This window comes from Papaver somniferum, chromosome 7, assembly GCF_003573695.1.
Source record: "Papaver somniferum cultivar HN1 chromosome 7, ASM357369v1, whole genome shotgun sequence".
In the NCBI taxonomy this organism is placed as follows: domain Eukaryota; kingdom Viridiplantae; phylum Streptophyta; class Magnoliopsida; order Ranunculales; family Papaveraceae; genus Papaver; species Papaver somniferum.
In genome coordinates, this window is record NC_039364.1 from 72,570,882 (window position 1) to 72,642,970 (window position 72,089).

Below are 72,089 nucleotides of genomic sequence, written 5' to 3' on the forward strand. Positions count from 1 at the left end.
AACTATAATCGGTTTATCTTTGTGATAGATTGGATTGATTAGTTAAGTAGATCGGCATCAATACACTTCTTTGTGATTAATAGTATTGATTGCATAATCTAACAATTACCTCGGTAGTTTTTGAGAGATTGATCTAAGGACCCGACAAAGGAGTTTATTGGTTAAACGGAAGAGCCTTTGTCAAACTCATATCACGTTATTTGAAAAGAGTTGTTACCGAACAGATTTGTTGTTCCTTTACTGTTTGGAATACGAACCAAAGGAATTGTTCCAAGTTTGTGACTTATTAACAAGTTGGAGGCGCATGGATACTGAGGAAACTAGGTGAACTATAGGTTTAGTTGCTTGGTCTCAACTATACGAAGTTGGTTTGATTTTGTATAGCTGGATTACTTCCGAGAGTATTCAATTATGGACTAGGTCCCGGGGTTTTTCTGCATTTGCGGTTTCCTCGTTAACAAAATCTTGCCGTGTCTTTTATTTTCTGTTTCCGTATTTATAATTATTTTATTATAATTAGAAGTAAAATACACAAACGTTAATTCATGTTTTACTTGATAGACAATCCCTACAGTTTGGTTAAGTCTGAACCTATTATCAAGTAAACATACTTCGTTGTTGTATTGTCTCGATCTTGCATCCATAGTCAATTACACAAGTTATCTTGTTGTCGTATTGTCTCGATCTCGTATCCATAGACGATCACACGGTCTGAACTGATTAGTTGTCTTGTCTCGACTCAGTCTATAGATAATCACTTTCGTAGGAAGGACTTATATGAGGAAAAGTTTTAGATTGAGGTATATTTGGGTACCCTCGTCTTTTCACTCTGTCAAACTAATATGATTCGATCAGTCATCATTATTGTGTAAGCGAACTTCGTGAAATGATGCTTAATTAATATGATTGGCTTTTTAAATACAGATTCAGTTCGAAATATATATATCATTTGTACTCCGAACTAGTATATTTCGACCATTAATGATTATTTTAAAAGAGAACTAGAAGATATATGTATATATAGGTCTTTGAAATATATATGTAGTTCGGAAGATATTTGTAATATGCCTTCTGAACTATGGTTATTCTACCGCTAATTAGTATTTTAAAGGGAACACCGTTAAATAACATTAATTTAATTGAATTTAGGTAATTTGAATTAGGTTAGGGATGATTTTATTAATCTCTTTCAAATCTTTCCAATTCGAGCTTTATTGGTTCATTTAGAAAACGATTCCAAGTTTATGGTCACTTACGTACAATATAATGTAAAATCATATATATTAGTGTAACGTAGCGGAAGCGTATAACTTGGATCAAAGATCCAAAAGATAATGAAAACTAGCGTGAGATCAATATATTCACAAAAGCAATAGCAAAACTAGATAAAAATAATAACTAAATAAAATATCTTTGATAACTCAAATAAGATAATAATGTTGGATCTGTAGAATTTTACAATATCATGCCTTGTTATGTAGGCTTCATTATTTCCTAAAAGAATTAAACAGAAAAAGGAAATAACTAGAAAAGGGAAATCAAACTAAACTAGGAAACTAATAAGAACTAGAATATCCTAATTTAAGAAACAAACTAGAAAAGGGAAAGAGGTTTGAATCATGTCAAACATGGGAGACTTGTGTAGCTAGATGTCTTACATCCCCTTTTTGAAGAGAACTTGACCTCGAGTTTGGTGTTGGAAGAGAAACGTCATCGCCGAGGAAATAAGGAAAGATATCCTTAACGTTGAATGTGGACGAGATGTTCATATTAGTTGGGAGTTCGACAACATATGCATTATCGCTGATCTTCTTGAGAACGCGTATATGGCCAGTCTTCTTGTATTTTGTCTTGTTGTAGGTACCAGTAGGAAACCGTTCCTAGCTTAAAATACACCATAACTAGATCACCTACTTCATAAGACCTAAAACGATGTTAACGATCAACATGTATCTTATAGTTGGCATTAGCATCTTTCAAGTTTTTATTTACTCTATCATGTAGCAGTTGTAGGGACTCGATCATGTGATCAGATGCAACATTGGAACTAGGAATGCATGGTAAAGAGACGACACCCAATGTGTGGTTAGGAACCTTGGATAATTTTTTTGAAAAGGTGCATAACCAACATATCGATTAGGAACTGAATTGTAGAAAAAATTTAGCTTGAACGAGGGATTAATCTCATTGTCATGGCTTGTCTCCGGATATACAACGAATAAGATTCGCTAATGGTCGGTTTACTACTTCAGTTTTTTCATCAGTTTGAGGATGAGTTGTTCTATTAAACTGCAGTTTGGTCCGGAGACGAGTCCATAAAGTATTTTAAAACAAACTTGAGAACTTAATGTCTTTATCAGAAGTAATGGTCTTAGAAATTCCATGTAAACTGACTACCTCACGGAAGAAAAGATTTGTTGTAGTTAGGAAATCCATAGTCTTCTAGAAAGGAATAAAGTGTGCCATCTTTGAAAAGCGATCGACAGCCACAAAAACGAAATCATGAGCTCTTTGAGTTCTTGGTAAACTTAGTAAAAATTCCAATGATATATCTTCCCAAGGAGCATCCGGAACTGGAAGAGGAATGTATAACCCTGTATTTTGTGCATGGACCTTACTTCGTTGACAAACCAACAACGTCGCACAAAATCATGAGAATCCTTTTTGAGAGAATTCCAAAAGTAACGAGCTTCCACAAGAGAAATAGTGTTATCTCTCCCGAAATGGCCAGTGTGTAACTCCTTAATAAGTTTTTCACGAATGAAACCATCAATAATGCATAAACGACTATTTATAAAACGAAATCCATTATGTAAAGTGAAAAGACAGGGGTATAACAACCACACCCAATATTTCGTTTGGCAATCTGTATGGACTAACTCCAATATAATTCAGAGAGAATCAACTAGACAGTCAGACTCAATCAAGGAAAGATATCCAAGAGTTATATCTCTTTCTCAAATCAATCAGCAAATCAACCGAATGGAATCTGTGAACTGATTGGTATGAGAATAACTTGGACGGTATCAAAAACCAATATCCAAGCCTCAACCAATTTCTATCCAACAAACAAGGTTGGATCTAACAATTGATTGAACTACGTACAACCTGTGATAATTCAATTATATAGAAAATATAATGCGGAAAAGAAATAAAACAAACACCGGAAGTTTTGCTAACGAGGAAACCGTAAATGCAGAAAAACCCCTTGACCTAGTCCAGTTTTGAACACCACACTGTATTAAGCCGCTACAGACCCTAGCCTAATACAAGTTATCTTCGGACTGGAATGTAGTTGAGCCCTAGCCAAGTCTCACACCGATTAAGGTACAGTCACGTTTCTTACGCCTCTGAATCCTAGTAGGACTCTACGCACTTGATTACCTTATACGATCTCACCCACAACTAAGAGTTGCTACGACCCAAAGTCGAAGACTTATAAACAAATCTGTCTCCCACATAAAAGTCTATTTTGATAGATAAATCTGTCTCCCATAGAGATACCTACGAAGTTTTTGTTCCGTCTTTCGATAAATCAAGGTGAACATGAACCAATTAATAATCTGGTCTTATATTCCCGAAGAACAACCTAGAAATATCAATCACCTCACAATAACTTAACTATATGGTAGTAAAATAAGTTATTATGGAATCACAAAGAATGAGACGAAGAGCTTTGTGATTACTTTTTATATCTTACCTATCGGAGATAAATCCCGAGAAAATATTAGAGAAGATAGTACTCAATACGATAGAAAAAGTAAGATCAGAACACACAACTACATAGAAAATAGTTGGGTTTGGCTTCACGAATCCCAAATGAAGTCTTCAAGTCATTAACCTATAATGGTTTTGGGAAAACCTAGGTTAAAGGAGAACTGACTCTAGTCGCAACTAGGACATAGGAAAGTGCCGGGATTAGGTTTTCCAGTTGCTAGAGTTCTCCCTTACATAGTCTTTCAAATCGGGGTTTGCTTTCAATCAAAGCTAAGATAGCTTAGTAATAAAGCATTCAATATTCACCGTTAGATGAAAACCTGATTTAAGATTCAAGCTAAGTTTGCTTAAAATCAAAGAAATATCTCCCCACTGTTTGATGGTCTTAGCTTGTTACACACAAATGAAATATACCTTCATTTAGATGTGGGTAACCGTACCTAAACGTGTATATTGAGTTGGCTCAATAACATTTAACCGAAGTTAGCCATATGAACACTTTTGTCTTAACCACATTCATCTAACACTTCTAGATCAAATATGATGACCAATCAATCATGAAAGATAATCAAATGAATCTAATTGTGTTACTCATAGAGTTGTTCAATTTTTCATATATCATAGAAGTATATAAGAACCAATTGAAACGATATCAGATTGATTTCTAATCTAAATCAATTCATGAACATTAAACCACAGTTTGCAAAGATTGCATTCCTTAATTTATTAATGTATTTGTTCTTGAGTATGAAAACATACTTAACCGATTTTTGAACTTAAACCACTAAGTTTGCAAACTGGTACGTAAACTATAGTTCCGGACTTTGGTCTTGTCCAACCGTTTGCAAACGGGTACGCAAACGACCGTCTCAGACCTAACTCAGGTAGAACCGTTCGCATATTGGTATGCAAACTTGGTTCCCAGACTTTTCAGTTAAAACCTTCCGCATACTGGTATGCAGACAAGGTTTCCGGACCTGAATCATATCACAACAGTTTGCATATTGGTATGCATACTGTGTTGTATCCGGACAAAGGTTAATTGTTCTACACTCTCATTTCAATCATTAAAATATCCTTAGAAGACAACAATGGTTGTCTCACACATACCATTATCTTATAAGTAATTTTCAAGTGATCGAGTTATCAATACGAAACTTTCCGAGTCGACATCAAATTATTGTCTCACACAAATCATGTAAGATGTTTCAAGGCAATTTTCACATGATCATCTTTTGACTTATTATTTTGTTTCCAACAAATAAATTGTTTCCAACTAAACTCGTCAAGAATAATGATGAATGTAGCTAAAGCAAAAAGCTTCCAACTCATATTTTGAGAAATAGATAAGCGAGATAAACTCGGCTCGAAATATCAAATGCGTATAATATAAAAGTCTGTATAGCTATACGACTTAGTCTCATTAGGAGATGGAATGGAATATACTTCTGAGTGATATATAAGTTTTAGTATCCACATACCTTTTGTTTATGAAGTTCCTCCAAGCTCTCCTCAGTAGATCTTCATCTTCAATCGATGAACGCCATGAAGTCTAAAGCTCAACTACACATTCTATCCTAATACGAGACATATCTATAAGTAGACTAGAAATCAAGACTTATAGTTTTGATCACCTAAACTTTACAAACAATCTTGAGATAACAACGCTTGCGAGTTGGAATGAGCAGTGCTCTAACATAAAGCAAAATTTTCCATACCTTGTTGTGCGGAGGAACATTTCTGCTATTGTAAGGAAAAGTCGGGATCGGTAGCATACAAATCCTTAAGGGAGTCAAAATCAATCACTTCAGCACGGATAGTAACAAGGTGTGACTCACGAGCACTATGATTAGTAAAACGGCTTAGTGCATCCGCAACCTTGTTATTCAAACCAGACTTGTGCTGATTACATAATGGATATTCCTGCAAGGTAGAAATCCAACTTGCATGCATTCGATTGGATGGTGATTGATTCTGAATGTACTTGAGGGCTTGGTGATCAGTATACAAGAAAAAAAATACTTATGTATTAATTAATGTCTCCATTTCTGTAGTGCACGAATCACGACACAGATTCCAACTCATAGGTAGACCACTTTTGACGAGCTTCGGTGATTTTTTCACTAAGAAATTCGACGGGTTTACCTTCTTGATACAAAACATAACCAACTTCTAGTACGGAAGCATCAAAATGTACCTCAAAAATCTTGTCAAAATCAGGTAGTGCAAGGACGAGAGCAGAAGTAAGCCTTTTTTATAATAATTGAAAGCTTGATTCAACTTCAACAATCAGTAAGAACCGTTTATCCTTCCAATTGTAAGTAATAGGGGCTACGATAGAGCCGTAATCCCTTATAAATCGACTTGTAAAGGGTGAAAAGGAGAGGGTACCCAAATATACCTCAAGCTAAAAAATTTCCTACCTATAAATCCTTTCTCCGAAAGTGATTGTTTATGGACTGAGTCGAGATAATGCAACTAATCGGTTCACACTTCGTGTGATCGTCTATGGATACGAGATCGAGACAATACAATAACGAAGTATGTTTACTTGATAAAAAGGTTCGGACTCAACCAAACACAATAGGATTGCTTATCAAGTAAATATGAATTAACGTTTGTGTAATTTAATTTAATTTAATTATAATAAAACAATTATAATGCGGAAATATAAAGTAAATGACGCAGCAAGATTTTGTTAACGAGGAAACCACAAATACAGGAAAACCCCGGGACCTTGTCCAGAATTGAATACTCTCAGGATTAAGCCGCTACACAAAATTAAACCTAACTTCGTATAGTTGAGACCAAGTAACTAAACCTATAGTTCACCTAGTTCTGTCTGTATTCCCACGCCTCCAACTTATGAATAAGTCACGTACTTGGACCAATTCCTTTGGTTTGTATTCCAAATAGTAAAGGAACAAAAAATCTGTTTGGTATCAACTCTATTCAACCAAGTGATGTGAGTCGGACAAAGGCTCTTCTGTTTATCTTAACATAAACTCCTTCGTCAGGTTCTTAGATCTATCTTATGTTCAATCACCAAAGGTAATTGTTAAGATTTTGCAATCAATACTTTTAATCACAAAGAATTGTATTGATGCCCTCTAAACAACTAATCAATCCAATCTACCACAAGGATAAACCGATTATAGTTGGATCCTCTTATACCGAAACAAGTATTGTGCACACCAAATATTATGAACCCCAAATCAGAAATCTTCAATATCTTCTTTGTTTTCAAATCATCTTAGATCTTCAATACAGCTGCACACAACAACTTGAATCTCTTGTGATCAATCACGTACAGAACGGAGTCTGTTAACAATGGATTATCACAAGATCGTCTTTAGCACTAACAACAGTCTAAAGATCTCTGTCGAAACTTCGATCTAGTTTGAGTGAATCTTATATCAGAAGAGAAGATTCTCAAGCATAAATAAACTAGGTGCAATAAAAGTTCAACCAACGTTAGTCAATCAAATTAATTGAAAACACAAGATAAACCGCAATTATCTAGTTTCCACCAACGGTACTCGTAGAGCTTCTCAATCCCAAAGAAGACTTTAAACTGAGCGGTTGTAAGAGATTTCGCCTAATTAGGTTACTCTCCTCTCCGAATAGGCGGCTACACCAGTAACAACACAACCGAGGAAGTTTCCTGTCACGAAGGATTAGTTTGCTAGAAATGCAAACTTCAATTATTTATAGACAAGGAAGTTTGGACACCAAGGAATTTCCAAAACCGAAAATATTCTCAAGATATTCATTAAAGCATGAATTCGGTTTCCATAATTCCTGGAAATGCTCTGTCCAAAATATTGACCGAAAATATCTTTGGAAAATCTCAACTAGTAAATGCACATTACTAATTCTCATTTTCCCAAAATAAAATTAACAACCTTGATTAAAAGATTCTTAACTTATTTATATTTCGATCCTGGGATTTTCTTCCTGTAGCTATTAAGGAATAACTTTGAACAATAAAAGATAAAAATTATTGTACGTGTTCAAAGTATGCCGACATCCTTACTTTGTAAGTCCTCTTTCATACTTACAACCTTGAAACCGATTTGCCACACTTCCAAACAAGTTTGGAATTGGTTCATCTGACTTTCAAGAACTGTGTGATTGATCAAGAACACTCAATCACAAATCATGGGTTTAACGGTTCTACCAAAACAAGTTTCGGTTCTACCTCCAAGTGAGTATTGTGCATAGTCACACTAGATTTCCAAAATTCAGTTGACTATGTACTAGGATCGGTTCCCCACATATATATGGTACCTAACTTATATGTGCTGCACATGTCCATAGGATCGGTTCCCCTTTGCTTAAAAACGTGTTGATGTCCATAGGATCGGTTCCCCTTTCTGCTACAAACTTGGTGCACCTCATAAAAGGATCGATTCCCCTTTGTGATGTGTTGCACCTCTTTATAGGATCAGTTCCCCTTTACCCAGATTTGGTTCAACAAAACACAAACTCGATCATACCATCTCAGGTGATTACTTAAGATCGGTTTCACTAATAAAAGTCATACCAATACATAAGTCAGGCCTTTGTGAATAGTTTTACCAAGAACACAAACAAGTCGTGAGCGGTTATACTAAATCACACATATTGTATGTTCACAAGATATGCAATGAATAACAATCCCAATAACGCCTGGCGATTTCCTTTTCAATTCATAAACAAGTTTATAAACTTACTTCCTTAAAACACATGTAAAACATTGTTTCCTAGGATGAAATCCTCACCTCATACCCATACATAATCACAATAGCATTTAAACGATTATGTCGATGTCTTATCTACAAAGTTTAATGGTTAAGCAATAAACTTCATATTGTATTCTTTAATACTATGTCTATCTAGAGTGTTCATGCTTCGCAGTTTCGTTTTCAATATGCACGACTTGAAAGATACGTTAGGGAATGAAATAGTTCAAGTCAAATATCACTAACCTCAAGTGGAAGGATGATGTTGTCGTTGTAGCTTGTTACTTCTTCACTTCTTCAAGTCTTCACAATACTTGTAATGTCTCATATCCTAATACTCTCAAGCTAACCTATACGAAGTTGACTCTAGTACATAATCAAGCGACTCTTAAAATGAGTTTTGATTCACTAAAATATGACAACCGAACTTAACATACCAACGCTTGGTGGGTTCAACCGAGCTATGCTCTAACAATCTCCGCCTTTGTCAATTTTAGTGAAAAAACTCTTACAATCATATGGATAAACAAATTACAAGAATTCATTACACATACACTTGATTCCCGAATTCAACAACACAATAACCTGCATTCATTCAATCCTTTAAATGTCGTTGTTGACATTATAATAACAAATCTAATACTCCCCCTAAAGGCGAGATAGGTAGATTTCATCAATCCGCACGTCTTTGTTATACCAATTAATATGATATGCTACTCCCCCTTAGTCTATGCTTTCACTCTTTCGTTAGATAAACGTTTAAGCACAAATGTTCTTTTCCTTAGTGATACCAATCAATATAAAATCAATACTAGTATCACTTGTTTACTCCATATATTTCTCTCCCTTTTTGTCACAAAATGACAAAGAAAAGAAAAAATAAAGGACAACACGAAAAGAATCTTACAAATATCAAAATAGACCTGCAAACCTATAGAGTTAAGCACGAGGGTTCCACACACCATTTTTTATAACCAATATCAAAACCGAAACTACAAAGTAATTTGTTTTGATATGTTATCAAGGAAACAATTGCCCGAAGCAATTTTGCCAATTTAGTTTTGCAAACCAAAAATCAACTAAGCAACTTAGTTGCTTTGCTAAACCGATTGTACAAATACAACCGCTTCATTTGATAATACCAAAATAAAGATAACTCTATTTTTCTCATCAGGTTCTAATTATCCATATAACTGAGACCTTTAAATTTTAAACAAGACAAGTACTAGGTTAGTTAACTAGCATTTCTTGTTAAGGCATTTGATTAGACTTGAATAACCGAAACCTCCACTTGATAAGTTTAACTAAGATAAACTTAGCTTCTCTTATCCGGAATCGAATTGGACTAAACAATCCATCTCATAAACCTTTTCTTTCGTTAAGCCATAAATAATTCATACAAACCAAATAAATCAACTTGCAAAATTATTCACCTCAACCGGAAGTAATTGAATCAACATAAGCATTAAAACACCGCAATTGCACCGAAATTTTGTAAGCCTAAACAATTGATACCATACAATAAAGCAAGATAACAATAGTTTTTCTTAATCGGAACCAATTGAATCACACACACATCCATACACACATAATGGAATAAAACATATCAATTGTACCGAAATTTTGTTAAGCAAAAGCAAAATGTATATGAAATAAATTCAGGCTTTTTTTAAACAGGAAAACAATTAACTAACAAGATTGTTACCTCAAATTTCGCATCCACTTATCCAATATGTTTGCATCTTCTTCCAGGGAGAATTAATATCGAAATATCATTATGTTGTCATCCTTATGCAAAACAAAAGAATAACAACAACCAACCTTTACCAAAGAAATATTGAAAATCGGTTTTAACAATTTCAAGCAAAAGTTGAAAACCATCGAACACATATGCTTTTATGCTAAACCAAAACCGATTCAACATATTGTGACTTTTTCACATATTGTTTCTACCAGAACCCCTCATGATTCCTTGATAAATCCTACCAACATGGGCTAGCACTTAATCCTGCTAAATCAAAAAGTCACCCAAACCATAAGGGTTCATAACATATGATATCGAATATCAAGGTTATGAAAACCGAAAACATACATCTCATAAATCAATTTGCAGTACACCATAAATATTCAATATGAAATCAAGTATTGCAATTACTTCTATCTTGTAGGGAATTGAATTGCGAAAACAACGCAAAAAGAATGAGGTCATTCCGAGTTCGGACGAAGAAGTTATGGGCAAAACAATTTTACACTTCTTCGTATAGGGACCTCTCACTAGGATCGGTTCCCCATATTGCACCTATCACTAGGATCGGTACCCCAAGTCTTACTTGTGACGGATAACAACACTAAACCTTTTTTGAAATAACTTTTGCATACGTTGTCCGAATTCAGTGATTTTTGGCTCGTTTTAACCGTAAAACAAGAGATACGCATATATGGTCAGTAGATATCAACATCATAAACTCACAATTACCGTTTCTATCAAGACCTCAAATATAGATAGAGAAAGTATGGGTATATAAGAAAAGAAATCTCCTAAATATGTTAATTAGTCATATAATAACCGAGAGATCATGTGCTAAGTTTTTGATGTGCTTTCTCACCTTTCAAAAGATTGAGCACTAAGGTGAGCATGCACATTCTAACACAACTAGGTTGTGCTGAGTTGAGCCTTGTCTTGATCATCACGAGTGAATAAGACAGAATCATCATTTTTTACCCTTTTCTTGGTTTATTTTCTCTTGTTCCATCTCTTTTTTTTCTTATTTGACTTGTGATGAAGAGTGTCCTTATCACAACGTCCACTAGTACAAGAGAATTCAGACATGATGTCTTTCTTTAGTCTTTCAAGAAAACTCTTGTAATTATTGTCACCAACAATTAACAACTGAGAGTCATTCTTGTGACTAACTTTTGGTCCCTTCTTGGTTATGGAGGACTTCGGGACCCATTTAGAGTTGGGTTTCGCAGGAGCAGCTTTCTCCTTCATACCATTAGGATCATTGTCCTTTTGAATAATTTGCGAAACACCTTTTCTCCAATTTGGAACATCAGATCTTGTCTTTGCATTTACAAAGTTATCTCTCTTTCTATATTCGGGTCTTTTATGAGATGACCTTGTCGAGCGATATGCAAAATTTGAACTATCATTATAATAATTCTTTTGCCTAAACTTAGGACAATAACGATCTGAGTTATTATGAGGAGAAAACTTAGCCAATTCGTTTGATACAAAAGAAAGTTCATCTTGCATCTTACGAACTTTGCATCCCCATTGCAAGTGTCCTTTATTACCACAATAATAACAATGCTTAGTATAAATATACGAAGTATGAGTTTTGATGTTACCTTTTTGTGGATCCTTTTGCATTGGAGCTCGACGAGTTTTCTTTTTCTTTTTCTTCTTCTTCTTCTTTTTTTCTTCTTCTTCTTCTTCTTCTTCTTCTTCTTGTCTTAGTTCAACTTTGTTGCTTTCTTGACATTAGCAGAAATGCCTTCTTTGATTACTGTTGGTTGAACACTATTCTTAGGCTTGACAAAATTTTCTTCTTTACAAGAAATATGAGCATGTTTTTCATCAGTGGAAACCTCTGGTTTAGAAGAATTTTTAGCTTTAACAAATTTTACCTCTTTGCTAATATTTGAAGCATCTATTCCCTTATAGCCCAATCCTCGTGTATCACGATGATTTTTACTTGCTTCTAACATTTTTAAATTGTTTGAGCTAACATTGAACTTTTTAAGGTCCAAAATTTCTTCTTCCAATGTCTTGATTTTATCAAGAGCACCAGCTAGATCATCCTTAAAGTGTTTTTCTCGTGAGAGATATACACCTTCTTTCTCTTCAAAACTCTCTAGTTGAGAATTAACCCTTGCTTCAGATTCAACAAGTTTCTTTTTCGACGAGATCTCTTCGAAGAATTTCACATTCTAATTTCATAGAATTTAGCTCGTCTGTACGATCTTTAAGAAGATAATCACCGGTGCGGTAACCAATATGATATCCTTGAAAAACCTTCCTCAGTTTCTTGTTCTCACGACAAAGAGGAGTCATAAAACCAAGAAAATCCGACGTTCTCAGCTTTTCATTTTTCAAAGGTTCCAGCAGTTTAGAGTATTCTGAGATATGCTCTTCTACTTGTTGTTCAAAATCTGAGTCATCATCATCGGAAATTTCATCTAACCTTTCTTGTAGACGTATTTTCCATCCGTCATCGGTTTCTACATTATTAACAAGATTAACTTGTCTCCTAGAATCTCTAGAGATGATTTTTTTAGATATTGAATCATAGATGCCATCATCAAGTGTTAATTCAAAACTCTTGATGTCTTGCTTTACGTTAATTGAATCATTCATTAGATTCAATTCTTATAGGTTGGATCGCACCAAACACAGATTGTTAGATCTTTTCGTGTTTTCCTGCTCTGATACCAATTGAAAAGACGAGGGTACCCAAATATACCTCAAGTTAAAACTTTTCCTACCTATAAGTCCTTTCTCCGGAAGTGATTGTCTATGGACTGAGACGAGACAATGTAACTAATCGGTTCACACTTCGTGTGATCGTCTATGGATACGAGATCGAGACAATACAACAACGAAGTATGTTTACTTGATAAAAAGGTTCGGACTCAACCAAACACAATAGGATTGCTTATCAAGTAAATATGAACTAACGTTTGTGTAATTTACTTTAATTATAATAAAACAATTATAATGCGGAAATATAAAGTATATGACACAGCAAGATTTTGTTAACGAGGAAACCGCAAATACAAAAAAACCCCGGGACCTTGTCCAGAATAGAAGACTCTCAGGATTAAGCCGCAACGCAAAATTAAACCTAACTTCGTATAGTTGAGACCAAGTAACTAAACCTATAGTTCACCTAGTTCCGTTTGTATTTCCACGCCTCCAACTTATGAATAAGTCACGTACTTGGACCAATTCCTTTGGTTCGTATTCCAAACAGTAAAGGAACAACAAATCTGTTTGGTATCAACTATATTCAACCAAGTGATGTGAGTCGGACAAAGACTCTTTTTTTTATCTTAACATAAACTCCTTCGTTAGGTTCTTAGATCTATCTTATGTTCAATCACCAAAGGTAATTGTTAAGATTTTGCAATCAATACTTTTAATCACAAAGAATTGTATTGATGCCGATCTACACAACTAATCAATCCAATCTACCACAAGGATAAACCGATTATAGTTGGATCCTCTTATACCGAAACAAGTATTGTGCACACCAAAGATTATGAACCCCAAATCAGAAATCTTCAATATCTTCTTTGTCTTCAAATCTTCTTAGATCTTCAATAAGCACCTGCACACAACAACTTGAATCTCTTGTGATCAATCACGCACAGAACAGAGTCTGTTAACAATGGATTATCTCAAGATCGTCTTTAGCGCTAACAACAATCTAAAGATCCCTGTCGAATCTTCGATCTAGTTTGAGTGAATCTTATATCAGAAGAGAAGATTCTCAAGCATAAACAAACTAGGTGCAATCAAAGTTCAACCACCATTAGTCAATCAAATCAATCGAAAACACAAGATAAACCATAATTATCTAGTTTCCCACCAACGGTACTCGTAGATCTTATCAATCCCAAAGAAGATTTTAAACTGAGCGGTTGTAAGAGATTTCGCCTAATTAGGTTACTCTCCTCTCCGAATAGGCGGCTACACCAGTAACAACACAACCGAGGAAGTTTGCTGTCACGAAGGATTAGTTTGCTAGAAATGCAAACTTCAATTATTTATAGACAAGGAAGTTTGGACACCAAGGAATTTCCAAAACCGAAAATATTCTCAAGATATTCATTAAAGCATAATTCCTGGAAATGCTCTGTCCAAAATATTGACCGAAAGTCTCTTTGGAAAATCTCAACTAGTAAATGCACATTACTAATTCTCATTTTCCTAAAATAAAATTAACAATCTTAATTAAGAGATTCTTAACTTATTTATATTTCGATCATGGGATTTTCTTCCTGTAGCTATTAAAGAATAACTTTGAACAATAAAAGATAAACATTACTGTACGTGTTCAAAGTATGGCGACATCCTTACTTTGTAAGTCCTCTTTCATACTTACAACCTTGAAACCGATTTGCCACACTTCCAAACAAGTTTAGAATTGGTTCATCCGACTTTCAAGAACTATGTGATTGATCAAGAACACTCAATCACAAATCATGGGTTTAACGGTTCTACCAAAACAAGTTTCGGTTCTACCTCCAAATGAGTACTGTGCATAGTCACGTTGGCTTTCTAAAATTCGGTTGACTAGGTACTAGGATCGGTTCCCAACATATATATGGTATCTAACTTATATGTGTTGCACATGTCCATAGGATCGGTTCCCCTTTGCCTAAACACGTGTTGCACATGTCCATAGGATCGGTTCCCCTTTCTGCTACAAACTTGATGCACCTCATACAAGGATCGGTTCCCCTTTGTGATGTGTTGCACCTCTTCATAGGATCGGTTTCCTTTACCCAGATTCGGTTCAACAAAACACAAACTCGATCATACCATCTTAGGTGATTACTTAAGATCGGTTTCACTAATAAAAGTCATACCAATACATAAGTTAGGCCTTTGTGAATAGTTTTACCAAGAACACAAACAAGTCGTGAGCGGTTATACTAAATCACACATATTGGATGTTCACAAGATATGCAATGAATAACAATCCCAATAACGCCTGGCGATTTCCTTTTCGATTCATAAACAAGTTTATGAACTTACTTCCTTAAAACACATGTAAAACATTGTTTCCTAGGATGAAATCCTCACCTCATACCCATACATAATCGCAATAGCATTTAAACGATTATGTCGATGTCTTATCTATAAAGTTTAATGGTTAATCAATAAACTTCAATTGTATTCCTTAATACTATGTCTATCTAGAGTTCATGCTTCGCAGTTTCATTTTCAATATGCACGACTTGAAAGATACGTTAGGGAATGAAACATTTCAGGTCAAATATCACTAACCTCAAGCGGAAGGATGATGTTTTCTTTGTAGCTTCTTACTTCTTCAAGTCTTCGCAATACTTGTAATGTCTCATATCCTAATACTTTCAAGCTAACCTATACGAAGTTGACTCTAGTACATAATCAAGCGACTCTTAAAATGCGTTTTGAATCACTAAAATATGACAATCAAACTTGACATACCAACGCTTGGCGGGTTCAACCGATCTATGCTCTAACAAAGGGAAACTAAACCATGAAAGCTACGAGCTTCATATGTTGTCTTCGAAGTAAGCCAATCCCGAATAACTGTAATTTTTGAATCATCTACTTGAATACCACGACAGAAATAATTTAGCCCAAAAACAGAATTTTAAAAGTGAAAAAGTGACACTTCTTGAGATTGATAAATAATTCATTCTCCTTGAGAGCATTGAAAACAACCCACAATTGAGAGCGATGTTTATCTTTATATTTCGAATAGATAAGGATATCATTGATATAAACCACAACAAACTTACCAATGAAAGGTTGTAGGACTTTATACATAAGCCTCGCAAACGTACTTGGAGCATTAGACAAACCAAATGGCATAACAAGCCACTCAAATAGACCATCCTTTGTCTTAAACGCATTCTTCCATTTATTTCCAGACCGACTTATGATTTGATGATACCAAATTTTAAGATCAATCTTAGAAAATATCTTGGAACTGGAGAGCATGTCAAGCATATCATCATTGGGAAATGATAACGGATCGTGATCTTATTAACAACTATACTATCAATACATATACGCCAAGTTCCATCTTTTTTAGGTACAAGAAGAGGGGGAACAACACACGGGCTCAAGCTAGGTTGTATGAAACCTTTAGACAATAATTCATCCACTTGACCTCGAAGTATATCATGTTCCTTAGGCTCATGTGGTATTGGGGAATATTATGCAAACTTAAAACGCATGGGATACCAAATACACCCAACTTTTTCATTTGGCAACCTGTATAGACAAAACTTAATACAATAGCAAGTAAACCAACTGAATGATCCTTGACAATATGTATATAGAGTTTATATCTCAACCTCTACTCAATAAGTATGTGTATAGACACATGATCCGTGAACCTGATTGTTAAGCAAAGTACTTGGACGATCTCAAAAATCAATATCCAAGATCAATCTAGTCGTATCCAAATAATCCAATCGGAATTCTGCCAAGTGATTAAACTTGTTATATATCTTTCAAGATACAAATTCTCTAAGAACAAGTCTCGTAATTGATTACAATTAAGCGGACGTATCTACTTAGAGTGAATACGTACAAACCCGTGTAAATCCAATAAACAGTATAACGCGGAAGAGGAAAAACACAAGACACTAGAAATTTTGTTAACAAGGAAACCGCAATAACAGAAAAACCCCGGGACCTCTCCAAATTTGAACACCACACTGTATTAATCCGCTACAGACACTAGCCTACTATTATACTTCGGACTGGAATGTAGTTGAGACCTAACCCACCCTCCAAGCGATTCAGTTTTCATATCTATCTTGAGGAATCACGAATTCTGAGACGAATAGAACTTTGTGATTACTATTTATCTTGCTCGAAAGAGATTACGAGAACCTCGATAACAGAAAAGCAACATCAGGATTCACGAACTATCAAGTTAAAGATAGTCGCACATGGATTCATGAATCTCCAAAAGTGAAGTCTATTAGTCATAGACCTAATTATGTTTCTCATAGGAAATCTAGGTCAATAGAGGACGACTCTAGAATCGACTAGGACGCAAAGTGACAAGGATTTTTTTTTCCCAGTTGAAAGAGCATCTTTATTTATAGTTTTTCCAAGACCAAGGGCTACTTAGAATTTAAGATACAATAACTTGAGAATCAAGCAAACTCTACTCTTGAAAAATACAATAGAAGAATATGCGTGTATAATGAATGTTCGGTTTGGAAACTTAGCTAAAGAACTAAAAACAATTTGATGTTCATTAAACTCCTAAGAATTTAATCATGATGCACACACATAAGTGTTTAAGTGATCAATGAAGTCTTAGAAGTACTTAAGAGAGTTTTAGCAATGCTAAATATATTAAAAATAAGTTTTTGAGCATTTGCTAAAATATAAACCAGAACAGTTTATAGGACTGTCCGTGAACCGCATGGCTTGTTCCGAGTCAGGGAACAACGGTTCGTCAACCGGTTTTGCCAACCCTACTAGACTACTGAACTCAATTGACAACCATGAACCAGATTCACCAACTGCTAGCCTATTATACCAAATTTGAAAATTTAGTTCCCCACGGTTCGTAAACTTTTCCCAACTGAACTTGCGGTTTGCGAACTGGTTCGCCAACCTTCCTTTATTTCTGAAACTCAAATATCTATGGTTTGCGAACTGGTTCGCCAACCTACCCTGAGTAGAAATATCTGAAAACGCAGGGTACCAAAATACACCACCAACTTTTTCTTAAGCAATCTTTATGGACAAACTTAAACACAATTCCGAGAGTTCAACTTAATAAATCTCAATCAATGAACAATATCTATCGTTATATGTCTTTCTCCCATAATCAGAAATTTTACAAAGACTAGTCCGTGAACCTGATTTACGTGTGAGAGTACTTGAGTGATTCCAAAGATCAATTTCCCAAGTAATCAATCAAGTCGTATCCAACAAACAAGGATGGACGTATCTACTTTAATTGATTAATGCATAACCTATGATATTTCAATTATAAAGATAAACAATATAATGCGGAAAAGAAATAACACATACACCAGAATTTGTTAATGAGGAAACCGCAAATGCAGAAAAACCCCGGGACCTAATCCAGATTGAACACCAAACTGTATTAAGCCGCTACAGACACTATCATACTACCAATTAACTTCAGACTGAAATCTAGTTGAGACCGAATTAACCCTCACAGCAATTCAGTTACAATCTCGTTCCTCACGCCTCTTGAATCCTAGCAGGACTCAGCGCAAATATTTTCCTTAGCTGACGTCACACCAACTAAGAGTTGCTTTACCTCAATTGAAGACTTTAAAACATCTGTCTCCCATAGATAAGCCTATATGTGTGATTTCCTTTTCGATCGTAGATAAAGGTGATTGGAAGTCGATAGCAATAGACAAAGTCTATCTAACCTCAAAATCCAGACTTATGCAATCCGAAGTGTAGTCTAGATTATTATTCACCTCACAAGTACTAAACTTTTGGAATCAACAAAGTCTGAGACGAAGAGAACTTTGATGATTTCTATCTATCTTGTTCAAGTGAGCAGCTCAACAATCGAACAAGATCAGGATACTTGAGCTATCAGATAAACAATAGCTGGACCTGGATTCATGAAACCTATGTAGTCACTAAACCCTAAAAGGGTTTTAGGAAGAGGACGACTCTAGTTTTTCAAATAGGACACACCAAGAAAAGTAGTGTCGGGATTCAAATATCCCAGTTGCTTGAGGTTCCCCTTTTATAGACATTCAAAGCATATGTTGCATTAGGTTTAAGCTAAGATATTTTTGGAACCAAGAAAACTCGTTAGATGAATCTTTGAGTCTGAATTACATAACAAGATATACACTCTGGTTAGGACGAATCTTTCAATTTACGTAGAATATTGAAAGCTCAACTGAGAGACTCTAATATTACTATTACATATTTATGCTCTGAAGCTTCATAACCAATCAGATATCATTATAACAAGAGCTTTCATGTCTAAATTATAAAATATGAATTTCATATATTCGTCTGAAGCCGGATTAGATACATATAGAACTATGATTTTACGATGTTGTCCCTCGTCAAAAATTCACCATCAACACCAAGAACCGTGCCAACTTTAGGAAAAAATAACTCAAAATTTTTGTCCCAAAAATTGTTACGGCAAGCATGCTCGACTTTCCTATGAACCTTGATAATGTTAAGGGATTTCATACCCAATTTCTCTTTCCAAAAACGTGTTACAGTTAGCGTGGTCGCAATGGGGTTGACTTAAAGGTTGTAAATGTATATTTCTGCCTTTTTGTTGTCTTGTCCATAACTTCTTAATTCAACCTCGGAATGACCTTATTCTTTTTGCATTTGCTTCGTCTTTTCATAGAGGTAAGTACTTTTGGATTTGAAGGTTTATATCATTAGTTTTTGGTCATTATTGGGTTTTCGATGTTCTTTGTTCCTTTTCGTCATATTTCTTATACTCCTCTTGGCTCTAGGCACTTGGATACTTGGAATACTTCACTTCTGGGTTCACTTTTATCAATTTTCATTTTTCTTGGGATGATTCATCTTATATGAGTTACAAAATATAAAAAAAAAACGTAATACAATGCATTTTATAAGAAAAACTGTCGAATTAACGTATTAATTCGATGCCAAAGTAATGTGGATTATGCGCTTATCATATAACTTATTAAGTTTTCCTTGAATTTGATATCATTTTTATAGGAGATTTTTTGAAAAAAAATCCGTTAAGAATCGACGACTCAGAAAATAAAGTCGTTAATAACAAATCAAAAGATAAGATCGAGTGCGAGAAAATATGGCAAAATTATATCATTTATGAAGAAGAGTGTAAAAAACAGGGTAAGCAAATATCTATAAGGATAAGGAACGCATAGTCATTGTATGTTTAGCTTCGGAAACGCATAACCTTTATGTGTTTCCTCATAACGTAAAAACGTTTAATAATTATGTGTCTGCAATTCATTCACAACTTAATTCAAGCATATTAGACTTGTTATCCGTACAAGTATGTTACTTTTCTGCAACGTCATTCATTGCATCATCCTTTGTATCAGATATTACAGCTGTATAACAACATAATTTTTCTGTTACAGTCGACTCATTCACCTTCTGCAATTTTCTTTACTGTTTTGTTATTTTCTTTCTTTTGATTGTAGTGTCATTGTCTACAAAAGGACATGTCTTGTATCAGTTGTAGTTGAACTTTACCAATAATACAATTTCATTTCTTGGTGTTGGTAATTGTAGTGAGCTTATTGCTTATTGTGATATTGATTGGGCTGGTTGTCATGATACTTGCAAATCAACCTCTGGTTATTGTGTTTTTATTGGTGGATATTTAGTTTCTTGGTCATCCAAGAAACAAAAAACTGTTTCTCGTTCCTCTGCTGAAGCAGAGTATCGGGGTCTTGCCAATGCTGATGCAGAAATTTTATTGTTCTCTAATGGCTCTCTTTGATGAGTTATCTGTTCAGTTATCTCTCATGCGTACTTTATATTGTGACAACATGGGACAACATGGGTGCCGGAAATCTTACAACATATCCAATCTTCATGCTCGCACCAAACATATTAAGGTAGACTATCATATGATTCGTGACTTGGTCAAGTTTGGTTTTGTGAAGGTCTCTATATTCACACCTTGAGTCAGATAGCTGATTTATTCATTGTCCAAGGTTCAGTTCGATACTCTTAAAACCAAACTAATGCTTTATGTGAAAGCTTAGCTTGAGGGGGATGCTAGACTTATTATCCGTACAAGCATGTTACTTGTCTGCAACATCATTCATTGCGTCAGATATTACAACCGTATAACAAAACAATTTTTTTGTTACAGTCGGCTCATTCACCTCCTGTAATTTCCTTTACTCTTTTGTTATTTTCATTTTTTTTGATTGTAATGTCATTGTCTATAAAAGGACATGTAAGGTATCAGTTATAGTTGAATTTTACCAGTAATACAAATCCATTTCTTATATAGCAAAGGGTGGAATTATACGTTGAATTGAAGGGCGGACGTCCAGTGCCTTGAACTTAGGATATCAAATAACAACAGTGAGGCTGTTATTTAACATTTAACAATACGGTTAAAACTTGTGTTCGCTGTAATTTCGATAATTACCATCTAAAGAACGGTAGGTTTCTCATTTAGTTTCAATTTTCTAGGGTTTCTGATTATGTTCTTCTTCTTCGGCGTAGAGTTTATCTATCCACTTGTTGAGTTCCGAAAATTATCATCATTGTCATTCCATGAATTCTGTAGTGCAAAATTAATTAACTCCCCAGGCGCCTAATACGCTTGAGAGAACTTGTGTAAGTGAGTTCAGTGGAGTTTGAGGAGTTGTTGGTGCAGTGAGTATTTGATGCCAAAGACTGCAGCTAGGTTAATTTAGGTTGGAGCTTGGTAAATCTTTAACATTGAAAAAAGCAAGGTTTTTGATTAATAATATGTATCTTTGATGTTAGTCACCTGAAAACAGAGCCAAAAGAGGGTTTGTTTCTGCAGATCAGGGTGAGGAGGTGACTGGGAGTGGTTTATGGTGGCAGAGAGGAAACTGAAGAAAAACATGAAGTTTTTCCAGGGGAAAACGAAGGAAGGCACAGAAATGATAGAGGAGTCAAATGGTTTGGGTTCCAATTATACTTGTGATTCTGAAATAATGACGGACGCGTTTGGATTAGAAGCAGAAATTGCGATTAGTTACGGATTTGAACCAGGATCTTTGGTTTGGGCGAAAGTAAAATCTCACCCATGGTGGCCAGGCTACATTTTAAGTGAAGCTTTTGCTTCACCATCTGTACGAAAAACCAAAAGAAAAGGTCACATATTAGTTGTTTTTTTCGGTGATGCTAGTTATGGATGGTTTGATCCAGCTAAACTTATTCCATTTGAGCCTTATTATTCTGATAAATCACAACAAATGCAAATGAAGGCTTTCACTAAAGCTGTTGAAGAAGCAGTTGACGAGATTCGCCGAAGAGCCGCTCTTGGGTTGGCTTGCTGCTGTAGATTCCCTCATAATTTTGAACCAACGAAAAATCAAGGGTATTACAATGTTGAGCTGCATGATTATGAGGAGGAGATATATTCTCTTAGTGATATTAAGAAGGCAAGAGATGATTTTCAGCCTGGTGAAGTACTTTCTTTTATCCAACATGTGGCTGTGAATCCTCAGGGTAACGAAGAAAAGAGTATTGATTGGATTAAGAATATTACTACAGCCCTTGCCTTACGGAGTTCAACTTATTTGGAAGTTGATGAGACATATGTTCAGGCACTTAAACAATTCAAGGCATCCCCTGAGAGTGATGCAGATCGAGAGTTGGATCAGGAAGCTGCACTGCCTTCTCAAGGTATATATTGTGTATCTATTTTCTTTTCTGTTCATGACTGTTTATATATAGCTGTTACTTTAGTTTGCGGGTTGCAGTCGCATATACTGCTGTTTTTTAATCTTTGCATATACAGTCTTATTCTAACGAGTGGCCTTTAGCTCCTGAATATTGCATGAAGCTTCTCGTTGTGTGTTGTGATAGTCTAATTGGATATGCATTTTAGTTAAAGCAACTATAAGTACCTGCAGAGAATAATCTCCCGGAAATTTGTTCACTCGCATCACTGCATTATTTGTCTAGTACTTACAGTAGTTCAGGTTGTTAAATTATGTATTCAATTCAATTATTTTTAGAAAGTCTGAAAGTGCAAGCAGACCAACCACGAAACTACTTCGATTGCTTAAAAAATATATATACCGTATATCTACCAAAACTGTTCAATGTTCAGTTTCCGTTTTTTCCTAATTTTCGTGGTGGGTTGCTATTTGTCGTTGTTCTTAAAAAAAATTGTAGTTCGATTGGTGCCTTTTCCTAAAGGACTCAGCTTTGGTATAGTACTGCTACATGATAACAAATAATCAAAAATAAAATGAATTCTACCCAAAAGTTCAAACAGTGTCGCTCGTTATCTGTGGCAATCACTGATTGTCTGATTCACTAGCAGATTATCAAATGTTATTGACATGCTTGTCTATAGCACATTTTTATGTTACTCTTGCTGTGGTAACGCGCATCTATTTACCCCTCTTTTGGTCCGTCTCTTTACATATCTTGTAATGTTGTCTTCAGCTCCTTTAAGTGGTCCTTTCGGGGTTGATGGGGAATTGAAGGAAAAGAATGCTTTAGGAAGACGAAGTTCAAGGACCAAGCGAAGAAGAATAACTACCGACTCAAATAGTCAGTAAAGCTGACTGAACCTAAAGCTCAACCCTGCAGTGAAGGTTATGCAGATTCCGTGGTCTCATCAGATTACACCGAAAGAGAAGTAGCAGTATAATTTGTTTTCCAGAAGAATTTACAGTCTATCTCAATGAAGACCTCACTATCAAAGTTCTGAACAGAGTTCGAACAACTAACTTAAGTTAAAAAAAGAAAGAAGAAAAAGTAGTAACGTATTTTGCTATAAGTCTCTGTGAAGCCCTCACAGAAGCTTCTGAAATCAGATATATATATAGACTCGTCGAGAAGCTGCTGGAATATCTATTGGATTAGGTTTGATTTAGTTTACTTCAGCAAAACTTCACTCCTAGATCCACTGAAACATGGATGGTGGCCGAAGTAAGTTCCCCTCTAGGTACATGGAGCTGCTGGCGAAATCTGACTTGGCCAGCATCCATAGTGCATGATTTTTTTTTTTTTTTTTGAAGCATACATGATTAGTTGATGATCTGCGGGTCTGTGGAGTTACCCATTCCTTGTATAGATTTGTGGAGAAGAGAGAGAGGGAGGGAAAGCATCTGATGAACCATATATCTCCCCTCAAAAGTTCCAGGGACTGAGCAGGGAAAATAGAAATGGTGCCGGTGGCAGAGAGTTAAAAAGGTGTTTTTAGGTTGTTTTGTGTACAATTAAACTAATTAAAGTAATGCTTAGTTATTGGGAGACATTTCAGGGAAGGCTGTTCAGTGTTCACAGTTGAGTTGAATTTATTTTTTTGAAAGGCTAGTTGAGTTGAAATTAGTTAGTACAACTACTTAACTAGTCTTGGACCTACAAGTTCGATTCTGTCCTGAGCCATACTTGTTTCGATTCTCTCCGATTCTGTCCTGGACCATGCTATACTTGTTTCACTGATAGCCTGTTTCTCTTCACTTTACTAAATATGTTTCCAAGTAGTGTGCTGTTTACGGCTGCCTGCTGAGTTATTCCTGCAACAGTGGAAAACCACATTGAGAAGGAACGAGCTGCTGGTATGTCTGAGGAAAGTTTTAGTTTTACAATTAGTGCATCGAGCAGGAAATCAAGCTGCAGTGCTATCTCTGCCTTGAGTTAAGATAAGTCAATTCTCTTTTTATAAGCCATGGGATCATCTTTATGGAACGCCGCACAAACTCCCTACCTCCCAAAAGCTGTCAACAATCAATCTTTTTTTTTTTTTTTTTGCAAAGTGCGGAAGTCTTAATCTTTGTTCTTTATTTAAATTGTAGCAATTACCGCTTACAAGTTACAGGTAAGTTCAGAAAAGCCACATTCCAAGTGTCGAAGAATAATACCCCAACAAGTACTGATACATACCACGAACCCCCCAAGTTCTACTGAAGACATAAGATCCACAACTGCGCTAGGCTAAAGTTGAAACGGAAAGCAAAGATCTACCATCAAAACGAATCAGGCACTTAATGCTTCTTTCGGCGGAGCAGTGTTTTGAACCAATAAGCTGACATTTTTGGGTACCTTTTCAAGTTGTTGTAGTCGACATACACAATACCGAACCTTGACGTGTAACCTATTTTCCATTCGAAGTTGTCAAGCAGAGACCAGGCAAAGTATCCAGTGACGTTGGCTCCATGGTCGATTGCTTTCTTGAGTTGAATCAAATAAGTCTTGTAAAAATTCATTCTTCTAGTGTCATGCAATGCCTTGGGAAGTGTAACATTACCGGGATCGTCCATGCCATTCTCCGAAAGAATTACGTTAGGATTTCCATAGTGCTCCTTAACATAGGTCAGAGCTTTGTACATACCCCAGGGTACTTCGTAAAGCCAATTGGAATGTGCACGTGGTCCGATTGGTACTCCGTTACGTTCATAAGCAAATCCAGTATGCCATTCCAACTGATAGCCTCTGACCTGGTTCTTGTTTACGTGTTGATCATACATGTAGTAAGTAGTGTATTGATTAACTCCTAAGAAATCCATCGAGCCTTTCACCATTTTAACTTCCGACTTGGTGAACTTGGGGAGTCTCTCTCCCACAATCCTTTGCATTGACTTTGGATACTCTCCGTATACGATTGGGTGAAGAAACCACCCAAGATGAAAGTCTCTTGCTCTATGAGCAGCTCGGTGATCGGCTTTTGAATCTGTAAGAGGTTCGTACCACACAAAATCCAACAGAATCCCTATCCTTCCTTTTTGTTTTGCCTGATACTTTTGACGGTACCTCTGAACTGCAGCCGCATGAGACAATATGAGATGATGGGCGACAATGTACGGTTCAGTCGAGGAATCCCCTTCTGCGCAGTTTCCGAACGGTTTAGAACACCTCCCAGGAGCAAAGAATCCATTATCGTACCCCAAGGCAGCAACTACTCTAGGTTCATTGAATGTGATCCAGTTTTTGACTCTATCACCGAACGTCTTGAAACAAAAATCAGCAAAATCTGCATAATCTTTCACAACATCATGGTTTAGTAACCCTTTGTACTTCTTTTCAAGTGCATAAGGAAGATCGTAGTGATAGAGATTTGCGTATGGAGTAATGCCTTGCTTGAGCATGTAGTCGATCAACCTGTTGTAATAAGCAACACCCCTCCAATTCACCTTCCCAGTTCCATATGGAAAGATCCTAGACCATGAGATAGAGAAACGGTAAGCGTCGAAGTTGAGATTTTTCATGACATCTACATCTTCTTTGTAGCGATGGTACTGATCCACAGTGACATCTGCTGTAGCATTGTTTGCAATGTTACCAGGAATTCTAACATAGACATCCCAGATACTGGGTCCTCTACCATCTTTCTTTGCCATTCCTTCAACTTGATAAGCTGATGTTGCAGTTCCAAATACAAAATCCTTTGGAAAACTTTCCCTGCTTAACCCTCCTGTGTCGAATCGGATGTTCTCCGGAAACACAGTGGATTCTTCTGATGATACATGGGTGACAATCAACAGAATCAGTAAGAGAAATGTATGTAGTACCCAGCATGGAGATGATAAACTCCTCCTCCTCCTCACCATCATTAATTGTATTCGCTGCAATACCAAGTAGAATTGAATTTACAAAGAAGAAGAAGAAGAAGAAGAAGAAGAAGAAGAGAATTCTGGTTTACCGTGCGAGTGAGGATATGAGATATGTGGTGGAAAGCTCAGTACTGTAAAGATTTTTAAATACATAGGTTGTTCTAGAATTTATGTTTTGGAGTTAAATGTAAAAGTGTCCTTGCGACTGATAAATGAGACGCCTGTTTTCCACTCTTTCCCGTTTGTTCAAACAAGACTGTCCTTATTCTTGACGATGAGAGATTATCCTTGGAATGGTCCATGATGACAAAGATTCCAGTCATTTTCTGTTTTCGGTCCAATACATTTTTCGTCGGTGTAACAGTATTCAGTGAATCAGTATGCAATCCATAATTCTTCTCTCTGGCTTACGTTTTTGATGGAAGAGTCTACCCATTGATTTATTTTGATCGTTGAACTTGCAAGTTTCAGTCTATCTTTTAGCACTACCAGTCTACCACCACAACGTAGTGTCTGGTCCACAGAAAAGAACGGTTGTTTTATTTACCTTTTTTTAGCCTGGGGTATATATTTGGAATCTATCAAATTCCACTCTCATCTTTCACAAATGATTATCGGTGTCAAAAAGATTAATTTAGTCCCAAAAATAACCCTTCGACTAACCCATATAAAAACAAAAAAAAAATTATATTCTCATCTAATCCTTCCAAATTTCATAAACCTTTATCAATTTTTTTTTAATTTTCTGTTCCAACGGTCTTCGATCCAACCAAGTAAAGCTAAATTTCCATCGACCCGTTCTATTATTCGTATTTGGAGTTGTGCTGTGATGGGATAGCTTCCGTAAGGGTGCACTCCTGAACAATATTTTATGCACAATCTCTAATCGAAGATTAGCTAGTTAAGTTAGTTTTATTATTTTCTTTTGATCTTTTAAAGTTCTTATATACTTATATTTAAATTTAATTATTACTTAGTCCCTCTGAATGACAAAACTAGTTTTTTTAGAAGTGGGGAAATCGATCATATGATGCTGACCTCAAGTTTCTCAATAAGTTTTACCGATTTTTCTCGGTAAGAAGAACTGATTGTACGTATAAATCTATTATATCTTTTTTTTCTTCTGAATCATATATATTATTGATAAAGGAAAAGCCCAAAAAATTGGAGGTTACAAAACAAGAAGAGAAAATAAAGAAAGCCTACTTAACAGGCCCAAAATAAAAGAAACCAGAAAGAGCCAACTGTATAGGCCCAGAAATCAACAATCCAGAACAAGAGCTAACTTAACAGAATCTGAAATACTCAGTTTCTGGCATCTCAACCCTGACAAGAAAGTTTGGTTTTCCAATAAAAACTTGCCTCTCACCTGCATTTTAGCCTAGCAGCTCTTTTGCTACTGTGTCAGCTGAGAAATTTACCTCTCTGTAACAATGATGAAATTGAATTGAGGAGATTTTCTTGGCTGCTCTTAACCATCTCATTCTGATGAACCAAGGAATCTGATTTCTGGTAAAATCTTATATCACAGTTTTAGAATCTGAGCTAATAATGATATTCTGTTCTCCCCATTCAACAGCCAGCTCAGCTGCACTAACTACTGCATAAGTTTCTGCAATGTAATTGGTTGCAATACCAATTCCTCCAGCCATAGCTCCCACCACTTGACATAAGTGATTTCTTACAACTATGCCTAAGCCTGCAACTCCTGGGTTACCAACTGATGCCCCATCACAACAAAATAGAGTAAAACCAATTTGAGGTGGAATCCAATAGCATCTTTTAACACACTAGAACTTGCTCTGCTTGCATCCCAATTTGAAGAATTCAATTATATGTAGATCATAATTCTGATTCCATTTGGTACCCTTCATTCTCAAATCTCCTTCTGAAACCATTTGAATTATTCTCTTCTTAAACTAATGAATATTTGGTTTGATTTCCTCCAACAACTTTTTATTTTTTTGAAACCAAAGTTCTTTGATAACAGAGCAGGAAGCTGTAATCCAAGCTTCTTTTATAATAAGACTTTTATTTTTTGAGATTTCCCAAATATTGTCAAAAGATTGAGGTATACTGACTTCAAACATATTACTGAGCCAACTCCATATTTCAACACTAAAAGAGCAATGCCATAATAAGTGATCCATGTTGTTCTGATCTTCTTCACAAACACAACACCTTGAAGCTAATTCATATCCCCTGTCTACCATGACAATATCATCCACATACACACCCCTAATGATTTTCCACATGTTACTTGCTATGCTGGGGTGTAAAAATGAATTCCATATGTATTTGTAGAAATGCATTACTGGTTCTTTATGTCTTAAAATAGATACAACAGAAGATGTTGTGAAGTTACCTTGCAGAGTACCAGTCCAGATCAGCAAATCTTGCTCCTCTCCCATTTTTGGCAAATTTTGTGCATTTAAAAGATGCTGCAATTCATTTGGTACATTCCATCTGTTTTTTTGTATAAGATCTTCCACCTTCATATGTAGATTTTCCTTAACATAAGAGTTAAAGTCAGTTTTGAGAATAAGTGGAGAATCTCCAGTCCAGTTGTCATTCCAAACTGAGATCCTTTGACCATTACCAACACACCATTTAATACCATCTTTTAGAACTTCCCAAGCCCATTTCAATCGTGGCCAAATAAAAGACTGCTTCCAATCCTTACTCAATTGTTTTTTTTTTGTTTATATATTTAGCTTTAATGAACATAGCCCAATCTTCTTCTGAATTTATGATTCTCCACATCAATTTCATGAGAAGAGCCCTGTTAATAATCCCCAGTCTTCGTATACCCAGTCCTCCTTCACAGTATGTTGTACAAACTTTCTTCCAAGACAGAATAATATATTTTCTAGTTTCTCCATCACCTGACCAGAGAAAATTTCTTATAATTTTCTCACAAATCTTGATTATTGAACTAGGCCATTTATATATTGCCATGTTGTAAATTGGTATGCTGTTTAGAACTGACTTGATTAATACCAATCTGTCTTGAAATGATAAAAGTCTTCCTTTCTATGTTGCTAGCTTTTTTTGCATTAGTTCCACCATTGTCCACACTGAACTGACTTTCACTTTTCCAGCAGCAAGGATTACACCTAAGTATTTATCAGGAAAAGAACTCAGTTCCGTGTGCAGAATTTCCTTTATTTGATTCTTCTTTGATAGAGTAGTTCCATCAACAAAAAGTTTACTCTTAGCTTTGTTTATTATCTGACCTGAGCCTCTTCGATAATCCTCTAACAACTTAGCAAGATTTTCAACACTTCTTTTTTCTCCATTACAAAATAGAAAGACATCATCAGCAAAGAACAAGTGAGTTGGATGAACCCCCTTTCTTATTACCATTGGACTGATTAACTTTTCTTGAACCATTTTCAGAATACACTACTCAATACATCCTCCATAAGCACAAAGAGAGTAGGAGACAATGGATCTCCTTGTCTCAGGCCCCTCCCCACAGAGAAAAAACCATGTGGACCACCATTTATTGATACAGATATTCTTGCAGATTCAAACAGTATCTTTAACAATTGACACCAAGAGCTGGAGAAGCCATACCTGCTAAGTACTTGAAATAAAAACTCCCAACTTACTGAGTCATATGCCTGAGATATGTCAAGCTTCACTCCTACATTTCCACCTCTTCTTGTCTTTTTCATTTCGTTAATCATCTCTGATACCAACAAAATTTGATCTTGAATGCTCCTACCCTTAATATAAGCTGACTGCCGTGGAGTTATTAATTTTGTCATAATAGAACTCATTCTTGTATTGATGATTTTCGTAAAAATCTTAAAACTGACATTGTTGTGACCTATTGGCCTAAACTGATTTGGATTTTTAGCTCCTTCAACCTTAGGAATGAGAACTAGAAAATTTGAATTAAGACCTTTGGGAATGAATTTTTTAGACCAGCAGTACTGAATAGTTTGAATGAGATCCCGATGTATAATCTCCTAACAAGCTTTATAAAATGCTCCTGAAAAACCATCTGGACCTGGAGAACTATCAGAGTCCATGTTAAATACTATTTCTTTGATTTCCTCTGCACCAGGAACTACATCTAGCATTTGTTGATCTTCTTCATCTATTATTGTTGGGATGACATCTAGTAAATAATCCACCTTCTCTACTTCCTTGTATTGGAATTTCTGCTCATAATGATGAACTAAAATCTCTGTAATCTTTTCCTGATTAGAAGTAATGTCACCATTAACATCTTGAATTTCACTTATGAAGTTTTTTGCTTGTCTCATCTTCAGATTAGCATGGAAAAAACCAGTATTAGAAGAGCCTTCTTTAATCCATATCATTCTTGTTTTCTCCTTCAACATAGTATTTAAATGGACCTCTTTGGAATTATAGTTATCTTGAGCTTTAACTAAATTATTCAGGGCCTCAATATCAGATGGATCACTATCAGAAATGAGCATAGCAACTTTCACTTGTTCTTCAGCTTCTTTGATTTGTACATTGACATTTCCAAATATTCTCCAGTTCCAATCCTTTAAAATAGCTTTTAATCTTTTCAACTTATATTGAAATATGTAAGTTGGAACTCCAATCACTTCTTCATACCAACTTTGCAAGACAACTTCCATGAAATTTGGATGATCCAACCACATCTTCTTGAATTTGAAAGGAATGTTTGTTGGCTTAGGGATATTAGCATTACCTCCCAACAAAGGAGCATGATCAGATGATATCCTAAGACCCACTTTATACCCCCAGTCTGTAAATTTTCGAAACCATAAATGATTGAACACTGTTATATCTAAGTGACAAAGAATTCTGTTATTTCCTTGCTGACAATTAGACCAAGAATGAGTGATTCCAGATTTTGGAGCTTGCATAAGTTCACAATTATTAAGACAAGTATTAAATTCCTGCATTGATCTTCTATTAGGACTTCTACCCCCAACCTTTTCATCTGAAGAAGAAATGGAGTTGAAATCACCAATTGCTAACCAAGGTTTCTTGAGTTCACTAATTGCTTCCATTTCAGCCCATAAGAATCTTCTTTGAGTGATTCCTACATGTGCATGAATACCTGAGATAAGAACTTCTCCAATACTTATTGTAATCATCTGGCTGGACATTGATACCACTGAAGGAGTTGGAAGAACTGAATTCCAGAAAATCCAAATGTTCCTCTTTTTGTTATTAACTGAATTATGAATTGGCGTCTTCTGCATTCCTGGCAGATTTAATTTATTGCAAAAAAAAAGAACACACAACTTTTGGTTCTGCTATAAAAACAACTGAGGGTTGAAATTGATTTATTAGTGACCACAATTTATTCTGGGCCCTAGCTCTTCTAAGGCCCCTTAAATTCTAGAATAGAACTTTCATTGTTGAGATTGGAGATTATTAGTACCTCTTTTCCCTTGATTTTTCCTAAAATTGTATTTACTTGGAGGCTGTTGAGTATTTACCTTAGAAGCTCCAGGATCTTGTTGAGTTGAACTTGCTTTAGATGTTGTTGGTTTTTGTATAACTTTAGACCATGATATTCTTCTGATATCGAGCCATCTTTGCCATTAATATACTTGATCTTTTCCACTGTGTTGTCTTCTATTATTTGTAAAACTTTTGCAGGATCCAAATCTTGCTTTTCATTCATCTCAATAATATTTTCTTCATTAGTTAGAGAGACAAACCTCCCTGAAGTTATTTTAATTGAATCATTAGTCTTCTGAAGTATTTTAACTTGTTGGATTTGAGTCTCAGAAGTATCACAGATATCAAACTTCTCCAATGCTGAGGTAGTACTAGTAACTGGTGAAGCACTTGTTTCTTTATGTTTATCTGTATTCTTATCAGAAGAATTCATACTGATTTTTACAAATAAATCTATTGTATCGAGAAGTAATTAGATCAAAAAAGTGTGATCCATTATCCCGCTACCCAGATTGATTAATCAGAGTTAGTGGTTTCGATCGAACTACTTAAATAGCTTCCGTAAGGGTGCACCAATCAATCAACTAAACAAACAACTAAAACTATTAGCAATGGATTACCATGAAGAATTCGTTGATTCTCTATCAAAATTCTCAATTTTACAATGAGGAAATATAGATTAAAAAGCATCGTGCCCATGAGGTACTATCAAAATTCTCAATTTTACGGGTTAGTAGGTTCCTCCTCTTTTGCTCGGTATGACAACAAGCTAGGTATCTAAATGTGCGTCCATGATCTGAAGATCAAAAATTAAAAATGAATTGAAGTTAATATATGATGCCCAAAACTTGCACCTCTAACTAGACTTTGTAATAATCAGTGGATTATATGTTTACTTCTACTTACTTTAACCAAAAGAGAAAAAGGACGTACCTTTATATGTTTCTTGAGCGTGATTAGTTCTTACAGTGTTGCTGCAATCTAACATAATCAGTTCTTCTTCTTTGTCCAAAAAAAAAAACCTTATGAGTTTTAGGGATTCTTTTTTTTTATCTGATGATTTTTAGGTTTGGGAAACTACAATAGCGATAATGATCTGTGACCGTGAGAATGTTAGGGGGACTGATGAGGAAATTAAATTAAATTAAGGGATGTGAAAGAATGGAAAATAATAATTAAAAAATAATTTCGAAAATAATATCTCGAGATCCAAATACATCTAAGATGAAATATCCAAGGGTTAAGAAGTGCACCCTTACTAAAGCTGTCAAAATATTGTATCTGGATTATGAGTTCTACCTAGATTTTTTATGTGGTTTCTAGTCTTTGTATCATAGAAGCCCCGACAATTCGTGTATTAATTTTTACAATAAAAAAATCTATAGTGAATAAAAAACAAATTAATAGAATTTTAATGACAAAAGAAGTAGAAAAACTTAGAAAGATGAGTGGTTCCAGTGTACACTTGAGTATGGTCACCCTGACAATCTTTCATGGGTTCAAAGGTATTTGCCTCTGAAATTTTCGAATCCATCTGCATGTTGACATGAGTATCCATACTAACAGTTTCAATAGAATGTGGGGTATTAGGTTGATTGATAACGGATCTATGTGTCTTCTCCAGAGATAGGTTTCCACCGGCCACCACAATGTAGTGGCTTCTTGAGTTCGATTACTATTTAAACCTTCACAGTGTTACCATATCTTAGCCTCCAGTTCTTCGAGTGTGTAGATATTTTCTTTCCCATAAATCCAATAGATTCACTATCAACAACAACATTCATATGCTCAAGTTTCAAGTATTTAAACTGAATTGTAAACTTTCGATGTATAAACATATAGTCTTTTAAAGGGACGTTGGAACAATATTTTTGAACAACAAACATAGCCCCTCCAATCAGCCATGGACCATTTTGAATCACTTTGTTTTGTTCGTCTTCACTGTTAAGCCATATAAGCATAAGTTTATGCCCCATGATACAAATTTCTTTGTTTCGATAACTAGTTTATAGAGAACTAATGCCTTCTCTAATAATCTTCATTTTTATTTTGTCTTCTGACATTAGTTTTCCAAAATTGCATAAGACCATTCTTATGCAGTTTCATTAATGGTTTGAGACGAGCCAACAGTTCTCCTGCGGTTTAGTGGTATTGTTATGGCTGCATTTCTTAGTTGTCTTGAAAGTTGATTAATACGGTTTGGGAGTTTGAAGACATTTTATGGTTTCTTTGAAAGTAAAACTGAGAGCGTTTGGATTTCCGAACAATATGACTTAAGGTGAAAAACTTATCTTGAAAACCATCTGTATATAGCCACAAACCACTTTTCTTTTATCTAGAGTTGAAATCACGTATGTCCAATATATTATTCTTGATAACTTATTGAAAAGCAATAAGATGATTTTTGGAATATATGGTCAAAACGAAAAGTTGCATGTAACTTAACTGAAGGTTGTTTTCTCTGCCTGGAATCTACATCAGTTTAGGAGCCAAAAAAAATTGAATTTCAGCTCATGTTGACTTTGGATTTGAAGGTATTGATTTTGATCATGATTTTTTTGAAGTATTTGGTGATGATTATAATGATTTTCAGCTGTACTACTACTAAGATCTACTATAGGAATCGATGATATCGATCTACTAATATGGACCATCAATACTAAGAGGATGGTTAACGTCACTATTTTATTTTCAGAAATCCACCATTGGATACCTCTAGATTGATTGTCAAATGAGCTGAAAAGAGACTACACTTCCATTAGACTAGATTTTGATGATATGTTGATAAATAAATATAGTAAGAAACTCGATATATGAGAGAATGAGAAAAATTTAAACAAAGAAATATCAGGTTTATAATAAAGGAATGAAATGTCTATCCAAGATAATTCCACATATCTTGGAGTGCAGAGTTTTGAAAACTAGTTAATCACAATAAGAAAATATATGTTAAGAACTGATATGATTTTGACAATACAAGAGAAGGACTCTGTAACAGGGAAGGACGAAAGCTTTGGTAACCTCTACACTCAAAGAGCGCAGCCTCAATTTCAATTCATTATCTGATAAAAACAACAGATCCAACACAACTTGTCTTAAATACTTAAACAAAACCCTAAGTTCAAAACCCTAACTAATCAAGGCCCTACACGTGCAGCTATCCTACACGTTGGTTTTGAGTAAAAAGAACGCAGTAAATGTTGTTTTAACAGCTAGACAATGATTGCAGAGTTATTACACTCGCATAGTTGTTAGGGGCAGCCAGAAGGGTCATAAAAAATACCCTCCTCTTCAGACAATATTTGTCCTCAAAGATTGAACTTAGGAAAGTGTGCTTCAACGTTCGCAACATCCTCCGAAGTGGCATCAGCTGGAGTTGTATGTGACCATTGAATAAGCACCTGAGAGACTGGTTGGCCATGTCGAAAATCTTGACGAAAAGCTAGAGCTGCAACAAGTGTGAGAACAATTTCACCTTCTGCATCAGTGGACGACAATGTAGTGGAACAAATTACAGTGGCACCTATCTTCTTCTTCAGTTGAGAGACATGGAATACAGGGTGAATCTTGGACTCAGCTGGAAGAGATGGTTTGTAAGCAACTTCTCCAATCTTCTGTGTCACCTGATAAGGCCCAAAATATATAGAAGAAAGTTTCAAGTTGCTCCTAATTTCCATGAAAGATTTCCTGTAAGGTTGCAGCTTGAGGTAAACCTGATCACCAACTTCAAAAGATCTATTTGTCCTCAATCTATCAGCAAAAAAGTTTTATTCTTTCTTGAGACTTGGTGAGAGATTCCTTGAGGATGTCTAGCATGGCATTTCTCTCCTTAAGATAGTCTTCAACCACAACTACTGAAGTGGTGACCTCCACAGGGAATTCCATGTGAGGAGGCCTATATCCACACAAGGCAGTAAAAGGAGCCATCTTTAAGCTGGAGTGGTAATTGGTATTGTACCACCATTCAGCCAAAGAGAGCCATCTGCTCCAGTTTTTTGGTTTATGCCCTGTGATGCATCTTAAGTATCCTTCCAAGCAAGCATTTACTTTTTCAGTTTGACCATCTGTCTGTGGATGGTAGGAAGTACCCATGTGCAGTCTTGTGCCCAAGGATCTAAAAAGCTCTTGCCAGAATATGCTGGTGAACACTTTGTCTCTATCTGAGACAATAAAAGCTGGTAACCCATGTAGCTTGAAGATGTTGTGTAGGAATTCTTGAGCCACAGTAAGAGATGTATATAGGTGAGTTAGAGGAATGAAATGGGCATATTTAATAAGCATGTCCACAATCACCATAATGACATCCTTCTTGTTGGATTTAGGGAGTCCCTCTATGAAATCCATGGAAATGTGCTGCCAAGCTTGGGATGGAATTGGAAGAGGCTGAAGGAGACCTGCTGGGTGCATATGTTCTCCCTTATTTCTTTGGCAAGTATCACAATGGATGACATGGAGTGTAGTTTTTTTCTTTAATCCTTTCCAGTAGAAGTAGCTTTTGGCTCTTTGGTAACTACCTTGCACTCCTGAGTGACCTCCCAAAGATGAAGAATGGATAGACTCTAAGAGCTTCTTTCTGAGGCCATTGCTCTCTCCCACATAAAGTCTGCCCTTGTATCTGAGAATACCTTCTGAGTAGGTGTAGTGAGCGACAGCATTGGAGTTAAGTAAAAGTTGAGGAATGATTGTGGTGGCCACCTGGTCATCTTCATAACTTTGTATGACTTCATGTGCCTAAGTAGGAAGTGAAAGTGCTAAGGCATTGCAGCTTGTTGATGCATTGTTGGATGGAAGTCTAGAAAGTGCATCTGCAGCTTTTTTCTCAGCACCCTTTTTGTACTGGATTGTGTAATCAAATCCCAATAATTTTACCAACAATTTTTGCTGCAAAACTGTAGTGAATTTCTGATCCATGAAATACTTAATGCTCTGCTGGTCAGTGTTAATGAAAAAATGGTGGCCGAAGAGGTAATGTCTCCATCTTGTGACTGCCATAACTACAGCTAGGAGTTCTTTCTCATATGTAGATAATCCCAGAGTCTTAGGACCAAGAGGCTTACTGAAAAATGTTATAGATCTTCCTTCTTGCATAAGTACCGCACCAATTCCATGCAAGCATCAGATTCTACAATAAATAGCTTGGAGAAATCAGGTAATGCTAACACAGGTGTAGAGCACATAGCAGTTTTGAGATTGTGGAAGGCATCTAAAGCTGCAGGAGACCAGTGAAATGCATTCTTCTTTAACATATCAGTAAGAGGTTTGCAAATGGAGCCATAACCTCTAATGAATTTTCTATAGTAGCCAGTTAGGTCTAGAAACCCTCTCAATTGCTTCAGGTTAGTGGGAACATGCCATTCTTGCATACATTGAATCTTCTCTGAATCAACAGCTACTCCTTGAGCAGTGATGATGTGACCCAAATATTACAGAGAAGGTTGTGCAAAAGTGCATTTAGAGAGCTTTGCAAAAAGATGGTGTTGTCTGAGTAAGGCAATGACCAAAGAGAGGTGTTGAATATGCTCCTGAATGTTTTTGCTATAGATTAAAATGTCATCAAAAGAAAACTAAAACAAATTTTCTGAGATATGGACCAAAAACTGAGTTCATTAAAGCTTGGAATGTGGCAGGCGCATTAGTTAAGCCAAATGGCATAACTTTGAACTCATAATGGCCATGGTGTGTCCTAAATGCTGTTTCATGAATATCTGGAATGTGCATTCTAATTTGATGGTAGCCAGACCTTAAATCTAATTTTGTAAAGATGACAACACCATGTAATTCATCAAGCAATTCATCAATAATTGGAATTGGAAACTTATCTTTGACTGTGATTCCATTGAGCTTCCTGTAATCTACACAAAATCTCCAAGTATTGTTTTTTTTCTTCACAAGAAGTATAGGAGAAGCAAAGGGACTTTGGCTGTCTTGAATGATACCTTCTTGTAGCATTTTTTGCACCAATGATTCCACAACTGATTTGTGCACATATGGGCATTTGTATGGCCTTAGAGAGACTGGAGGAGCATTGGGTTTCAACTGAATTTTGTGATCCAAACTTCTTTGAGGAGGAAGTTAGGTGGGTTTAGCAAACACATCCTTAAATTCCTCAATAAGGTTAAGTACTTCAGATGAAACTTCAGTAGGTGTGGGTGTAGCTGTGATATGAAAAAATTGGCCCACTAAAGCAGGTGTGTTCTTCTTCAATAATCTCCTCATTGCACTCCCACTCATCATCATGATTGATGGCTTAGATGTAGAACCTTGAAGGGTAATGAGTTGATTGTTATGGAAGAATGAAAATGAAAGTTTGGCCAAGTTGAATGTTACATCTCTCAAAGTGCTAAGCCAATATGCTTCTAAGACTATATCACAACCACCAAGTGGAAGTAGTCTTAAGTCTCCAAAAAATTCTTGCTCCTGCATTGTCCACTGGAGGTTATGGCATACTCCAGTACTTGTTGTTCTAGCACAATTTTCCACTGTCACAAGCATATGTGATGTTGGTTGAATGTCACAACCTAATTGATTGATAAGAGCAGAATCAATGAATCTGTAAGTGCTTCTTGTATCTATTAGGATGGTGACAACATGATTCTTCACAAATCCTGAAATTCTTATTGTATCAGCACTTGATGTACCTGTGAGAGCATGGAAAGAAATTTCCATATCTGACGCCAATAAGGATTCAGAGTCCTCTGTAGGAGTTGAGGATTGAGTAGAATATGTTGGCTCCTCTTCAGTAAGGACCATGAACAAGTGTTGGGGTTTGCAACGGTGGCCAGGAGTATACTTGTCATCACAATTATAACAGAATCCCTGAGCTCTGCGTTTGTCTTGTTGTTCTCTGGATAAACGCCTTATGGGTGGTGGACCATATAAAGACTTGGTTGGTTGGGTGGTAGATGGAGTTGTGATAGACACATGAGTGGTTGGTGGAGATGATAAGGTAGTAGGCTTTTGTGGTGTGGGTGAAAACTTGTTAAAATATGTGGTTGTGGTAGGTTGTTTGTAAAAAGAGGATTTGGGTGGTTGAAAATTGAGTGAACTCTGTTGTAGGCGTACTAGGTAAAAGGCTTGTGACAGTGTTGTTGGTTTGTGCATCTCCACGGCAAAACGAATATAATATTTTAACCCACCTAAAAAGCTCATTACGAAATAATCTTCTTTAAGGTTGGTATTGTTTAAAAGCATGAGGGTTTTAAGGGGTTCAATCTTTCAAGAAAATTCCTCAACTGTGGTAGTTTGGGATAATTTGTTAAAACAGCCAACGAAATTCTCACTAGCCAGATCCTCAAAATGTTCACATAAGGATGAAGAAAAATCAGACCAAGAGATAGTATCTTTACCCGTTTGAAAGTCCTGAAACCATGAGTCGGCTTTACCCTCTAGATGTATAACAGCTACCTCAATTTTCTGATGTTCTGGTACGGCTTTGAGATGAAAAAATCTTTCACACTTACGAACCCAACATCGAGGATTATCACCATTAAACTTAGGAAAATCAATTTTTGGGGATTTGAATTGGGAATCCTGATGTACTTTGTTTGAAGATTCAGCAGATGGAGAAGGTATGGTGGTGATAGAAGAACTTTTTGTATATTTGTATTAAGAGCATTGATAGAAGCAATCAGTGAGTTTAATGAGCCTGTCTGAGCTTTGGTAGCTGCAGCAGGTTCTTCAGATTCTTTGGTGTGAAGATCCATGAGTCTCTGCATCATAGATGTCAGCTCAGCTGCTTTATTATCCACATCTTTAATGGTTGGTCCTGTCATTGTAGATGCTTGAAGAGATCGACTGGGTGATACCAATTGTTAAGAACTGAGATGATTTTGACAATACAAGAGAAGGACTCTTTAACAGGGAAGAACGAAAGCTTTGGTAACCTCTACACTCAAAGAGCGCAACCTCAATTTCAATTCATTATCTGATAAAAACAACAGATCCAACACAACTTGTCTTAAATACTGAAAGAAGACCCTAAGTTCAAAACCCTAACTAATCAAGGCCCTACACGTGCATCTATCCTACACGTTGGTTTTGAGTAAAAAGAACGCAGTAAATGTTGTTTTAACGGCTAGACAATGATTGCAGAGTTATTACATTCGCATAGTTGTTAGGGGTAGCCAGAAGGATCATAACAATATCATAACTAAGTCATAAAAGTTTCTTTTTTTCTTTCTTTTTTTTTTTTTTTTTTTGAAAACTACCAATTTTTTTAGTTGAGTTGACTCGCAAGGCACGCTGTTCCTCGGAGCTTCTCTCCTTTTCCAACTCTAATTTGCAATCAAAAATTGTCACTGGACTGGACTTGCGAACACTGGACTGGGGAGTTCATGTGGTCCTGTTTATGTATTTTGATCTCAGATTTGTTACCCAGGGGCCAGGGTATTAATAAATCATTCTATGGTCACGTGTCTAACCAAAAGGCTCAGAAGTTAAGGAAACGTTTGGATCCGAAAAATAATCTTCATTTTTTTTACACAAATTTTATCAGAGCTCGAGACTTATATGTCTGTTTTCAATTTTCTAGGGTTTCTTCTTCTTATCAATCTTTAAATCTCAAGGGTTTCGAATCTTTCGATTATTATCAGATATTTCGTTTTATGGCTATGACAAGAACTAACGAAGAATCTGATAGAGAAGAAGAAAAATCTGATGATGTCTCCACTAAATTTCCTTCGTTCGAGTTTGATTCTCCTGACAAAACTGAGGATTCACTTGGGGGTGATAAGACTGGGAAAGACGAATCGAATGAAGTGTCAGGTAATAATATTTCAACTACTGTTGAGTTTGTTAACGAAGAATTAGATAGCAAAGTTGGAATTAGGGTTTCTAATAATAATGATACAGATTATGTTTTTGATATTAAAACTGTAGAATCGAAGAGGTCTTTGGAGAGTGTTTCTGTGGATTCTAGTGTAGATGTGAAAATGGAAACTAGGGTGTCCGAAGAAAAGGCTGAGGCGGTAAGAGAAGATGATTTTGATGACAAAAGTAAAGATTGGTCTAGTGAGGAGATGAAAGAAGATGATGAAATGTCTGAGAAATCAAACGTATTGGATTTTAATTCAGCTTATTCAACTGTAGATGAAGGGAATGATGATAGAATGGCAGAGGCATTTGGATTAGAAGCTGAGAAGGCGATGAGTTTTGGCTTTGAACCAGGGGATATGGTTTGGGGGAAAGTAAAGTCTCATCCATGGTGGCCAGGGCAAGTTTTTAGTGAAGCATATGCTACAACATCTGTTAGGCGTTCAAAACGTGTCGGTCATGTATTAGTTGCATTTTTTGGTGATAGTAGTTATGGATGGTTTGATCCAGCTGAGCTAATTCCATTTGAACCAAATTATTCTGAAAAATCACAACAAACGACTATGAGAATTTTTGTTAGAGCTGTTGAAGAAGCTGTTGATGAAGTTCGTCGAAGAGCTTCTCTTGGGTTGGTTTGTTGCTGTAGAAACCCCCGCAATTTTCGGCCAACAAACATACGAGGGCAATTTACAGTTGATGTGCTTGACTATGAAGGAGGGACATATTCGGTTAAGGAAATCAAAAAGGCAAGAGATAGTTTTCAGCCTGGTGAAGCACTTTCCTTTGTTCAGCAGTTGGCTGCCAATCCCCGGGATTACAGGGAAAAGGATAATGAAAGGAAGGGTATTGATTGGATTAGGAACGTGGCTACTTTTCTTGCTCTACGGAAAGAAACTTATGAAGAATTCGATGAGACCTATTCTCAGGCATTTGGAGGGCCATCTGCACGCCCTGATACCAGTGCAACGCGGGTGTTGGATCAGGGTGCTAAAGTTCCCCTTCGAGGTACATGTTTTATTTAAAATAACGGCTATTATAATCTTTGTTTATAGATTTCTGTTACTAAAGTTTGTCACACAATGTATAATCCTGTTAGATCTGATCCTAACATATTAAATTTTTTGTTTGTTTTTCCATTATGCTTCTTTGGGTTTTTTAAAACATCTTTGGCCAAATGTTGGATTAAGCTTGTCCTTTCTGTACTAAGTTTTGAAATGACAGAACACATTTCACTCAATCTTATATGTGGAATAACCTCAAGTAAATTTACTGATATTCCATCTGAATGTTGTCTCCGGCTTTGTCAAATGAAAATGTCTGTATTCCATCAAAATAATTTACATGCATGTCTATTTATCGTCCACGCGTTCCTCGTTGTATAAACATCTAGTTGAAACATATTTGTACCACTTGGTTGCTTTCTATTGCCATATAAAGTTGGTATGCTTCCCTTTAACACAATTTCATGGTTACTTATACTATCACCAGCATACAAGCAAATCTTTATGTCGTGTATCTTTTAACGTCTTTTTCAGCCCCTTTAAGTGGTCCTCTCGTAATTGCTGAAGCATTGGGTGAGAAAGGCTTCACAAAGTCGTCAAAAGTCAAGGACAAAGCGAAGAAGGATAAGTTTCTACTCAAACGGAGGGATAAACCAAATGTACCTAAAGCTCCAAAACTTAGCAAAGGTCACGCAGTTACTGTGGCAATGGCACCAGGGGATTATGTTTTCAAAAAGAGAACACCAGCTGTTTCTAAGAAGCCTCCGATTTCTAAAGAACATGAAGGAGTTCAAACAGTTAACTGTGATGGTGTCGGTGTTGCTAAATCTAGCACGGACATCAGCACTGTCATAGTAGAAGGAAGCTCTGGGTTCGAGGATACGGATGTCTGGCGTCAAATGAGTGATAAAGGGATGCGTGTTGGGGATACAGGTACCACTGATACTGAATTGGATGGTTCAATTGCATTGATGAATTCAGAAGCCAGTGGAACTCTAGATAGTGCTAACCAGAAACTAGAAAAGGCTGATGTTAATTTGAAACTGGAGGAGAGTACATCACAACCAAGAAAATCTGAAGGACTTGAACAACCCAAACAACCAATATTAACTTCAGAAGGGTATGGGGGACTAGGTCAAGTTTCCGAAAGTGGTGATGGCAGAGATATTTTGGAGCCTCTGGGTTCACCTCCATTTCCTGTCGATGCCAAGCTTCACAAAGGGGCGAGTGGTATGAATTCTGATACGGTTGTTAAGAAAGCAAAGGTTCTTAAACGACCAATGAATTTGAGTACTAATAAGACTATTATGGGCGAAAAAAAGAAAAAGAGGAAGAAGCAATTAGGGTCAGAAGATATCTCAGATCAACCACCGAAGCGTCTAAAAAAAGGGAAAGATGGAGAGTTCTTGAGAAAGTCTACTGGAAAACTACAGCTAGATCTACAAAAGAAAATGGGTGGTGCCAACAGTACTATTTTCTCTGATTCCTTGGAGCTGTCGCCGAAGGATGACCCTTCAAAGATCAGTGTTGAACTTCCAGAACTGCTCGATGACCTGCTAGGTCTGGCTGTTGATCCATTCTATGGGGTGGAAAGAAACAGTCCTACAATTGTACGACATGCTCTGCTGCAATTACGTACCCTTCTTTATCAGAAGAGCTTGGTACTGGTTCCTACGAATGACCCCGAAACGTCAAACTTTAACCAAAATAAGTCTCTCGCTGGTGCTGGGCCGTTTAAGATCCCTTCTGGTGAGAATGCAATAAAAGCGTCTGCAAGACTACCGAAACCTCTGCCAAGACCGGAGGATCCTACTAAAGCCGGACGAAAGCGTAGCCTTTCTGAACGCCAAGAAGAGAAATCTGCCAAAAAGCTCAAGAAAATGAGCGAGTTGAAGTCGTTGACTGCTGAAAAGAAGGGTGGAATCCTTAGGATTCCAGAACCAAAGCAAGGAGAACGGAAAGAGGCAGGGACTGGTGGGGTTTTTCCTGTAAAACCAACCAAGACAGCTACTGTCACTAAGAGACATGAAAATCTCCAAGCGAAGGTTCCTGGGCCTGCAATGCTGTCAATGATGTTTCCTCCTAGAACAAGTTTGCCGTCACCGGCTGAGCTGAAGGCAAGGTTTGCACGGTTTGGGCCGCTTGATCACTCTCTCCTTCGTGTATTTTGGAAGTCATCGACCTGCAGGGTTGTGTTTAAGAACAAGTCTCATGCAGTAGCGGCATATGATTATGCTGTCAGAAACAGAGGTCTATTTGGCAATGTTAAGGTGAACTACCAGCTGAAGGATGTGGTACCTGCTGAATCTGCCACTAAATCTCGGCCGGATGATATCATTGATGAATATCCAACAACTCGCCAAACCCAGCAGAAACAGCATTCAGCGGTCCAATTGAAATCGTGTCTGAAGAAGCCGATAGGAGAAGAGACAACAGGTTCAGTTATGGGTAGCATTCAAAGAGAAAACAACCCACGTGTAAAGTTTAAGTTGGGTGTGGAAGAAAGTGCAGCTGGTGGTAGTAGTAGTAGGGGAGAAGAGTTGATGCTTAGCAACAACAGTAGTAGTAGTGCTTCAGATGGTAGTTTTGCAACATCCTCATTTGGGCATGGAATGGATATTAATAGTAAGAACTTTCAAAAGTTTATTCCTCCACCACTGCCTCCTGCTTCTCTTTTGCCTCTTCAACCTCCTCTTATTACTGGTCAAGGTTTCATGAAAATCCCTCAATATAATGAACTTGATCAGCAAAGAACTACCACAAACACCATCGCCACCACCATTAGCATGAATAAAGTTGATATATCAAGTGAGATGCTAAACCTTATGTTGAGATGCAGTGACATAGTAAGAGATCTCAACTCTTCATTTGGGTATCTCCCTTATCATTCTCTTTGACTTGAACTTGAGAAGAAATTGCCCGGGAATCGATTATATAAACAGAGGAGTGAGACCCCACTGCTGGGTGTTGATCGTTTTGACGAGGGGAAGAGAAAGAGGTGGGAAGAGCCCGTTGAGCAGCACAAATCGAGGCCCCCCACCCCTGAAAATATTTCGAGGAAGGAAAGAGGGTGACACATTTCTTTTTGTAAGGAGAGGGTTGAAGCTCAGGAAAATACGTCGTTTCCTATTGATAAAAAAAGAAATATAAATCAAACAATGTATCATGTACACCTTCAAATTGTCTGGTTAATGAATCTCTATACGAGGACTACCGTGGTGTAAATTGACATAATTTCTCATTTGTCGTTTTCCCTTTCAGTTATCCTTTTGTTAACTTCTCCAAATCCATATAGGATTCATCTATTTAAGTAAGCTAGGTTTCCATAGTGTTAGTCAACTAGTTTAATATCTTTAAATAATTTTGTTATCTCATTTAAAATTCTTTGTTTTACCAATAAGATACAGGACTTGAATGATTCGAAATGAAACCATGATGGTACAGTAAAGAGATGATTTTTGGGTTTGACCGGCGTATAATGTATTTTTCTTAACAAACAATTACAATGTATCTTTCAAAATGAAGCACTAAAAGAGGAAACGGATGCACAATTTTTTTGTGATATATTAGGCCTACACTGTCAACACGGGATGGGATAATGCCTAATGGTTTTAAGAATGTTTATTCTTCACGTGCATGGCAGTAACATTGCAAATAGGGGGACTAGATTACCGGGCAAAGTGCATATAAGACGAACCACTTTTAGTTCACCCTTTGTGAGTTCTGGAATCCTCCCCGGTAGTCCGGTACCCCATTAGCAGTCATGCATGGCAGCGCTGCAGTGGAATGGAATAAAGTCGAGTCATGACCTATTCGATGTATATTGTAATAATGTTCAACTGGCTTGGAAGGGTATAGATATATCTAATTAGCGAAATACTCCTGGCAGTAGCAGTAGTCTAGCAACCAAGGGAAGCAGCGCCATTTACTGATTTTCAGGTTACCTGGTGGAAATTGACTTTTTGTAAACATTTTCTCGGGCATTACATGTAGGTAAACCTCGTCTGCACCCTCAAGCACAGACTGCTGAAGGACCGACTCTTAGGAATTGAAGTAAGATAAGTCAGGCGACCCAACTATTTTTATAAGGATTGCGATATCCATAGGTCTATGCCACGGGAGGCTATATTCTCTAAATAGGAACCATAAAGGTATCTCGCCACAGTCGCACTTCGAGCAGAGTGGTGGTCAGAGAAGAGCAGCTTCTTCTACGGTTCTACCGTAACTCTTCAGCTTCTCCATTTCCAGTTCACCTCAAAAAGACATTCTAATAAACAAGGATCTAATGCTGAGTAAAAAGTCATCTGACATCTGTTTTTAAATAAAATCCTGAGACCCCAAAATTTTCTAAGAGTAGAAAAACACACATCCATATGATTTTCTCAAGTTTGATGTCTGGGTCTTCTGAATATTTGAAAAAACTCCGAAACCAGAAAGGATAACATCCATCTTGTACCAGGAACTGGGGAGTCTTTAAGTCGCACACCCTCAACATGACATAAAGTTGAGTTTCTTCATTGTAGTGGCGTAAGCAGGGTGGACAAGAGCTGGTAGCCTGAGTCTTCTCTTTGATATCTTCGACTGCATTACCAACCAATACAAATCGTATTAAAGTTCCACAAAGCTCAATCACTCATATTCAGCACTTCATTATATAAGCTTGACTTGGTACAGAATCGAAAAAAGAATAGAAAATGGAAACTTCAGATAGAACGAAATGAGAAACCCCAGACTAGCAAATGAAATCTCTACTAAAACACAGTTCAAGATACGTTCACTGGTGTATATTGACGAAGTTCTACTAGCTATTTTTCAGTAAGATTCACTGACATATTTGAAGTTAGTATTACGTAAAAAGAAATCAATAATAAACTATAAGCAACCTGAAACTTTTGAGAAACATATTCTATCCTTTAAAGTGGTTACCTAAAGCCTTGACTCTAAACTGTGACACTCAAGGTTAACTCGCACATGCACCTTCATACGATCCCCTTGAACAGGTTTGGAGGAACTAAGACTAGGTTTCTGGATAGCACTTCTGGAAAAGCTCTATCTGTAACAATAAATCATGCTTTGCTTCAAGGAATTTCTTCCAATCAGCAAATGAACCTAAACTGCAAGGTGCAGGTAATCAACATCGGGATCTTATAATGTGACTTTCTTTTTCAGTATCCATGTTATCCCCTTTGATCATCGCAGAATTAAATGAAATTCAGCTAGGCTTTAAAGGGCATGTCAACCAAATCTAGAAATGGGTTGTCCAGATCCTTATACACTCTCTTGATACAAAGATGCTACTTGAACATAAATGCCAAATTAACAGAACCCTTATTCACCATAAACTGCCTACAAATAAGTTCGCTACAATGCAGGCTCCCCCTAACAAATGTAAAGGGAGAATCGTCAGTTTGACATGCAGTTTTTTCATATAGCCTAGTATTCTTGGTATTGATATGCATCAGACTCTCACTTCCTAATGTTTGTCTGTATTTCTCATACTTGCGGTTAATTTAAGATGGCATATTAAAAAAATGGCAGGAAGATCAAAAAGCCACTATCTCCATTATATATTAGAAGTTCTTCAAGAACCAAACATAAAACATTAGCCTTATAATTATCCTTAAGTCCACCAACTCCTTAAAGGGTTCCCGTTGTAACCATCTAGCTCAATCCTTTCTGTCATCATTATAAAAAAACTAGGAAACTTTCTTTCCCCACTCTACCTAGATGTTCTTTATTTGTAGTACAGATGCCAAAAACACAAGAAACATTGTTACTTGTTAGATACCAAAGGATCGACGACAAAACTAGTGCCTCAATAATACAAACTATTGGTGCTGTAGCTGAAGTGCGACGAAAAAGTGTTGCTTCTTGTAATGTGAACCACCAATACTATTGCAAGTCCTTCAGCATCACTCAACATTTAACATTACACATATACTCCTTCTATTCTCCCAACAATATCTAGATGCACAAGTATGACCAAACATAGACTAAAGTAATAGCCTACAAACAGTAACATGTTTGTATTGTACTCTAATACGAACTGATTTGAGCTGCAGGAAACAAAATTTAGCTGTCTTTTATAAATACAAACCTATGACGTGTATATCACATTTCCTCTTATGTTGGAATCATGACTAAGTTTTATCCTAATTTCTTATACACTTTTTATAACTTTCACAAATTCTTTGCAGCTTGCTTGGTTCTCTAACCGATACTGATGAATTGCAATATAAAATAGTTCTCATTAAGAGACATATATTCAAACAACTAAGGTACAGAATAAAAACCTTCAAGTGTGCGTTGTGCCGTTTTCCTGATCGCCAGCGTCGAATTTGTCCATCATTCATAACCCTAAATCTCATTTTAAATGATCTGTACATAAAAACAACCACAGCAACCAAGAACCATCAACACTAATCTCTTCACACACAAATGAAGAATAGGGAAACGAATCAAATGAAACAAAGCAGTTTCAAGAAATTACGAGTAAGGTTTCATTTTGTATTTCTTCAACTTAGAAATTTCTGGAGTTCCGGGTTTTCTCTTCCTCTCCTTAGAAGAAAAATGTCGACTCTGATTCAACTACAACAAAACCATTAGAAAAAACAAGTCAGATCAAACCCAAACTACAGAACCTAGTTTATAAAAATATAAAACGATCAAAATTTACTTACTGACAGTGGGTTAGTGATGAAAGATTTACACGCTAAATCCAGGGTTTGAGTTCTTGAAGGAGCATTTAGAACGGACTTAAAAATCGAGTTATTAATAAGGAGCGGAACTGGTTTCTGTAACTGTGGCGATGAATTGAGAAAGGTCTTATTGGCAGATAAAAGATTTTTGGTTGAAGAAGATGCTGTGAATTGACGAATTTTGCCAAACCATCTCTGCATTTTGTTTTTCTCTCTCGAGTAATTTGGGGATTCACAAGGGGAAGCTGAGCTAACACTTCGATATGCGGAGTACAAGTAGGGCAGTCCTGTTAAATGGGTACTCGGGTGCCCGTTTTAGAAAAACTACAACCCATTAGATTGGTTAAAATGAAAAAATGGTCAAACTTTATATAAATCTTGTAGGACAGTGTCTATATAAGGTTGTCTACGGATCATTCCTAAAAAAAAAAAAAAATCTTATTATTGGGGCTTAAAGTTTTTGGAATTTGGGGGTTGACATGCTATGTACCATACTTAGGGAATAAGGGGATCTAAGTTATTTGAAAAAGTCAGATATACCTTTGACCATTATTATACCTAAAATCAAAACTAAATCAAATTTCAAAACCAAAATTAATTCACCTAACCTTTTTTATTCTTCTTCTTCTCAAAATCAAATAAAACTTTGATTACTTTTTTTTTATCAAAATCAAACAAAACTTTGAATTTTATTAAGATTTATTCTCAGTATGAGAAGATCAGGATGATTGATTTGGATTATCATAGACTTATTATGATTCTATTGTATATAAATACATTGAATCAAAAATTAGAGATTGAAGATTAGGCGAATGAATAATCTGTCAAAACACATTTAAATCCTCCAAAATGCTACATATTCAAAAACCCACCATTTATTTTGCCTTTAAATTCGTTTAACAGGTAAGATTGAAGAATTTATGGTTTAAGAAAACTGGTTCTGAGCGAATTACGGCTAGGAGTTTTTTACGACTCAAAGAACTGTGTTGAAACGGTTGAGACTCAAATAACTCCCAACCGTAAAATATCAAACACGGTTGGGACTTTCCCAGCCGTTAATTGTTCTGTATCTGTAGAAAACAAGGAAATTATTTAAAATCGGCTGGGAATTCCCAACCGAAACCGAGGTTCTCAGCCGTTCTACTAGTTGCCCAGTCGGTCGGGTTGTAAATTTTTCCTAGCCATGATGTTCTGTGTCGGTCGGGTTGGATAGTTTTCCCAGCCGTATTGGTATATGTCGGTTGGGTTGGAAAGTGTTCACAGCCGTCGGTCTACAAACGGATGGGTTTACCAACCGTAATTGTATGAATGAATGTTTCTTTGGTCTTATATAATTGTGTCATATTTGGGAACCAAGGAAGGGAAAAAACATACATTTTTCGGTGAAACGAAAAGGAATACATATTTCATATAATAAGTTTTCATTACATTGCAAACATGGGTCTTAATAACAGTGGAAGAAGTCACCGTAGGTACTTTCTTCCACGACATGATAGCAAGCTTGAAGTTCAAACTTCTTTCCATGAACATCCTCATATTCAGCTTCGGCCATCTCCCACTGAAAAACAAATAAAACAATTTCTTTTAAATCGGTTTACATAAAACAAGTTTTGATGAACCAATTATCGACAAACTTACTCTTTGTGCACGTGGAATATTGAGATTGTTTTCCTTTACGGCTTCCATTTCGTCTTTGAAGGCATCCAATTGTGGAAAGATCTGCTCAAATATTTTCTTAATGAGTTTCATCGATCTTCCATTGCGATTTCCGACTGGGAAGTTCTAGGAAAGTTCAGATTTACGGCTTGGATCCACTAAAAAACCAAGCCGTAAATAACTAATACCAGTCAGAAGTTTATATATTTGCTGGCAGTAATGCTCCAACTGCATTGAGTTAATGTGTTGCGTTTTATGAGGAACGACTAGTTTTTGAAAAAACTATCTGTTGGGTCATTTTTTTGCTATAATATGACCCTTCTCCAATCAAAATTTTCAGACAAAACACACTCCCTCTCTATCTCTCTCTCACAATTGTAGCAAAAAAAGGAAGAAACATGGTGACTCCCTACACCATCGAAGAAGATATGGCAATCGTTAGAGCGACGCTCACGGTGAGAAAGCATGACGAAAATCAAGGCATTAACGCGGGTGAAAGTGATGATTCTCAATTAAACCGTATATTTATGGTCTTTGTGGCTATAGATGGTAGTCAAAATGGAAGATCGATGAACCAAATAAATGATAGGTTCAAGGAGATTTACCAAGAAATGGAAGTTTTTAGGTTGCAATTAGCACGGGAGAAGGCGATGAGTCCCGAAATGTATTTTTTCAATAGAGTGAGTATGTGCAAATTTCTTTTACTCGAGTAAGTTTTGAATAAAATACTAACTTTACTTTGATTTTTTTTTAGGTCGCCTGGGCTGTTGGTCGTTACCAAGTTATTCGTCGCAAAGAATTTGAGCATTAGAAATGTTATTGGATCACGAGAGAGTTTATTGAGATTTACAACCAACCTTGATTATTTAAGTGTATTATTCCATGTTTTATGTAATGGTAACATTATTTAGTGGAAAGTGAAAAATTTGATCGAATAGGACTACAAAATTTACAAAATCAACCAAAGTTACGGCTGGGTTTACCGACCGTAAGTATCTGTAAATATGGGAATCTTAATTAACGGCCAGAATATCCTTCCGTAAATTTTTAAATCCCAACCGAAAAACCAGCTTCCAAACCGATATATCAATTACGGTTTGGTAACAATGGAAATCCAGCCGATATGTTTGTTACGGTTAGGTCGTGGTTTGTTATTCAAACCGTAAATATGAATTTTCAGTTTTTATGGTCAAAACGCTTAGGTCGGTCTGCATTAAAACCTGGCCGAAAATACTTGAAAAAACATAAAACAAAATGGTGTTTCATTCATTGAATCGAAAAAGCATACATATTTCATTACATTGATGAGATGGATCATAACAATTAAAACCCTTATTCGTATCGGTCAAAATCATAGGTAGCATTTTCTAAGATGCGATAGCTATCATTTTGTTGAAACTCTTTTCCATGAACTGCCTCATATTGGCGGTGAGCCCTCGACCACTATAAAAACAAATACGATATGTTAGATAATGTAACTAAAAATGATTTCTAATGAAACAACTTATTAAAAAACTTAGTCTTATCGCACTTGGCATTGTGGGATTGGATTCCTTTTGGGCTTTCATTTCCTTTTTGAAATCTCCGCATTCTTCAAAGACTTTCTCGAATCTCTCATTAACGCTTGCCAAAATTCTTTCATTACGATTTCCGTTTAGTGCAACAAAAACTATGAAAACACGGTTCCAAAAAGACAAGGATGTTTGATCTATGTCAATGTCTAGATCTTCATCATGTTATCTGACCGTCGCCCATGCTCTAACAATCGCAAAATCTTCTTCATTGGTGTAGGGAGTCACCATAGTGTTTTTTTCTTATTTTTTTTGGATGAGAAATAGATGAGAATCAATATGAGAGCTTATAACTAGGATTTGGGTGAGCAAGATAGGGTTTAATGACATAACGGTTATGTTTTTTGAAAACTAGTCGTTTAGTTTAAAAATAAAAGTCAAGCAATGCACTAAATGCATTGGATTTAATGACATAACGGTTATGTTTTTTGAAAACTAGTCGTTTAGTTTAAAAATATAAGTCAAGCAATGCATTAAATGCATTGGTTGAGACATTTCAGGCCTATAAACGGCTGGGTATCCTAGCCGTTTATTGAATTTACGGTTGGTTATTGAACCGTAATTGATACATAGAAGACTCTGGTTAACTATTCGGTCAGGAGTTCATACTATCCCAGTCGTTTGTTTGAATTACGGCCAGAAGTTCTTACAAACCTAGCCGTGAATGTACATTACGGCATGAAATCCTTAATCTTCGGACCGTAAAACGTAAATGAAGATTACAGCTGGGACGACAACATTTTCCCAGCCGTAAGCTTTAAATAAACTCAGAAATTTTCTGTTTCAACCGGATTTGAATCAATCAAAATTTCAAATGGGGGTTCATTTGAAATGTTTTCTAGACTAGTTTCAGGATAGGTTTCATCAGCTTTTCTTCAAAGTTTTCAAAAAAGTTCATCAAAATCATCCTTCTTCTTTTTCTAAATCAAAAACAAAAGAACAAAAAAAGTTTTAATTCTCAAGAAATTAATCACTAAATTAGTATAATCCAGTTGCTAATCGTGATTAGTTTACTTAATCATCATAATTATCACTAATCAAATCAAGGATATATTGGGGATTATGCAAAATGGAGGATAAGGGGTTATAAGAACCACTATTTCATGACCCCATTAAGCCCCCAAAAACCCATCTTCCCTACAGCCCCAATAATAGGATTCAAAAAAAATGTTTTTTCTTTTAACTTTTGAGTATTATTGCCCTGGCTAAATTGGGGCCTAGGAACATTATTTTGGGCATGTAGATTTCCATATCCATCTAGTAGAAAAGGTTAAGGGGTGTTTATATTTGATGAATTTACCAATTTACCCTTTATAAAATGTGAATACTACAAATTTACCCTCATTAACTCTTAATAATAAAACCTAAAACTAGAATCAGTTTTTATTTCATTATATAAACCGATTCTTCTTCTATTCTTCTCCCTCTTTTTTCAATTTTTTGAAACCAAAACATCGTCGATCATCGACGATCCGGAAACGATTAATCGGTGTTTTTTTCTTCTATATAATGACGAGACGAGTAAAGCATGCTATTAACCGGAACTATCCTTGTGCGAGTAATCCCGGAATTGTTCAAGCGATTGGAAACAAACCGAAGAAGAAAACGGTTGAGGAAGTTGAACCATCTTTGATCACACAAGAGGAGGAAATGGGTCGAATCAGGTACTTTTCTATCAACCCAAGCCTCTAAACTAGGTTTTAGTAACATGCAGTCGCTCAAAAATTAGAAATTTTGAAATCAAATTTTTCTGGTTTACCAGAATCGGACGATGTTCATGTACTTGTGAACCGATTGTTTTTAGACACGGTTGATGTTCATGTCTACATACCCCGATTGTGATGAATGTCTTTCTGGTTTGAGAAATTTGAACCAGAACAGGACTATGTTAATGTCCACATAGCCCGATTCTTTTACTGCAGGGATAACCTTCTTTTCTGTAACTTTTTTCGTTAGAATCGGATTACATATGTATCCACAAAAACCGATTGCGTAGCCTTTGAATTCTTATATGCTTAGTCAATAGTAGGATTACATGAGCACTTTTAAAAAACCGATTGTTGTTGTAATGCTGGAATCGTATTTTGCATGTGTATCGAGTAAACCGATTCATGTAAGAAAAAATTCCCAACCTTTTTGTTCCTTTATTTTTGTTAGAATCGGATTACATGAGCACTTATACAATCCGATTGTTGTGTGTTATGTCAGGAATCGGGTTTTAAATGTGTATCGAATTGACCGATTGTATACCTTATATAATTACTTTGTTGTTTGTTGCTTATCTTCGTATTCTACAGGCCAAACAAGGACAAGCAACAAAAGCTAGCTGAGTTGAAATATAAGAAGAAACATGACTTCCCATCGAAGGGGCTCGGGGAGTAAATCCAAAGCGATCCGCATCAATGACCCACCACCTCAAGCGGAGCAACCAACACAAGAAGACTCTGATTCCGATACACCTACTGAAGAACGAGCTGGTGATAGAGAAGTTGCTGAAGAAGAAAGTGGTGAGGAGGAAGTTAATGAAGAAGAAAGTGGTGGCAAGGACATCAACGAAGAAGAAAGTGGTGGCAAGGAAGGTGATGGAGAAGAAACCGGTGGCAAGGAAGGTGATGGAGAAGAAAGTGAGGATGAGGATGATGGAGAAGAAAGTGAGGATGAAGGGGATGGAGAAGAAAGTAAGGATGAAGGTGATGGAGAAGAAAGTGGTGGAAAGAAAGGTGATGGAGAACAAGTCCAAGGAGGAGAAGTTCAACAACAAGTCCAAGGAGGAGACGCTTAAGAACAAGGTAAGACAGATGGTAAGAAGAAAGATGTTCCAAATAAGAAGAAAGGTGACCACATGCCCCACCCGCTGAAGATGTTTCCTCGCGGCCCTAAGGATCCCGTTTACGAGTTACCTGGTGATGGAGGACAGATGTTATGGGGGTACAAAGACAGTTGGTCCGCGGTTGTCTGCCATACCATAGTAACTACCTAAACCTTATGCTACGTAACACAAAACTTATTATCTGCGTAGTGTTTTGATTATTGTCCATAAGGTTTGTTTTTTTTTAAAGGATCACAAGGATGTCGTTCGTCTTATGAAGCCAGGAACGTCGGTGAGTATGATGAAGTGTTGGCCACTGGAAGCAATATAATCAACCGTAGGAGAAGTTCGGGAAGTAATCGACCTAGTATATTCTACGGGGTTGATGCCTGCGGTTGAAAATTTGGTTCTTGGTTACGACAAACCTCTTTTTTCTCCTTTGCCGAGAGATATTACGGGGAAACGGATACTTTGCATCTTCCGTTTGGCGAAATTACGACAATTCTAAATGACGCGAAGTTCATTACCGGGCTAAATATAGAAGGTAAAGCCGTGAAGCACGAAAATTACATGCAAGAGCTTAACTGGGACAAGATTTACGTGTTCACCGAGGATGTGTTCCAATGGGATGAGGAGAAGACCAAGTCAGATATGCTAGTAGGCAAGGCAAAGCAGAGGATATTCCATCTCTTGAAGCTGAGGGACAGCTTCTTGGGAACAAAGAAGCTTCGTGTTGAGGGCAAAGTGGTGATCCGTGAACGTATTATCGCCACGGACAATGCATATGTCTTCTACGTCCTGGGAGCTGTTATATTCCCCGATGTTTTTGGTGCCCGTATGAGCGCCAACTTTATTCAGTTGTTGCAACCATTTGACAAGATTCACGAATTGGGGTACTGCCATCTTTGCACACTCGTTGAACGAGTTGAGAAAGGCTTCTAGGGCTCAAAGGAACCAAATCAGAGGGAATATGGATTTGTTGCAGGCATGGATATATTTACACTTCCAAATATTTGCTGAAAGGGCTTTTCTTAACAAGGAATAGGACCGAAGCATTATGGAGACATGTACACCTACAAAAGTAAACCGCAATCCCAAAAATTAGATTATCTGAAGTTTAGACGCAAGTTGGACAATTTGACGGCCAAAGATGCTGTCTTTGACCCCTACAAGAACGATTTGGCCAAAGGAAAGGGAAAGACGGCTGGGTGCACCGAGCAAAAAAATTATTTTGGGCCTTTGTTTCACCCAAAAGGATGTAATGTACAACCCGACGAGAGTCGCAAGACAATGCGTATACATACAAAAAATCCCAAAGGAGCACAAGAAATTTAAAATCAATGAGAAAAAACCAAATAATTTGATAATGATATTGATATTGTTCACCACCCTTTACCATCATGTGAATATTGGGAAGACAGAAGGTACAACGGATATGCTATGGATGGTCGATCTCAAACAGATGATGAGGCAATCCCGGGTTACATGTCGTGGTACCTCAATGTTTCGCATACTCGAGTGATATGAGTAGATGAGAGGCCCCAGATAGAGGACAAAGATAAAGCTCTCGAAAGCTTGGTGCGTATTTTTACTCAAATACGGTTTTGTTAATGGTTTTAGCATTTTTTGTTGAATGTTTGTTGTTTAAAATGGAAACAGAGAAGACGAGTCGGGTACTTGATAACCCAAGCAAAGCTAGAAATCAGGGAAGGGAAAAATGTTAAGGCCAATGAAAAGATGATTGATGAATTGAACAATCTCGAAGATGTAGAAGCGGGTGCAAAGTTTGGGGAGGCGTAGGAGGAGGAGCCAAAGAAAAAGAGGAAGAGAGTCACTGTCACCACAAAAAGGAACTATGAAGGTGTATCGAGCAGCGCCCAACCTCCTAAAAGAGGACGAGGTGGACGTGGTCGTGGACGTGGTCGTGAATGAACGTTTTTAAACTTATGCCTTTAATTATGGACATTTATGGAGTCAAAAATTATGTCTTAAACTTAGTGTCGAATTATGTTTGGTTATATTCTTAGTTTATGAATGATTGAATCTGGTTTCTTTTAAAAATTATTTGTGTCTGTTCAAGACGCGACAAAAGAACCAACTACAACATGTGTGCAAAAAATGCATGACTCTGGAAGTTTTCTGTCACAATCGGTTTACATTTACCTGTATAAAATCTGATTCTGACAATTTACCAGGGGCACAATTTCAGAATCGGGTTTTCATGGTGCACCACATAGGCCGATTCTGTAAATTTTGTTAACTTGGTTTTTTAGTTTACAGAATCGGTTTATTAATATACTTTTAAAGTCTGGTTCTGACAAAAAAAACAAATCCAGAGTTTTATTAACCTCGAGAATCGGTTTATGTGGGCATCCCACGTAATCCTATTCTTGTGAGGAAAAGTGACAATGTTTTTGTATCTTTTTTTTTGACAAGAATCGGATTACATGTGACATATTAAAAACTAATTATTGAGAGGCAAATTTTGACAACCTTTATAATCGGTCTATGTTGGCATCACATGTAATCCGATTCTTGCAAGGAAAAATGGCAGTTCTTCTGTAACTTTTTTTGACAGGAATCGGATTACATGTGACATATAAAAATCCGAATATTGAGAGGCACATTTTATATGATTTTGCAAGGACACAATCGGACTATGTGGACATACATAAACTCCTATTGTTTGAATTGAATTTGAAAAAAATAGTCGTTGAGTCTATATCTGTATAATGACAACCTCTTTGAGGCACTCCCACATCACACACTTAGCCTAGAAAATAGAGTGGGATCCGGAAGTAGACGTGAAATGGGAACCGTATGAAGATTTGTGTCTCGTTAAATCGTTTGCTAATACGTTCAATGAACTTCCGAATGAAATCTATTCAATGTTTTGGAAGAGAGTTAAAGAGTTCTTCTACGGGCGTACCGGGAATCCCAATAACCGCAAATGGAGAGACTTGAAATTTCGATTCAACTGCATAAAAAGTGCAATGCGAGAGTATGTTAAAGTTAGAAATATGGTGTACCAACATCATCCACAAGCTCCTCTTAGGGAAAAAGTGAGTAATCCGATAATATTTATACTTAAGTCATCGTTAAAAGTTCACATACTAACATTTAAGAATTCACCGATTTCAGCTGGAACGTTTCAATGGGCTATGGAGAATTTGTAATGGGGAAACCAAGTTCATTCACCACAAAGAATATACGACGTTGTACCGACGTGCTCGGAGGTTCATTGACGAACATTTGATGTGTCAAATTCTAGAATTCCCATAATGACTTCTATATATGTAACGCGCTAATTTCCTAAACTATGTAATGAATATTTTGTTTCTGAAAGTAAGGTACAACCGGATTATGTAGACATCAGTAAACACCGATTGTGACAATCGGTTTATGTGGGTATTTAAAAAACCCCGATTCTGGGTTTACTACGTTATTTGGAAAACTCAACCCAGAATCGATTTACAACTGCACTAACATCAACCGATTCTGGTTCGAGTTTCTTTAAAAAAAAAATCAAAATTTTTTCAAGTTTTGATGATGAATTAATTGTAGTTGATTCATGGGTTAACCTTATCAAACATCATTTAATCGCCCAAATTAGCACTAATTAATCAGGGGTAATTTTGCCATTCAGTAAAATAGTTGGATAAGGGGTTGTATTTTTTACTTCTAAATACTCTTTTTTGTCTTGTAGTCGTAGGCCCAAAATAATGTTCCTAGGCCCCAATTTAGCCAGGATTGCTTTAACGTCGTTTTTTCTATCACTTATTAACAAGGGTTATGAGATAAGTGTACTGCCAAATCTAATGAGAGACCAGGTGAAAGGGTATTTTTCTGACTGTGAGTGACCTATTTTAACATACAAAACGGCTAATGTTCAGCCGCTTAGAGAAAAATTAGGATTTGGCTAGCATTTTTTTCTTATTATTTTAATAATAAAATCTATGGACCCACGTTAGAGAGTTTTAAACATATTAAGAAACTGAAGATATGTTTGAGAGGCAGATGATCAGCCGCTCAAACAGTTTTTTTCTTCCAAGCGGCTGATCTTCGGCCTCTAAGTCTCCACATTCACTCACTTTTTCAGCGTGTGAATGATTTTTGTGATTAAATGGGTTTTGTCATCCTATAATAGTACTTGATATGGTCTCCTTTTTGTTGTATCAAATTGCTTCACTTTGGATGAGTGTTCTCATTCCCTTGCTCTGACGGGGTACGTGTTTATTAGGAAGAGTATCAAAACCAATACAAACTGGTACCCCATTAGCAACCATGCATTTCTCTGTATCATAGTATTTAAGTTTAGTATTTTTTATGAGCGGTAACTAATGTAACCCACAACTTAAAGTTGCGATATTTGTGAAAATGCGGGGGTCTAACAACCACGCCCAATATTTCGCTTAGAAATCTGTATGGACAAACTCCAATATACTTTCAAGAGAATCAACTAGACAGTCAGACTCAATCTTAAGAAAAGTATATCCAAGAGTTGTATCTTTATTTCTCAATTCAATCTGCAATCAAACAAATAGGAATTTGCGAACCCGATTGAATATAAGAAATAACTTGGACGGTATCAAAAACCAATATCCAAGTGTCAATCAATTTAATCAACAACCATAGGTTGGATTCACAATTGATTGAACTTACGCACAACCTGTGATATTTCAGTTATACAGAAAATATAATGCGGAAAAGAAATAACACAGACACCAGAAATTTTGTTAACGAGGAAACTGCAAATGCAGAAAAACCTCGGGACCTAGTCCAGATTTGAGCACCACACTGTATTAAGCCGCTACAGATACTAGCCTACTCCAAGTTAACTTCGGAATGGAATGTAGTTCAGCTGTAACCAATCTCACACTGATCAAGGCACACTCGCGTTCCTTACGCCTTTAGAAACACGCCGGATTCTGCGCACTTGATTCCTTTAGCTGATCTCACCCACAACTAAGAGTTGCTACGACCCAAAGTCGAAGACTTGATAAACCAATCTGTCTCACACATAAAAGTCTATTGAATAGATAAATCTGTCTCCCATAGATATACCTATGAGTTTTGTTTCGTCTTTTGATAAATCAAGGTGAACAGGAACCAATTGATATACCAGACTTATATTCCCGAAGAACATCCTAGAAATATCAATCACCTCACAATAATCTTAATTGTATGGTGGCGAAACAAGATATTGTGGAATCACAAACGATGAGACGAAGATGTTTGTGACTACTTTTTATCTTACTTATCGGAGATTAAATCTCGAGCAAATCTTAGAGAAGATAGCACTCAATCACGATAGAAAACAACAAGATCAGAACGCGCAACTACAGAGAAAATAGTTGGGTTTGGCTTCACAATCCAAATAAAGTCTTTAAGTCGTTAACCTACAGGGTTTTGGAAAAACCTAAGGTTAAAGGAGAATCGACTCTAGTCGCAACTAGTATCACACAAGAGGTGTGGGGATTAGGTTACCAAGTTGCTAGATTTACCCCTTATATAGTCTTAAAATTAGGGTTTGCAATCAATGTTACCTTGGTAACAAAGCATTTAATATTCACCGTTTGATGAAAACCTGATTAGACTCAAGCTAATATCTTTCAAATGTTAGATCGAACTTAGATTTTTACACACAAATGAAAAGAGACTTCATTTAGATATGAGTAACCATACCAAAACGTGTATACCTTTGTTGGCTCAACAATAGTTAACCGAAGTTATCCATATGAACACTTGCATATCAACCTGTAGATGGGGGAGAACGATTTGCTGGTTTTTAGGGAATTGAAGAGAGGGACGTGTTGTCGAGACTCCTCAACCGAGCTAACTACTTAACCTCAAACAGATGCACTGCACGGGAGTGCTTTAAGTTCGAGAGATCAATCTGTGGGACTCCGGCCTAAACCAAGTCAATGGTCGTTCCATGGTCAATTCTGTCACAAAGAGGGAGATGGGTTGATCTGTAGGAGGGAAGCTGAGAATTGTGTGGGATTAATGATGATTAAGGATTGTGGATGTGTCGTAGGTTTCTGCAAATGATGAATAAGTTCGAATGATTGAGAAAGTGTTGTTCACACGATGATTCTTGGTTAGACGATGGATTGTCTGTTCAATATCTCGTGGATTTTATGTGTTTTCTTCAATCATGGATTCAGAGACTTATTTATATTGTCAGAATAGTGAACACATTGATCCCAATATGTGTGACGGTTTCTGGAGTGAAAGAGTGGAAAAGTGGGAGATCGTGGTAAAGTTAGTTCCATGTCGTGTGGAGACTTGACTGATCGTGCACCCACTACTTTGATAACTCCTTCAACCATTTGCACGACTTACTCACATTTGTCGTCGTGGATGAACACACGTGCCATAAGCCGCCAGACCAAAACCCTAATTGATATCCCCCCATGTGACGTGATTGATGTCTCACGAACGTGGAGTCTGCAAGGCAGACGTGTATTAGGCCAGTTGTTGACTTTTAGACGGTGAGTCTAAGTTTTGTTGAGTTGAGCATGAGTGGAGAATGCTCGGTGATTCATGGATTGAACATGTCGTATAGTTCTTCTGTTGATATTGCTCTTCTGAACAAATATTGTAAATTCGAGGAATTGTTGGATATTGAGTTGAATCAATATTGGCGGAATATTGATAGTTAGGTCAATATTCGAGTTGCTCAATTCAACGAATTACTGAATATTGATAGTTGGATCAATATTCGAGCAACTGAGCAAGTATTGCTCAATTCAATGAATTACTGAATATTGATAGTTGGATCAATATTCGAGCAAATGAGCAAGTATTGCTCATTTCGATAAATTATTGGTAACGTGACCCAATAAAATATTAATTAAAATATTAGTATCCTACCAAATATTATATAATTAATCTATATGTTGATTTCTGGGTCAACATAAATTCATTAGTGTTTTGAAAATCATGATTTGCAGAGCATTTGTTCGAAACCTTAATTTTTGATCAATTGTTCGCCAATTGATGAATTACTGAAAATAGGTCATTGAATGAAGGAGAGACCGACCACATGGGATGATGGAAGACCATGTGGTTCCCAAGTGCTCGTGTGAGCATGCACCAAAGTCCTTTGTTGACTAGTTGGTGAAAGGATGATTAAATGCTGGTTTAATCATTTATTAGAATAGTGCTCGTCTGAGCATTAGGTGATGAAACCTAATTATGGAGAAGTGAGGGACCGGCCAAGGGAGCATGAAACCGGCCCTTGGTGATCATGGGACCAGCTGATGGTTGTTTGAGCAAGTTCCAAGTTGATTGGAAAAAGTTTGAACCCAATATGAGCAATTGAGCAAATCAGGTCAAAATCATAAGAATGTGTGGGACCGGATCCTTGCAATCCTTGTGGTCGGCCTTGGTCGGTCAAGGAATCATGCCCGTATCACCATGATGTGCATGTATCAGTCCTGAGAGTTTTAGTATTTTCTGATGTGCGTTTGAGCAATATTTTGGATTTTCAGAAGAGTTTGATCTTTGACTGAAATTCTTGATTTTGCTCGAATGAGCAAGTAGAACTTTGCTCGTTTGATCAATATTTTGAGAATATTAAAATAATAATATTTTAACATATTTTCGTGAATAGCCTAGTCGGTCGTGCAACCGTTTGACTTTTTGGCTTTTTCATGGTTTGAGCAATATGTGAGAAAATATGAAGAAACAATGATTTTTGCTCAAACGGAGGAGTTTGATGAGGGAAATAATAATTATGAAAACAAGGATTGTAAGGTGTGGGACCAGCCACGACTAGGGCATGGCCGTACGGCTAGTAGTCCGGTCTCGCGGCACCTTTCCCTATTTTATTATTTTTCATGAAACCGTGAAAATATGGAGAAACCGTGAGTTTTGCTAAAACAAGGAAAGTTGCTCGAATGAGGGACTTTTCATGAGTTCATGAAAATAAGAAAATAAGAAAAATAAAGGGAATAGGCGTGGGGGACCGGCCACGGCGGCATGACCGGACGGCCGGTGGGCCCGGTCCCCTATGCACCTCTTTATTATTTTTTAATATTATTTTCTCTCTCCTATTTTGTGTAGGATTCCTCGTTTGTCCATATTTCTGAATGCTCGTTCGTGCATTTGGGTGCTCGTTCGTGCATCATTGTTGAGTACACTTGCACCATTTTATTGGGCCTTACTCAGTGATAGTCCGGATGCCCGATTGTTGAGTAATTATTACTTATTCATGAAATTCGGTGGAGAACTATTCCTGAAGCAGAGTAATAATCATGAATTGTGCATCTATTACTAATCCATGAATCTAGCCGGGGAATTCAGGAAACGGAGTAATGAGATAAATTGGTTATCTATTACTAATTCATGGAGTCAGCCGGGGATTCATGGAACGGAGTAATGAGATATAATAGATTATTTTCTTGGAATTCAGTGGCGAATGTCACGTTAGAATTAAACTATTGTAGAATCGAGATATGAGATAGTTGAAGCATCATACTCGTTCTGAAAGGTGCATAGTCAGGGAACAACGTGCAGCGTTGTTGACGTCCTGAAGGCGTTTAGCCCCCTCAACAAACAATTATGTAGGAGAGCCGCTTGAATCTATACACAGTCTCTCTACATAGTTAGGGAACAACGAGTGTCGTCGACGTCCTGAAGGCGTTAAGCCCTCTCAACAAACAATTATGTAGGAGGACCGCCCAATCGTTCTTCTATATAGAGGTGAGTCTCTCTATGTAGTCAGGGAACAACGAGTATCACCGACGTCCTGAAGGCATTAAGCCCTCTCAACAAACAATTATGTAGGAGGACCGCCCAATCATGTTATTCTACATAGAGGTCATGATGAAATGCATAGCATCGAACGCTCAGCTAGCGGGAGGCCTTTCGAGAATCATATTCATCATGGCTCTGAGAGGAACTCGATCAGAGATCGTGAAACGGTTCACGGATCGCAAAACACGAATCGCCACATGCGTTCCTGAAGCCGAGTCAGAAACATGCAGTATCATGATTTTACGATTTTAGCCCTTGCCGAAAATCCACCATTAATATTAAGTCCCCTGCTTAGTTAGGGACAATCATGTTCCGCAGTAAGCATTAGATGGTGATTTTCCAGTTAAACGAGATAAGCAGTCGGACTTAGTCGTACAAAAGTATTTTTATAATCCCCGATTTGCTCCAATGATATCATGTACGATCAAACCATAGGTAAGGACCCCGACGTGTGATATAGCATCGGCCCGTGGTTACGGAGAGACGAAGCACTGCTGATTTGGACGGTCAGACGTTCGGTTTTGGTCGGTTTAGCATTTGCGGGCCCAGGCCCAAAAGAAGAAATCTTTGTTTTAGGAATAGGCGTTCGTTCGTTAGTTTAAGAAACAAACAATGATCCTTAACATAAGAGAGATTTTTTTTTTTAAATCTGTGAGATTTCACAAAATGGAATAAACTCTCGTTTCAAAGGTGGATGCTCGTATGAGAGAGAAAAGTTTTTTTTTAATAGACGTGCGTCTGTTAGTAGTCCATGAGCTTTCATGAAATTTTTTATATTCGATATGTGAGCTTTCATAAATTTTTGAAAATATACTCACTTCAAAGATGGATGCTCACGCGAGGGAGCCAAATATATATATATATATATATATATATATATATATATATATATATATATATATATGTTTTTATACATGGGTTTCACGTTAAAATATTTTTTTTCTAAAATCAATGTTTTGATTTTGAACAATTGTTGAAAGTAGACGGTTATACATGGTGAAATATGTCTGTATGCGAGTTTTCACAATCGTAGAATGGATGTCTGTCCAATTTTTGAAAAACCAGTGGATGTTAAAATTCACGTGGGTTGTTCACGGATTTATGAAAATCAAGTCATGATATTGAATAATGAATTTTACTCGTCTTTGCAGGTTTGAGGGAACGAGCAAGTTTTCGAAGCTCTGACGTTATAATCACTACAGCCAGTGAAATTGTAAATAGGTAAGAGTTGGATTGTTACCATTTTTGTAGACGCTGTTGTGAGCATCTTTATTCCATGATTCATTGTTTTGTCGAATCCTGCGCTTTGTATGAACGATGTGTTGAAGTAGAAATGTTATGTATCTGTCACAACCACTTTGCAAGAATGACCGACTCCCATGATGACACTTGCAAAGATGATGTTTCCAGAGATGACATCTCTACAGATGCAACTTCAAGAAATGGTATTTCTGGGACCTCTGAGTGATGGTGAGAGATCCTTCATACTGAGTTGCACTCCTGGTTACTTAGTATGAGTAATACATGGAGAGTTCTTCGTGGAAGAACCTCCTACTGTTGAGATGGTCTCCGCTCGTCCGACATTGAAATATCCATAGGACGGTCATGCTGTGAGACCTCGGATCGATGTGGATTACTCAGAAATATCAGTAAGTCTTCGGGACGAAGAATCCAAAAGTAAGGATTATACAATGATACCGAACACTGTAAAAGTCCCCGGCTGTTTCTTTGGTGAGTTGTTACTGTTCCGTTTACCATGACTTATTTTTTCCGTGCAATTAGGATCATGAAACCAATGTTTGTTAATTCGTCTCAGAACTTTGCCCCATCGATCCTTGACGGTCTTCAATTCACTGCTGCTGAACAAACAGTCTCTGAATCGAGTGTTGAAGAAGAAGTTGATGTAAGTGTTAGAGCACTGCTCGGTCTAACTCGCATGCGTTGCTATATCAAGCATGTTTGTCAATATTAGTGATCAAAACTATATGTCTTGATTTCTAATTTACTTATGACTAAGTCTCGGTCTAGGATAGTTAAGTGCATTTGAGCTCCAGACTCCATGGTGATCATCTTACGAAAACGAAGAACTACTCGAGGAATAAGTGGAACTTCATCCGACAAAAAGGTATGTGGAGACTTGAACTTATCCGTCACTCAAAAGTCTATTTTATCTCCTACTCTTGCGACAAAGTCGTATAAGTATGATAGTTTTCATACATACACATTTGCTATTTCGAGCCGAGTTTACTCGCGTATCTTTTTCTCGAAATATGTGTTGGTGAGATTTTACTTTAACCATTTTCATCTTTACCCGTGACGCAAGTCATGAAGACGTCTCAATCTTGAAAATAACTTTGATGACGATAGTCGTGAATAACGATTGTTATAACATTATAGAAGAATGTTTCAATGATTGAAATGTAGAGTTGAGATTGCAAACTATGGATATAAGCATATATAGTGTGTTCACACATTAGTGTATAAATCCATGTGCCGAAAACCAAGTGTGTGCATATGTGTGCATGCGGTATTGGTGAAGGAGACAGGTTGAGTACGCGTACCCGTACGCGTACCTGTGGAAGTTTTCGTACCGAAAATTTCTGCTGAGTTTGTAAGTTTGCAAACCAGTAAACCAGTCACCTTAGGTAAGCATACCCGTATGCGTACCCACGGAAGTTTTCGAACCAAAAATTTCTGCTGAGTTTGTAAACTCAAATCCGGTAGCTAAGGTATGCGTACTCGTACGCGTACCCAAGCTGGTGATTTCTCAAATCGGTTGTTCATGAACTTAAAACAATAAATTATAAGGAATGCAATATTTGCAAACCGTGGCTATATTGTTCATGAATTGATTCAAGTGAATCTAACCGAATTTGTTTCAATTGTGTCTATGAATAAAGACCTAAGCAATTGAACAACTCTTGAACTAGTTCTTATGAGTCATTTGAACTAGTTATGAGAAAGATGAATACGGTTCATATGAAAGTGCTCATATGGCTAACCATTGGTTAACTATTTGTGAACCAACTAAGTGTACACGTTTAGGTACGGTTACTCAAACCTAAATGAATGCATTTCATTTGTGTGTGAAAAGCTAAGTTTCGATCTAACGGTTGAAAGAAGACAACTAGCAAGGTAACTTAGATTGCAAACCCTGATTTGAAAACTATATAAAGGAGACAACTAGCAACTGGAAAAACTAATCCCCACACCTCCTGTGTGATACTAGTTGGTTTTGCTAGAGTCGATTCTCCTTTAACCTTAGGTTTCTTCTCGAGACCCTGTAGGTTAACGGCTGAAAGACTTCATTAGGATTGTGAAGCCAGACGAAACTACTTTCTTGTAGTTGAGCGATCTGATCTTGCCATTTTCTATCGTACGAGTTCAATTTAATAATTGACTTGAGATTATATCTCCGATAGGGCAAGATAAAAAGAAATCACAAACATTTTCGTCTCATCGTTTGTGATTCCACAATATCTAGTTTCGCTACCATACGATTTAGATTGTTGTGAGGTGATTGATAATACTAGGCTGTTCTTCGGGAATATAAGTCTGGGTTATCAATTAGTTCCTGTTCACCTTGATTTATCAAAAGACGGAACAAAACTCATAGGTTTATCTGTGGGAGACAGATCTATCTACCACCGTAGACTTTTCTGTGTGATACATATTTGTTTATTGAAGTCTTTGAGGGTCGTAGCAACTCTTAGTTGTGGGTGAGATCAGCTAAGGGAATCAAGTGCGTAGTATCCTGCTGGGATCATAGACGTAAGGAGCACAACTGTACCTTGAATCATTGTGAGATTGATTAGGGTTCAACTACAGTCCAGATCGAAGTTAGTTTGTAGTAGGCTAGTGTCTGTAGCGGCCTAATACAATGTGGTGTTCAATCTGTACTAGGTCCTAGGGTTTTTCTGCATTTGCGGTTTCCTCGTTAACAAAACTTCTAGTGTTTGTGTTATTTCTATTCCGCATTATATTTTGTTATATAATTGAAATATCACAGGTTGTGCGTTGAGATCAATCAATTAGAATATCCAACCTTTGGTTGTTGATTTACATTGATTGACACTTGGATATTGGTCTTGGGTACCATCCAAGTTTATCTCTCTAGTATTTGATAAGACTCGCAGATTTCCATTTATTTGAGTAAAGATCAAATCGAGAGATAGAGATATTAACTCCTTGATATACTTTTTATTAAGATTGAGTCTGACTGTATATTTAATTCTCTTAAAAGTATATTAGAGTTATTCCATACAGATTGCTAATCGAAATATTGGGTGAGGTTGTTGTACCCCCGCTTTTTCAGTAAGTACCTCTTCGTATAATCGTTCATAGCACTCGTTGAATGAAATATTAATAATTGTTGCTGATGTATCCAGGGGTAGATTTCGTGGATGAAAAAAGTATTGACAATGCTCATTCTTCCTTAGAAAATGGTGAGGCGGAAAATTCTCAAAACCCAGGACCGAATGAAGAAAATAATGCTACTAATGGTGATTCCGGCAATATTGATCCTCCAAATGCTTAGAGACCCCTCAAGTAAGTAATCCCCTGGAATTTCTTCATAGAAGTATGAAATTTATGATTTGGGGATGAATAAATGAGAACCCACATGAACGAATGAGAAATTTTGCCGAAATACGTCACCAGAAAAATCCAGACTTCAGTCTTTCAGTAAAAACGCTGTAGAATCTTCATCCAATGTCGGATTTTCGCGATCTACCCATGTTTTTTTCATGCCCAGGAAATTTCCAAGCTTTAACGAAGAATCTTTTTGAGTTTTGAGCATGTTTGCCGAAATAGGCGAAACAGTAAACTTCCAAGAGACTTCCAGAAAATTTTCAGCTGGCATGTAGCCCAATCGTTTGGCCACATCTTTTTGCTAGTTTATCCAATTGCTGTGAATTTTGGATATGTTGTAGAGGATATCCATACGAAGATAATGGTATACGACCCATCCCTAGATTCTTCACTAATTTCTCCCATCTCGATGCTTTGTGCAGGATAGTGTAAAATTGTCTCAGACGAGCTGGTTGTAAAACGCCCCTGTTGTGTCTTTAGACCATTTGCTTGTGTCTTGGACGTTTGATGAAGGATTTAAATGCCTTTGATCGATTTGAAATCTGAACTCCATGGTTGATACATGAGCCTGGTGCCTGCAGTACCATTTTTTGTTTCTGTCAGTAGTAGAAACATTACTTCTGAAACCTTGGTCACGGGACCATAACCGAGGTTGCTCTCAAGAGGGGATGATGTAATGACCATGGTTGCATGTCCTGATTGTAGCATTCGTTTTATGATGAATGATTAGCACATGAGAGTCCGGTATCACGGGTCTTGGACTGTGAAACTGATCACCATGATCAGTGGACCGTCAGTCCCCAGTATTTTGTTAAATCTCTCCTTTTCATTTCCCTTCTTCTGGCAAGACCTAGATAAATGACCCAGGAAGAAAAATTGATGTAAAGACCTATGTGGTCGAAGTTGGAGGTACCTTGATGAAGGATTTTGTGGAAATACCTGGTGGACACCGATCGACTGTGGAAGTTATGAATCCCATCTAAAAATTGCTGCTTGCATGTTGTATGCTCTGGAAGTTGTAGGAACCTCATACGACGTCGGAATTCGATGCTTGACCCCAATTTTTGAAGCTAAGAGATTGAGTTATCTCATGAGAAAAGAATCACTCAATTTGGAGTTATAGAGGTCAGCCAACGAAGTGTGTACATTTGTAATTTGTAATCTTGTACAAGACTTTCAGATTTCATAGACTTGACAGTAAAGGACATATCTTTCAGCTCGTATGTCCGATTGATGCACCCTTTTGGTATGTTGTATAAGAGAATAGAAGAACATCTTTTGTTGAGGAAGCATTGTCCCATTCCTCACCCATTGGTACGTTTTGTAAACCCATGGCATGAAGTAAGTTGTATTTCATTTGCAGAGGTGATGAGAACATCTTGTAAAAGACTTTGGCTTGTGACCGTCCATCGTGCAAGCTTTGGGAAGACTTTCATGTGAGCATGTTATCATGTCTACACATCTTGATATGAATCATTAGTTCTTGGAGAAGTCCGCTCCATGTGTAACACTTCAGAGAATGGTTAGTTGATGACGCCCTGTCATGAGGATGTTGCTCCCGAGACCCTTGTTGATGTTGAGACCATGGATGGAGTTGGTCCATGATTAATGACATAGCCTTTGCTCCTCCATCCAGTGAGCCTTTCACATTCACGAACTAGTTGGTGGGTTGAGCATACCTAAGATGAGTGTGTACTGGGAGTTCAACCCGAATTCTCCTGAACAGTGTGACTTTACTACGAACTGGCTCCGTTAGTAAGTCGACGTTGTTGAGGTAGATAGCAACAACAGTCTTCATTTTGGATGTGATTGGTGAAGAGATGAAGTTTCTCAGTTGTGCAGGGGCTTGTGATGTAGATAGGTCTCGTTGATAAAGTCTCATGAAACCACATAGGTTGCAATAACTTGTTATGGGGGTAACATTTATTGAAATAGATTTGAATTGATTTCTCCAATAAGATTAAGTCCCCAGTGTATGTTGAGGAGTTTGTGCCATCCATGGATGAATGATGTTGCATCTGCTTCAAAAGTCTTATCATGGGATAATAAAGACTTATCGATTGTAGTTTAGTTATACTTTGATTGTGTTGGTGTTGAATCAGTGTGTCATCGTCGAGATATTTGTGCTGAAGCTAGATGCGCCATTATAGAAGGTGTACTCTTTGGTTGGGAGTACAATTTGAAGGATTCTTAGATGCTTGAGTGTTGAAGCGTCATATCCCTTAAGCATCGAATGTCTTATCTTTGATTGTCTCGACCCTGAGTATCTTCTGTTGATTCAGCATTCCTTTCATTGCAAGTAGTGGGATTCAACACTTGTGCAGACATCAGAGCTTTCTAATTTTGTGGCACACATAGACACTCCTGCAAGGCTATGGAGAAACACCCAAAGTATTCTTTCCCATGCTTGGACATCATCTTAGTAATGAATGTCTCGGTGCTCGATTCGGAGAAATGTCAGATTCAACCACTTGGTAAAATACTAATGCGGTGAAGTTACCATTCATAATGTATTGTTGCTAGCATAATTGAGTCCCCATGCTAGGATAGCATGTGAGAAAATAAATGACATAGACATGGAAGGAATGAGACTTGCCTGAGTGCAAAGCCTCTTGATAAATGTCTATGCATCTTTTGCAGGTTCTTTCTTCAATCTCGTCAAATTTCGAAATTCCTCCAAGTGCTCTGATGATGGAATGTCAGTAAAATCTTCTGGATCAGAATTTTCTTCGTTGGAGAGATGTGCAACCAAAGGCGCTTTGTCAGTACTCGTCTTTTTAGCGTGGATCCACGCTCGTCTGAAGAATATGTTACATCCTGGATCATCCTGATTATGTGAAACTTTGTTTCTGTCCAGGTTGAATTTATGTTCACTTTGAGAGTGATGTAGCCATAAATATTCCCGAGCAATCATTCAAGGTCTCTGATTGAAATGGGATCACGACTAGCTTCTTGTCGAGTGACGCCTGCGCTCTGAAGGTTTTCAGTGGAATGACGTTGATGGCGGTGTCAGCATCGATCAAAATTCTTCCGAATTCATTTCCTTTGAGATGGACTGTGGTAAGTAGTCCCCAGTCGTGCATCTCCTTGTCTGTGGATGAAGGTTCGAGGAGTATTTCCGGGATGGAAAGACGTATGACACAATGTAATTCAGTGTTGTGAACATGTCTTTCCTTTGTGCCTTAGAGCAATTTCGCATGCTCGATCAACGATTGAACTGCTTATTTGAATGATTGTTCAGAGAGTAAAGGTTCTGATTGGAAGTGGATTCTTGTGTACTCCTTCAGTCCTCAGTTGAAACTATTTTGGATCAACCTTCTCTTTGAAGATGTGCTTCAAAATATTATAGTTACTTGTTGGATGATTGATGAATCTATGAAGGCGACAGTTCCTGGGTTTCTTCTTCAGTCGGCTCTCCCCTATGATTGGCAATTTGATTGCACCATCTTGAATCCAGACTTCCAGTTTCTCGATCACTTCTTCGAAGAGGGAAGTTTGAGTCTGTCTGATCATTTCCCCATTTATTGATGTTGGGTTGAGGTGTGTGCATTTCATGAGTGGTTATCATTTCTTTGCGCCTTCAAAGGAGCCTGAGATGTTGGAGAAGCGCCCTGATGTTGTGTCTCGGCTTTCCTTTCATTCCTTTCAGCAACAACGTTTGTTGAAGGTGGGAGATTGTACTGCTTGTTGATCAAGGGACTGGCACTCCCTCGATTTTTGTAGCTCTTGTTCTTTCCAGTAAGGCCGGAGCAGTAGTTGCTGATCGCTTGGATGCTTCATGAAGCTCTGAGAAAGTCTGGAACCGGAGATTTTCCAGCAAGGCTCTGTAGACCGGGATCATTCTGTTGATGCACAAGTCCACCAGTTGTTGTTCATTGACATTCGGGTCATGACAATCCAAAGCTTGGACTCTGAACCTCTTCACATAATCGTTTGGATGTTCATCGCTCTTCTGAGACATTCTTCCTAAGTCAGAGAGAGTAATCTGCTCTGAGACGAAGAAGTATTTCTGGTAGAAAGCATTAACTATTTCTCCCCAGCCAGTGATGCTCTCAGGTGCAATGTTGTTGTACCGGGTGTATGCTCGGCCTGTCAGAGATTTCGAGAATGCCTTCAGGCGGACGACATGATTGTGTTCGTGCTCTCCTAGTGCCTCCAGGAATCGAGAGACGTGTTCTCGAGCATTCCCTGTTTCGTTATATAGTGTGAACGTTGGGTAAGTGTATCCTTTCGGGAGAGGAATTATTTGTGTAGCAGCAGGATATGGAGGTTGATGACGGTGAACAGATGATGTTTTGTCTTTTCCTCGATCCTCCACGAAGCGTTCCAGG

At 37.0% G+C, this 72,089-nt stretch overlaps 4 protein-coding genes across 5 annotated transcripts; 2 read left to right on the forward strand and 2 right to left on the reverse strand.

Moving 5' to 3' along the window:
- The first annotated feature begins 21,385 nt into the window (after positions 1-21,385).
- LOC113297599 lies at positions 21,386-23,612 on the forward strand. The gene is made up of 2 exons (XM_026546126.1): positions 21,386-22,554; positions 23,326-23,612. Exons 1-2 carry the CDS (start codon positions 21,738-21,740, stop codon positions 23,439-23,441), a joined length of 933 nt encoding a protein of 310 aa, XP_026401911.1. The 5' UTR covers positions 21,386-21,737; the 3' UTR covers positions 23,442-23,612.
- A 1,036-nt stretch (positions 23,613-24,648) lies between these two features.
- On the reverse strand, positions 24,649-26,769 carry LOC113297598 (beta-glucosidase 44-like). Its single transcript, XM_026546125.1, has 2 exons — positions 26,528-26,769; positions 24,649-26,450 (listed from the first exon to the last, which is right to left on the reverse strand). The coding sequence occupies exon 2, from the start codon at positions 26,436-26,438 to the stop codon at positions 24,873-24,875; it is 1,566 nt and encodes a 521-aa protein (XP_026401910.1). The 5' UTR covers positions 26,439-26,450; positions 26,528-26,769; the 3' UTR covers positions 24,649-24,872.
- A 13,535-nt stretch (positions 26,770-40,304) lies between these two features.
- LOC113297600 lies at positions 40,305-44,997 on the forward strand. Of its 2 annotated transcripts, XM_026546128.1 has the most exons (3): positions 40,305-40,622; positions 40,737-41,675; positions 42,206-44,997. In XM_026546128.1, the coding sequence occupies exons 1-3, from the start codon at positions 40,463-40,465 to the stop codon at positions 44,566-44,568; spliced, it is 3,462 nt and encodes a 1,153-aa protein (XP_026401913.1). In that variant the 5' UTR covers positions 40,305-40,462; the 3' UTR covers positions 44,569-44,997. The 2 variants fall into 2 exon arrangements, with proteins under 2 accessions (XP_026401913.1, XP_026401912.1); XM_026546127.1 differs by having other exon boundaries at positions 40,305-41,675.
- Positions 44,998-45,616: 619 nt separating this feature from the next.
- LOC113297601 lies at positions 45,617-48,660 on the reverse strand. The gene is made up of 4 exons (XM_026546129.1): positions 48,352-48,660; positions 48,162-48,259; positions 47,965-48,049; positions 45,617-46,252 (listed from the first exon to the last, which is right to left on the reverse strand). The coding sequence occupies exons 1-4, from the start codon at positions 48,568-48,570 to the stop codon at positions 46,160-46,162; spliced, it is 495 nt and encodes a 164-aa protein (XP_026401914.1). The 5' UTR covers positions 48,571-48,660; the 3' UTR covers positions 45,617-46,159.
- Between the last annotated feature and the right edge of the window lie 23,429 nt (positions 48,661-72,089).

Coding starts and splice junctions, on each gene's coding strand:
- LOC113297599 (XM_026546126.1), top strand. CDS start 21,738: ATGGTGGCAGAGAGGAAACTGAAGAAAAACATGAAGTTTTTCCAGGGG. Junction 22,555..23,325: donor AGCTGCACTGCCTTCTCAAG/GTATATATTGTG, acceptor TGTTGTCTTCAG/CTCCTTTAAGTGGTCCTTTC.
- LOC113297598 (XM_026546125.1), bottom strand. CDS start 26,438: ATGATGGTGAGGAGGAGGAGGAGTTTATCATCTCCATGCTGGGTACTA.
- LOC113297600 (XM_026546127.1), top strand. CDS start 40,463: ATGGCTATGACAAGAACTAACGAAGAATCTGATAGAGAAGAAGAAAAA. Junction 41,676..42,205: donor TGCTAAAGTTCCCCTTCGAG/GTACATGTTTTA, acceptor CGTCTTTTTCAG/CCCCTTTAAGTGGTCCTCTC.
- LOC113297601 (XM_026546129.1), bottom strand. CDS start 48,570: ATGCAGAGATGGTTTGGCAAAATTCGTCAATTCACAGCATCTTCTTCA. Junction 48,260..48,351: donor TCATCACTAACCCACTGTCA/GTAAGTAAATTT, acceptor GTTTTGTTGTAG/TTGAATCAGAGTCGACATTT. Junction 48,050..48,161: donor TACAAAATGAAACCTTACTC/GTAATTTCTTGA, acceptor TTTTATGTACAG/ATCATTTAAAATGAGATTTA.